Source organism: Quercus lobata, chromosome 11, assembly GCF_001633185.2.
Source record: "Quercus lobata isolate SW786 chromosome 11, ValleyOak3.0 Primary Assembly, whole genome shotgun sequence".
Lineage (NCBI taxonomy): Eukaryota > Viridiplantae > Streptophyta > Magnoliopsida > Fagales > Fagaceae > Quercus > Quercus lobata.
In genome coordinates, this window is record NC_044914.1 from 13,569,202 (window position 1) to 13,636,927 (window position 67,726).

General features: G+C 35.0%; 6 protein-coding genes and 1 long non-coding RNA gene across 13 annotated transcripts; 4 read left to right on the top strand and 3 right to left on the bottom strand.

Moving 5' to 3' along the window:
* Positions 1-9,817: 9,817 nt before the first annotated feature.
* LOC115967758 (protein FAR-RED IMPAIRED RESPONSE 1-like) lies at positions 9,818-17,074 on the top strand. Of its 5 annotated transcripts, none has more exons than XM_031086891.1 (10): positions 9,827-9,945; positions 12,404-12,509; positions 12,809-15,133; positions 15,216-15,272; positions 15,411-15,479; positions 15,600-15,668; positions 16,277-16,345; positions 16,485-16,553; positions 16,633-16,742; positions 16,826-17,074. In XM_031086891.1, exons 3-9 carry the CDS (start codon positions 12,863-12,865, stop codon positions 16,708-16,710), a joined length of 2,682 nt encoding a protein of 893 aa, XP_030942751.1. In that variant the 5' UTR covers positions 9,827-9,945; positions 12,404-12,509; positions 12,809-12,862; the 3' UTR covers positions 16,711-16,742; positions 16,826-17,074. The 5 variants fall into 5 exon arrangements, with proteins under 5 accessions (XP_030942750.1, XP_030942751.1, XP_030942753.1 ...); XM_031086893.1 differs by lacking the exon at positions 9,827-9,945 and having other exon boundaries at positions 9,992-12,509; positions 12,809-13,799; positions 13,947-15,133; XM_031086890.1 differs by lacking the exon at positions 12,404-12,509 and having other exon boundaries at positions 9,818-9,945.
* Positions 17,075-20,984: 3,910 nt separating this feature from the next.
* LOC115968373 lies at positions 20,985-21,720 on the bottom strand. The gene is made up of 2 exons (XR_004086738.1): positions 21,501-21,720; positions 20,985-21,409 (listed from the first exon to the last, which is right to left on the bottom strand). It is a non-coding gene; the product is annotated as an uncharacterized LOC115968373 (long non-coding RNA).
* Positions 21,721-22,792: 1,072 nt separating this feature from the next.
* On the bottom strand, positions 22,793-29,631 carry LOC115968371 (serine/threonine-protein phosphatase 7 long form homolog). 3 transcript variants are annotated; one of them, XR_004086737.1, is made up of 12 exons: positions 29,388-29,631; positions 27,147-27,247; positions 26,152-26,915; positions 25,963-26,050; positions 25,353-25,748; positions 25,053-25,260; positions 24,767-24,964; positions 24,252-24,372; positions 23,974-24,127; positions 23,820-23,882; positions 23,639-23,717; positions 22,793-22,889 (listed from the first exon to the last, which is right to left on the bottom strand). XR_004086737.1 is itself a non-coding variant. In XM_031087757.1 (7 exons), the coding sequence occupies exons 2-7, from the start codon at positions 27,243-27,245 to the stop codon at positions 24,915-24,917; spliced, it is 1,605 nt and encodes a 534-aa protein (XP_030943617.1). In that variant the 5' UTR covers positions 27,246-27,247; positions 29,388-29,631; the 3' UTR covers positions 24,557-24,914. The 3 variants fall into 3 exon arrangements, 1 of the variants encoding a protein (XP_030943617.1); XR_004086736.1 differs by having other exon boundaries at positions 24,252-24,375; XM_031087757.1 differs by lacking the exons at positions 22,793-22,889; positions 23,639-23,717; positions 23,820-23,882; positions 23,974-24,127; positions 24,252-24,372 and having other exon boundaries at positions 24,557-24,964.
* LOC115968372 (heterogeneous nuclear ribonucleoprotein Q-like) lies at positions 27,555-28,947 on the top strand. The gene is made up of 2 exons (XM_031087758.1): positions 27,555-28,400; positions 28,492-28,947. Exons 1-2 carry the CDS (start codon positions 28,301-28,303, stop codon positions 28,677-28,679), a joined length of 288 nt encoding a protein of 95 aa, XP_030943618.1. The 5' UTR covers positions 27,555-28,300; the 3' UTR covers positions 28,680-28,947.
* Positions 29,632-38,964: 9,333 nt separating the features above from the next.
* On the bottom strand, positions 38,965-40,445 carry LOC115966418 (plectin-like). Its single transcript, XM_031085655.1, has 2 exons — positions 39,981-40,445; positions 38,965-39,825 (listed from the first exon to the last, which is right to left on the bottom strand). Exons 1-2 carry the CDS (start codon positions 40,443-40,445, stop codon positions 38,965-38,967), a joined length of 1,326 nt encoding a protein of 441 aa, XP_030941515.1.
* Positions 40,446-49,520: 9,075 nt separating this feature from the next.
* LOC115968591 (DEAD-box ATP-dependent RNA helicase 35) lies at positions 49,521-53,501 on the top strand. The gene is made up of 3 exons (XM_031088016.1): positions 49,521-49,674; positions 50,888-51,797; positions 52,413-53,501. Exons 2-3 carry the CDS (start codon positions 50,899-50,901, stop codon positions 53,275-53,277), a joined length of 1,764 nt encoding a protein of 587 aa, XP_030943876.1. The 5' UTR covers positions 49,521-49,674; positions 50,888-50,898; the 3' UTR covers positions 53,278-53,501.
* A 4,084-nt stretch (positions 53,502-57,585) lies between these two features.
* LOC115968576 (bifunctional purine biosynthesis protein PurH) lies at positions 57,586-65,708 on the top strand. The gene is made up of 12 exons (XM_031087999.1): positions 57,586-57,756; positions 57,895-58,033; positions 59,067-59,142; positions 59,560-59,656; positions 60,334-60,436; positions 60,597-60,730; positions 61,710-61,911; positions 63,023-63,177; positions 63,859-64,068; positions 64,473-64,820; positions 64,906-65,032; positions 65,240-65,708. The coding sequence occupies exons 1-12, from the start codon at positions 57,646-57,648 to the stop codon at positions 65,389-65,391; spliced, it is 1,854 nt and encodes a 617-aa protein (XP_030943859.1). The 5' UTR covers positions 57,586-57,645; the 3' UTR covers positions 65,392-65,708.
* Positions 65,709-67,726: the final 2,018 nt, after the last annotated feature.

The window sequence follows — 67,726 nt, forward strand, 5'->3', positions numbered from 1 at the left end:
GCTCCCGTGTTCCATTTGTTTTCCCTTGGGTGACCCGGGCCTATTCACTTTCCTTGTGCTTCCTCGGCCATTTTCTTAACTTTGCATTCTCATGGGCTTTTACTGAGTTCTTCGAGCTTCCTCGGCCCAATTACATTATCCCTCATCTTTGGAGTTCATGGGCTTGCAATCAACCCCTTACTTTCTTTGCTTTTATTACTTTGGGTCTACTGTGGTCCATTTTCACTTTTCCACATCATATACTACCCATAGTTTGCTTTTTCTCTCTTTCCGGACTCCTTTAAGCCCATTTACCCCCTCAAGGCCCATTTGTTTATCTCATGGGCCTGTGATCCATTATTCCTGCCGCTTGAACTTAATGGGTTTTCTGTCCATTTGCCAACTCTTTTTTGTCCGTATTGCTGAGCTTTTCCTTTCCACTTTGGCTTCCAAAATGGCCATCAACAATTATTAGAATTTTACTAACGTATACCTTTAGGATATATATTAATAAATTATATATGCAAAAGCAATTAACTTTTTTTTATTTATAGTTTTTTCAATTTTTTCAATTTTTAATAAAAATTTTTTTTTAAAATAAATTATCAATATGACATACATTAATTAAACCCTTATATTAAGCGGGATCATTTTCCAACTTGATTTTTTTTTACCATAATTGTGAATTATGAGACGGAATTGCACTGACATTCCATTGTAAAAGCAAGGCCATGATTGTCAATGTCTAGCCATAATAAAGGAATAAGATGAAATTGACTGCAATGGTATCCCACATCCCAGTACTCTCTGTATCTATTACGGTCAGGGTACAAGGAAATAAATTTCAAGTAATTATGTGGATTTAGTACATGGGTCCCACTCCGACATATCAAGGTCGTTATCCTTTAAAATCTTCTCTGTGGCCAAAATATATACACTTTGTTTGCCAATTTTCATGATAAATTTTGGAAAATTAAATTCAACTCTTTTAAAAAAAAAAATCATCTCATATTAAAAAATATAGATAGAGAATATATTTTATTTAATGGTATTTTTGGAATTTGCATTATTAATAATTTTTTAATATTTTAATAATGTATTAACAAACTCTTCCCTCATTTTATTATCAATAGATTAAATATATGATTCAAAAAAAAAAAGATTAAAGATATTATTTTACGAGGATATTTGCTTCTCTGTCCTTTTTTTTTTTTTTTCTAAAAAATTAATTCCAACGAAGGTAAACTAATTGTTCTCTTTAATTTCATCAGTATTTTCTCTTCCCCCACTTTATCATTTATTCTTCTTTTCTGCTAAACTTATTTTTGACGTCAACATGATGTAAGTTCCCTTATGAATGAATGAATCACAACTTTTTCCATTAAGCAAAGAATTGTCTTTAGATTACATAGCATAATTACCTAATAGTCAATTAACATTTATTTTTTAAATTTAAGAAATAGTTAATTAAACTTTTTACCAAAGAAATTTATAAATTTTATGCCTGACTTAGATAATCTCAACCATTCACTATTGAGTATTGATCAATAGTTTGAATCAGTCAAACTGAAACCACTTGCAACTTGCAAGTGAAGAATATATATATATGGTTAATTACAACAATCCAAAAATTGAAGAATCTCAACACTTAAAAAGGTGAAACACTTTATAAGCTTTATGCCTTTACCTTATCAATCGTTGATATTTATAATTCAAAGCCTAGAGGACTTAGTGAAATCCTTATGAAGTAATTGAAAGAAAATTTAACTTCATTCACCGTAATCCATATCTAATAGATTTTTTTAATTAAAAAAAAAAAAAAGGTTAGTAATAGCTATCACCTTACTATGAATCATTTATTTTATTTATTTTTTACGAATGATGGTATCTAAACCTCTTCGAATATCTAACTATTTTTTTTGAGTATATGAATAATGTATTAGGTGTATTATAAACTATTATAAACTAATTTGGGACTAATTTATAATATATATCATACAATCCAAATTAGTATCAAAATTATTATTAATGGGAAACTAATCATCCCAAACTATTTAAATAATTTGCAGTGTAAGGTGGACTAAATAGTTACAACTAATTAATATTTAGAACAATAATAAAAACACCACATTTCACAATTTGCGAAGATCACAGATTGTGTTTAGTACAATATCATTTTTACTGGAATTACTACAAACATCACTTTTATTATACACTAATAACAACCTACACTCAAAATGGTGTAAATTTTTTTTTTTTTTTTTGGATTTATTGATGGTGAATCTGAATTAGGGTATTCACACCTTTTTGAGTCACGAGGATCCATGCACAAATTCCTTTTTGTAGTTGGTGAGGATCCATGTATCTGTTTTCTTTTCTTTCATTTTTTGTTCTTCTGTTCTTGTTTAATATAGCTAGAGAGAATCCATGAAACTAGAATTCAAACTTTGTGCTTTTGTAGTGTTCGAAGAAGATAGTAAAAATACTTACCAGAGACAATATATAGATAGTGTGGAATAGGTCAATGAGTGAGGGAGATATACATCAAACTTGCAAGGAGGGTCTAGTCACTACTGAAGGGGCATCACGTGGTGGCCAGAACTAGGTCATATATAAGAAAAACAGAGAAAGAGAAAGAGAGCAGTGAGGGAGATAAAACCACATGGTTGAAGCTAGCCAAGGCTAGGCAGTGATCTCTGATCTGTGTCAGCGACTCAAAATGTATAAAACTATAAAAGACATTCACTTGTGGACATGAAATCTTTTCTCTCTTCTTTTTCCCTTTTTTTTTTTTTTTTGACTGAAAAGTTAGAATCTTCATTTTTCAAAATGTACTACTACTACTATTACTTTAGGGCTTTTACCTATTTGTATATTTTTGTGTAATACTCAGCTCTCTCAGAACTTAACCCTGACATGTCATTATAAGAGTTGTGATCAAACATCAAATCCAGTGTCCTGATGAAAAATCTACATTGGAGCCTTATAAAGTTCAAGTTCTTCTTTTTCTTTTTTTCTTTTTTTTTCTTTTTTTAAGTTGTTTGTCAGATTGATTAATTTAATTATATGTGTTTTTCGATTAATGGTTTTGACAGTTTAGATTAGGTTAACCCGCTGACAGTCAAGATATATAAATTTCTTACTGGAAAATATAACGCATCAATATAAAAATTAGCAATTGGATGCTGTTTTTTTGCTATATTTTATGCATGGATTGCCCCTTGTCACACATTTTTTAAAATATGTTTTGAAACTCATTAACGTTTCTAATTACAATTAAAATATGGAGTATTTTAAATTAGTTAATATTTACCATTGACGGTGTATATAGGAATCTGTTTTCTTTTATCATACCAATGAAACATTTCATTTTATAGTAAGATAAAGGTTGCTGTTTTAATCAATTTCTGTTCCTGTATATGTGTAAGAGATATAGATATGGAGTACGGAAAAAAATACTATGTGTTGGTTAGCATTTGAAGTAACTTGCAAACATATTTGAAGCTTTTAGAATCCCAGCAGCTATAGCTATTCACAGTAAAGGAAAAAAAAAAAAAAACTAACATCTTTGGTTTTTTCTTTTATAATTTTTTTTTAAAGTTGGGGGATTTAAATGATATACATTTCTGTTAAAAGCACCAAAATATGACATTTGACCTATATGTCAATAACAATTAACATCCTTGTTAGTACTTAGTAGTAGTACAAATAATTTTGGCTCAACTCACTCGTTCAAAACAAAAGGAAAAGGAAAACCATGTTGACACACACCATGAGGCATTATAGTTGTTCCATACTTCTACTTAAATGCTTTGAACACATTTATAAAAAATACTAAAAAGGGAAGATAAATTGACATTTGGGGTTGTTAACTAGGGAAGGAAAAAAAAAAAAAAAAAAAACGGGGGACAAAAATGCTTTGAAGAACAGTCTTGCATATGGTACAACAGTTCTCTTTTAACATACACATTTTCCTAGAAGGTATGATTGTCGTTGTTGCATCATGCATGATCTTGAAAAGAGATAGGTGAGAATTTGCTTGTTTTCTTGTATGACGGATTTTTGTACTACTTTAACTGGTCAAAATGATAGTCAAGGACAATAACATTTAAAAGTTAATTTAAAAAAATTGCCTTGACTAACTGCTTTATATATTCTTTTAATTCTAGCTACCTTATTCCAATTTGGGTTTCGAGAAAAATATTTGTTTACTTCTAAACTTTCTCTCTCTCTCTCTAACATGTGCATAGAAGTAATAGAACGTGCTCTTTCCTAGCATGTAAAAGAAATGAAAATGGTGTTATATTCCATATGGTCTACATGGTTTCAAGGCTGTGGGCTAGAATTAATATATAGTAGTTTCAAGGAGAAAGAGAATTCACCATTGTTTTCTATGGAGTCCACATTCCAAGCCAACCGACCACTATAGGGGAGAGTAATAGGGCATAGGACTAATAGACCTACAGTAGGATATATCATATATATAGGTGCTGTCTCGTCTCTCAAAGAAATTACACCATAAACTTAGGGGTTACTATAATAAATCATGTAATAAATACCATATTCTAAACTATGGACTAACCGTTATATATATTCCTTTTTAATATTGACTCCTGGGTTTTTTTTTTTATTTCTTTATCTTGTTGAATGAGAAATTGTGGAAAATGTTAGACTCTGCCTCTCTGTCTATATTGTCATTGTATATCCATTTTAAATATAATAATATTTCAGTTTCAACAAGAAAAAATTAAATAACAAAGAATACCCATAAAACCAAAAGCGTGGAACGCTGGAATTGTAAGTTTGCATGAGTATCAACCACTAAAACATTGTGCTATATATGTTCATTGATTTATTAGCATTGCACCACGTTAGTGATAAATTATTGGTTGTTCTACAAGTGTAAGCTGCTTGAAAATAATAAATTTAATTATTTAATCATTATTGTAATAACAAGACATTAGAGAATTTTGTATCAAAAGTATTTGCTGTTCTAAGAAGTGCGTATGAAGAAGAGGCAAACACACTGTCTAAAAAATTTTTAACCTTGAACTTAGTATCTTCTTCAAATCTTGCCTTGAAGTTTGTATGAGCAAAATACCCTTAAGCATAAGTCCAATTTTTGCACTATGATCACTCCACAAGCCCTATACAAATGAAAGCCACAAAATTGCGCATAATAGATCATAAAGTTTAAAATCTAAAATACAATCAAATTTGTTATGAAATCAGCTAAAGTTTGACTCCAACCATTAATAGGAAGATGGTATTTATCATTGTTATGTGAAATGTACATGATTAACTTAATCCAACTAAGTTATGTATGTACCGCACATAACGAGACACATGTCATCTTCCTATTAATGATAGGAGTTCAAGGTTTCAAACATGTTTGAAGCCAAAATTTTTCTAAATAGGTAACTTTAAGAAAATATCTACAAGCTCTACGTGTTAACATGCAACTGCAACCAAAACCATTTGATTACTTTTTCATGGTGTTACTTGCAAAATTCGGCTTAAATAATTATCTTTTTATGGTTATGTTGTTGAAAAATAATGTTGTTTTTCATTATTCATTTTACATAATCAAAGCGAAACCAATTTTCATGCATGAGATGAGAAGGGAATATTAATTGAGTTCACAATTTTCATTTCGGATATGTGATTCAGGTATGATTACATTTTATGCAATTGCATGTGAAGGGAGCCAATAATTTGTTTTATTTTTAGTATTTTTATTTAGATCATTTTTTTTTTTTTTGGTTTATGTTATTTAAAACCTAAATAATTAATTGTAATAGGTCAACATTTTGACTGCGAAGTCATGTGCCACTGTCAACATATTCTCCAAACCTAAAGATTTATGGACATGCTAAGTGGGGACATGTAGGTAGGAACCTAGGAATTTTATAATGAGAGAGAGAGAGAGAGAGAGAGAGATTTCTAAGCATGTGAAAGTATATCCTATCATTCATAGGACAAGGCCATATGCTTCAATGGTATAACACTATAAACAATATAAATTTTTTATAGTTAAGAATAAATAATGGATTAATTACTTTATAGAAACCAACAAAATTGCCTCTTTCTTGCCATTAAATTAGCAATCAGTTTTGAAACCTTGTAAACAATTCAATAATTTTTAGTTCTTTAATCTTTCTATTAACATGCCAATGGTCTTAATAATCTATGAGACATTGCTGAATCAGAATTTGAATGAAATGCTTCCTAGTGAATATAGATAAGAATTTGAATGAAATGCTTCCTAATGAATATAGATACCAAATTACCTACCAACATAAGTCCAAGATCATGCATATTTTTTTAATGGTTTTGCTCATTGTTGCTTAGTTTAAACTTTTGCATCTCTCAAGCAAAAAAAAAAAAAAACATTAGCATCTAAATTAAACTCCTCTCAAGTATCTACTTTGTAGAGCCATTTTTTTTTTTTTTTTAATTATTATTGTTTGTTGTGCTTGTCTTGTGAATGAGTAAGACATCTGAGATTATTACTCTATGACAGTGAATTAATGAAATAACTTGGATTCAATTCACTTTGAAGCAAAAGCCAAAGGGGAGAGAGAGGTATTGGGTACATGAATCACTTCCTTGTTTTACAAAACAGAGATCAAAAATCTCCAGCAAGAAAGATTTATTAATCATAAGCGCATGCAATTTATATTATTATCAAAAGAATCGTGTTGCATGGTCATCAAACACGATGAATAAATTCTCAAAGTCATGCCAAATCATTACTATTTTTCGTTCCTTATCTTGTCCTTCCAATACTGTGTTCCACATTCATGCATGCATCTTAACCAAAAATCATTCATCTAGTTTCATACTCCTAATATATATTATAATATATAGTAATGGACAAATGAGTAGTTGGGCTTTGTTCTCTTCTATTTTCAATAAATTTAGGTAATTAAAAAAAGAAAGAAAGAAAAAAAAAATAAATAAATAAAAATAAAAATAAAAATAAAAGAAGAAGAAGAAGAAGAAGAAGAAGATGTTAGCTAGTTTGGTAGCCAGTGCGTTTGGCAAGTCCAAAAATGAGTTTTTTGAACTTATTTTAATTGTCCTAAAAATAAAATAAAATACCTCTTTTTTTTTTGACATTATTTTCTACAAATAAACAATCATTAAAATTTTGGGGTATGTCATGAGTTTTGTAGCTTCCTTTACTAGAAGAATCAGAATCTAAACTGCCCTTATTAAAAAAAAATCATAAAAAGTTCATATGGGCCAGCAAATGATGAGGTTAGGCCAAGAGGCCATATTCAAGGTCAGGCCTCCATTGTATATGCCAACAAACTCTTTGAGCCTAAGCCCAACTTTTTTGTCAAGCTCCATTCTTGCCCTCTTATATTGGTTGTGGTTGTGAAATCAGGGATAGGCCCAACTGTCCAAGCCTTCCTTCAAAATTACAACTTTTAACTATTTGTTCTTTGATTGCTTTAACACCTCAACACCTCATTTTAATCCTTAATCGTGTTCAGGGCGTGAGTTATGGTCTATAGAGAGAAAAGAAATAGAGAGCAAGAATTCTGGGCTAGCCACTCTCTTTAAATTGTGTAATTTGGAAACCATAGAAGTAGAGGAACATAGTTGGTTTTGGGACATACTGGTGATAAACTCCAAATAGTATATGGGTTCATTGATAAACTAGTAAATGAATTAAACACTTGGATTAACATCAGACAGAGAGCTGCATTAAACAAAACAAATATCATGATTTGTAGCCCTCCAATCTATGGTGGATTGAAGTAAGAGGAGTAGCATATATTTCTAATGGTAGCCTTGCAAGGGGTGTAGCCTACTGATGTTGGAAACACCATACTTATATTTGATGCTTATGAAGTGTGAAAATTTTGAAGAAAATTGTGTTAGTTGCACAAGAGGTAAACACAACAAATAATAAAACAACTATGCTTCTATTGTTAGTTTGTTACTTGGAAATTTCACTTGAATATAGTTCTTCAGATGAATTATACACTTGGGAATATAAAAAGGAGAGTTACAAGTGAGTAGATTTGAGGGGAAGAGAATTGTTACTGATAATAATGGGAGGGTATAAAAGTCAAGCGGTTGATTTCCTAGCACCATTCCTTGCTCATAATTACTGTAGTGTCTATGATTGTGTCTAGCACACCTCCATACACAAAGGTTAATCATTAATGAACGGCATTTTCAGAACTTTTTTATCTATTACTGAACTCTTTAGTTCAAGTGGGACCACCTCACGTACTGTGGTACATTGTAATAATTTTTTTTTGAGAATAAGGTACATTGTAATAATGATTATATAGGAATAATAATAAATATTACAATAATTTTATAAGAAATATGGGATAATTATTACTATTCGTTTATTTGGTGACAACACATTAAAACAATTTCCAAAATTTGTTTTTAAAATTAAATTTAGTAAAATATTTTTATTTATAAAATTAAAGTTACACTTTTGTGGACTTAACCATTCGCACTAAAATCTTAATTTAATTGTTTTTTTTTCTTCAAATTATAACATGTGGAGATGATAATAAAGTTGGACAAGAAAGGAAATACAATTTTTTTTTCTTAATAGTGTAGTATCACTATAAAATTTTATGTTATTTTTATATAGTGACATTAATTTGGTGGAAAATAATAAGATCCTTCTCTTATACAAGATTTTTGAGGGGGATGATAGATTTGAAGGAGGAATTCTATGTAGGATGACAAAGGATAGAAAAATTGTTATTTTGAGAACATCAAACTATTGTTATAAAAATTATTATTATTATTAATCATTTTTACTAAAACTTAAATTTATTTATTTTTAATACCTTCTCTTAATAATGTAATATGGTTACAAAGTTTTATGTTATTCTTATAAGGTGACCATTAATTTAATGAAAATTAATCGGTTCCTTTTCTTGTAAAATTAGATCTCAATTGAAATTCAATTTAGAATCAAACTTGATTTTCTCTCAATTTTGGCTTTATATATATACAAATATATATATTTGTGTGTGAGAGATTTCTTTCTTTTTTTAGAAGAAAATCAATGCATAATATTAAGAGAGTCTATTCAAATTAGCCTAAATTACAGGTAAAAGGTATAATAGAATATCTTTCATTCAGACGGACATGGAAGAAGAAGGTATTGCTCTTCTACTAAGTGAGTGAGCAACTCTATTACATTGCGGATGAACATATAAAACATTAAGTAAGATTTTAAACATATTACCTATGATAAGCTTTCATGAAATTAACAAATAGTCAAAAGCTTCTATCATACAATATTTATAGGTTATGGATGAATAATTTTACACTTTTAATAGTTGCATTTTTTTTTTTAATAGTTGCCTAATTTAGAGCATCTCCAATAGCATCAACAAACACAAAATACTCTTTATTTTGGAGAGTATAACCACAAAATGTTGCTCTAATGGCCTCTTTATACATGAAATTTTTTTTGGCTCATGAACAGTAGCTCATCAAGTCTGATGAGCTACTATTCATTCTTCAAATCCTTTTTTACTATTATAATAATTAGGTATTGAATAAAAAAATGTTGAAAGTATTTAGTTGTTAAAAAAAAAGAATAAATAATAAATAAAGAAATAATATTTAAATGAGATAAAGAATGAGATAGAGAGTCTGTTGAAAAGTGTATTTAAAAAAGTGGATAAATAAAATTAAAAGTCACTGTTTATTTTTCAAACAGTACAAAAATTTAATGATTCTGAATATGCCCTAGGATGCCACAGTACCTTTTTTTTTTTTTTTTTTTTCCTTCTTTGAAAAAATCCATTTTTTATTTAGGTAATTAGTGGTGGGGTGGGCATGTAAGCGCGAGTACATGTATGGTTTCTGAATCCCTAAGCTTTGAAATGGAGAAACCAAAAAACTTGCTTACTCGCCCTCTCCGCTCACTTCTACGATCTGATGCTCCTCTTTAATCCTCCTCTTCTTACTGTAAATTCTCTCACTCCCTCTCTCGATTTGTCTCATTTTTTAGTCCCAATTATTACACCCATTAATTAAAAAAAAAAATTTATTTTTTTCTTATACTCTCTCTGTGTGTTATCACTTATTTGCACTGTTCTCAACTGTTTGCTTGTTTAATTTTCTAAAAAAAAAAAAAAAACTAATTCTGGGTTTTTCTGGGTTCATTTTAATTTCTTGTAAATTTTATTTTTGCATGTAGTTTTTAGAATTTTGTTCAAATTAATGTTCAGTAGTTGTGGTATCAGGGTCTGCAAATTGATCCCATGTGGGATTTTGAATGAAAGTTTACATTTTTGAGTGTTATATGTCTTTGAGAGGTGGAAATTTTGCATTTTTCTTATCTGGGTATCCTTTATTCTCTGCTAATTTTTCAAATTCTCATCTTTTTAGTGTAGTCACATGTTGCCTTGAGTAGAATTGTGTTTGAAAGTTTTCATTTTTTAAGTTATTGTTGTATTGTACCTGGTTTACTTGTCTGCATTCTTGGTTGGTTTTTAATTTCTTCAAATTAAATTTGTTTATAATTGGAGTTTTTGTTCACATTAATGCTCAGTAGTCATATGTGGGATTTTGAATGAAATTTCACATTTTTTGAGTGTTATATGCGTCTGAGAGGTGGGAATTTTGCATTTTCCTTATCTGTGTATCCTTTTTTCTCTTCCAATTTTTCAAATTCTCATCTTGTTATTGCAATCACATGATGCTTTGTCTAGAATTTTGATTGAAAGTTTCCATTTTTTGGTTCTGGTTGTATTTTATCTGGTTTAGTTGTTGTGTCACCTTTTCAATGCATACTTTTAGTTCTTCCTTTTGAACTTTTTGTGTTTGGAACTTAAATTTATTACAATACTTCCAAAATACATCATACAACTTGTTGGGCAGTCATGTCCATCATTTCCATACTTAGAATAGTTAATTGTCCTGCTTCATATTGTTCTTCAATCTCTTTCATGAAGTCTTTAACCGTAGAACATTCCGGGATCGAATCCCTAATGATCTTGGTTATATGAGATTTAATGAACATCAAACTTTAACAATTAGATCAATCACATCGTTCATTTTCAGTTTTCTCATTTGATGCACTTGATTCCGTGAGGTTGGGTGGTTCATCTCCACCACATAATCAAGTGCACCAAAGGAGAAAATTGAATATGAATGATGGGCAATTTAATTGCTTAAGTTTGATTTTCATTAAATTTCATATAAACAAGAGCATTAGGGGTTCGATCCCGAAATGTTCTAAGGTTAAGGATTTCATGAAAACCATTGAAGAACAATTTGTAAGATCCAATAAGGCTTTGACAAGCATACTAATGAAGAGGTTTTCTAGCAAGACATTTGAGTATTCTAAGAGTGTGCATGAACACATTATGGAAATGAGGGACATGGCTGCCCAACTTAAGTCCCTAGAAGTTGACATTTCTTCAAGCCAAACCCCCCAAGACTCCACCAATAAGCTACCTGCCAAAAGGTATCTTTGAAATGTACGTTATCTTCCATGTAACATGAACACTTCAACATCTGAAGTTCTTGTGTCAGGCATTACATCATGTGGGACATGGTAATGCATCTAACCTGCTTGCTTGGTCATTACCATACATATGTTCTAAGGAATGAATTCTTGATTCCAGTCTAAGACCTCTTGTATACTTTCTATAAGTACTCTTTTGCTGCAATGAATCTGAAGTTCTGAACATGGGTCCAAGCATTCATTTTGCATGCAGGTTATGTTAGGTTTAAGCATTGCCCTAGATTGTAGAAGAAACGACAAACCCTTCTAATTCTTTTTTTCCTGGATAAATGATGGAATGCTTAATAAATTTGGATCCTGCTCCTGGGTATGAACATAAAGGGTGAATGCCTCTGGATACTCGGAAATTGGTTTTGGCTGGTGGGGTTAGGTTAGTTGCCTGTAGATTTTACTAGCTAGAGCGAGTCCAAAGGACTCTTCTTTAAAAAGGTTCCTTACTTTATTAAAAAAAAAATTGCTTGGATTTGTGCTTTGAAGTTGCCGGACTTTTGCAATTCATGAGGTTATAAAATGAAACCATGCTAATGAGAAGAGACAGCCTTTTAAGGAAAAATGATTGGAATTTATGTTGTTGTGGTTACCAAAAAAAGTTACTTGTTTTATGTAGCTGTTCAAATTATATGAATGATGTAGTTTTCCCTTTGGATGAGCGCTATTGGGGTATTTTCCTCTTTTTTTTAGGTCTTAGCATTTTTCTTACTTCTTTGTTTCTTCACTGCATATTCTTTGTATACATTACTAATCATGTAATAGATCAGTATGGCTGTGCCTTTTCCAATTTTTGAACAAAATCATCTTATTACTATTGAAAAATGTTTTCTTTTTGGTATACTCTTGCGTGTAATAAGTATCTTTTCATTTCACGTAAATTGAAATTTGCGGGTATATTTTTAGTGTGGGAACTTGGCTTACTGTGGTTGCATTGATGCACATTCGGATCATGATTGTTATGCTATATATGATGAAAGTTGATACACAGAAGTTCAAGGACTTTGATCAGGTTAACGCATTCAGTGCTCTCTCTTTCTCTGCATAACTAGCACTAATTTGATATCTGGCTGGCATTTTTATATATTTCTTAAAGTGATTCTGGATAATCGATTTTCAATATTCATTCATACTGCTAAAAACTTCGTATTTCTATCAATAGAAATTTCTACTTTATCTAAGATTTATCATATATGGTTATGTTTGATTAATATGCGAATTATATTCAATGACATTCTGGAGTTTTTAGATGGCTTTGGACAATTCTTTAATATGCTTCTAACAGGTGCACATTTTCTTCTCACTTCTTAGGTACATATCTCAATAGTTTGATTTCCAAAAGAAAATAGAAGTAAAATTTTCTCCATGGGGATAGATCTTGAGCAGCCTTCAGGAGAATGCCATAAGGAAGACAGTAGGTCAAGTGTGAATGTTCATATGGTGCATGGTGGTGATGAAGTGCATGATAGAGACAGATTGATCATAAAATCTCCTAATGTAGCTGATAAGGAAAATACAGGACCAAATGTAAATAGTAGAATATCAGATAGTAGAAACAAGTGGAATGCTGGAGAGGATATTAACTTAAATTCTTTCAAAAGTTTAGAGCCTCATGATGGAATGGAATTTGAATCAAAGGAGGAAGCCTTTTCATTCTATAGAGAATATGCGAAGTCTGTGGGATTTGCTGTTGTAATAAAGGCCAGCCGTCGTTCCAGAATATCCGGAAAATTTATTGATGCGAAATTTGCATGTACTAGATATGGAAGCAAGCGGGAACGTAAAGCAGATGAAGCTATGGAACCTGATTCAAATATAGAAAGCACAATGAACATTCCTGTAAAGAGGAGACGAGGTAGGATTAATCTATCATGGTCAAAAACAGATTGCAAGGCCTGCATGCATGTTAAAACTAGGCAAGATGGTTTATGGATTATCTCTAGTTTCATAAAGGAGCATAATCATGAAATTTTTCCAGATCAAGCCTATTACTTTCGGGGTCATCGGAATTTAGATCTAGGTAGTAGTAATGTTGATGCCTTGCATGCTATTCGGGCAAGAACAAAAAAGATGTTTGCTACAATGTCTAGACAATCTGGTGGCTATAAGAAAGTTGACAAGCAGAAAGGTGGAATCGCAAATCAATTAGATAGTGGAAAGCATCTGGCTTTAGAAGAAGGAGATGCTCAAGTTATGCTTGACCATTTCATGTATATGCAAGATGAGAATCCTAATTTCTTTTATGCGATAGATCTAAATGAAGAGCAGTGGCTGAGAAACGTTTTCTGGGTCGATGCAAAAGGTAGGCTTGATTATGGAAGTTTTGGCGATGTAATTTTTTTTGACACCACACATATCAAGAATGAATATAAATTGCCGTTTGCTCCCTTTATTGGTGTGAACCATCATTTTCATTTCCTTTTGCTTGGATGTGCATTGTTGTCTGAAGAGACTAAACCAACATATGTTTGGTTGATGCGGGCTTGGCTCAGAGCAATGGGTGGACATGCTCCAAGAGTGATACTTACTGACCAAGACGAAGCCTTGAAAGAAGCTATCGCAGAGGTATTTCCCAATTCTCGTCATTGTTTTTGTTTGTGGCATATACTGAGCAAAATTCCTGAGAAGCTCAGTTATGTAATAAGGCAACATGAAAACTTTATGGCAAAATTTAACAAATGCATTTTTAAGTCTTGGACAAATGAACAGTTTGAAAGGAGATGGTGGAAAATGGTTGATAGATTCAATTTAAGAAATGACTTATGGTTCCAATCTTTGTATGAAGAACGTGAACAATGGGCACCTACATATATGAAAGATGTTTTTTTGGCAGGGATGTCTACAATCCAACGATTGGAAGGAATGAACTGTTTGTTTGACAAATACATGCAAAGGAAAACTACATTGAAGGAGTTCTTAGAACACTATAAAGTGATTCTAAGAGAGAAGTGTGAAGAGGAAGCAAAAGCAGATTTTGAAACTTGGCATAAACAACCAGGATTGAAATCTCCATCACCTTTTGGGAAACAGTTGGCTACTCTATACACACACGCAATATTTAAGAAATTTCAAAATGAAGTTTTGGGAGTGGTTGCTTGTCATCCAAGGAAAGAAAGTGAAGATGGAGCAACCATAACTTTTAGGGTTCAAGATTTTGAAGAGAATCAAGATTTCATTGTGGTATGGAATGAAACAACATCAGATATAGCTTGTTTGTGTCGTTTATTTGAATTCAATGGTTTCCTTTGTAGGCATGTGATGATTGTTCTTCAAATGTCTGGTGTACATAGCATTCCGTCTCAGTATATATTGAAACGTTGGACAAAGGATGCAAAGAGTAGACAAACAACAAGAGAAGGTTCAGTTGTTGAGTCTAGGGTTCAACGCTACAATGATCTATGTCGACGGGCCTTTAAGTTGGGTGATGAAGGGTCTTTATCTCAAGAGACTTACAATATTGCATTGAATGCACTGGAAGAAGCTTTGAGAAAGTGCGAGAGTGTAAACAACTCAATTCAGAGTTTAATAGAACCAAGCTCACCTTCAACTCATGGTCCTCAAGGCCTTGAAGAAGTAAACCAGGGTAACAGCACTAGCAATGCAAACAGAAAAAATAGTGCATCCAAAAAAAGACAGGTTAGTTGAGCTCTTGGTGATAATCATTGCAACTTTATTATGAACTATGTTTATTTAAGTAGGCCTTTTTATGTAAATTTAGGTACATCCAGAGCCAGAGGTCATATCAATTGGGACCCATGACAGCTGGCCACAAATGGTTAGTAATGTTGTGTCTCTCTTTAGTTATACTCATTTTTTTTTTTGATAAGTAGTTATACTCATTTAATCTCATAAGTAATGCAGGTTATGATGTTGTAATTTTAATAACATTTTGGTGTGGATTCCATACTTGTAGGGACATGCAAATTTACGAGCACCAGCCCTTGATTGTTCTTATGAATCACAAGAGAGAATGCAAGGGATGGTATGTTTTGGTTTAATAGCTACCTTAATGCATGGAATAGGAAAAGATTGTTTTTTTAACTTGACTTTTGAATATGACTGTTACTGAGAGTTTAGAGTTTTGTCTTTTTATTTATTGTAGGAACAACTGCACTCAAGAGCTGCAGCTCTTGATGGCTATTTTAGCACACAACAACTTGTTCAGGGAATGGTGAGATTTCTTCTTCTTCTATTAATTAATTTATTTGTCTTATTATAATGGTAAAAATATCTTATCAAAAAAAAAAAAAGGGTAAAATTATGGAGTGTACTCAAGGAACAATAGATAAGTATTACCAGCAATATAACCTATATACTTATCAAAACCCTGTTTTACCTATCTTTCCATATGGACAATTAAACTCAATAGTTCTAAGCCATGTTGACTATTTGTGATCCGCTGCATTACAGAATCAGCACTCTCTTTCTCCCCAAAGTAAGTTCCTTGGTTGTTGGTTCTATTAGGCACAATTATTAATAAAACTTAGAAAGTCTAACAAACTTCCTAAAATGCCATCAGAACTTAGAAGTTGGCACGATTCTTAGTGAGAATCCTATTATGTTATTAAAAAAGGCTGAGGATAGTTTAGAAAATTGTCAAGTATGTGTTTTTAATTTTGGAAACTGTATATTTATTTTGGGACGTCCCAAAAAGAAAAACGAGAGATTTAAATTAGGACAGAGGGAGTAATATGCAAGGGTTGGTATCTAGTTAACGTATTTGTTGAATATTGTTTTAAATGCAATATCTAAATTGGGCTCTTTTTGTTTTTGTTGTAGGGACAATTGAACTCTATAGCTCCTATCCACGATGTCCATTACTTAGCTCAACAAAGGTTGCATGGGATGGTATGGCATTCTACTATGTTTTGCTTAGAGTTGAGTTCAGTATAGGGGTTTGTTCTTTCAAGTGAGGTTTTTTTAATTTTTTAATATTTATACAATGAAGTTAAATAATGATATACTCCTATCTTTTGTGTGCTTGTAGGGGCAGCTACATTTCAGACCACAAACTATTCCTAGTTGTTTTGATATTCAGGATAGTTTGCAAGATATGGTAATTAACATTGTAACTCCGGATTTTCTTTTCTTTCTTCAATGGGCTCCTTACATTGGTGATTTTACTCTTGTTCCAGGACCAGTCTAACATGGGACCTTCACAACTGCATGGCATGGCATCGAAGCATATTCATCAGAAACACCTCTCTCGTTAGTTGCTAGATTAGTAGCTGTGATCTACTGGCCGGTGGGTTATATATTAATTACTATTCTAATTTCTTTGAATCTTAATTTGTCAAAAATTTAAAGATTACTATCTGTATTTCACAGGTGGAGATGAATTATCTCTTGGAAGAGTACCAGTCAAATTGATGTAACAACCATTTTTTTTTCCTTTTTGCATTTTCAGTGCACTGATGCATGTTATAATACTAGATGAAGTTTTCTTGTAGTTGTTGTTGTTTGTAATTAGAGATGGACTTATTTATCTGGTTAAATATATGGGGAAACATCATATAATCCAAGACACATTGATATCTTGTATATTAGCCCATCCTAACTAATTTGTTGAGGATTCCATTCCAAAGCACCTATTCCTTGTCTAATCCCCCTTGAAAGAGTGATGGTAGGTATCAAATTTCCATTCCACACAATATTGTAATGGGAGGATTTAATCATTTTCATAATGAGGGTTACAAGCTCTTTTCCGAAAGTTGGAAAAAAAAAATCAAAATATACCGAGTGAAATCCCATTCAAACCTACCATAAACTTTTTATAAATCCAACTTTATTGCTAGTAAATCGAATAAGCAAAAATATTGTTATTCACAATGGTAGAAAAGGGTGTGGCTCCAAACACAGTGACCTTGACTTGATTGACATTTATTGCAAACAGAGCCAAAGCGTTAAGATTCCCAAGAAATTCAAAGATTGTCGTGTCCAGAGCACATTTTTGCAAAATATATAGAGATATATCACTCTTTTAGAAATAAACAGAAAGCTATCACTATTTAGGAATTCAAGTTTCAAGAACTTGAGTTCCATTAAAATTTGCCACCATAGCCATGGGTGAGCTAGATTTTTTTAATTATAAAATGTCACCTTGAAATTGAGGTTTGGAAGCTCAAGTAATTTGATTAGTAAACTACACAGTACTTGAGTTTCCTAAACTCGAGTATTGTGTGGTTATATACCAACATTCTGTTGGATCACATCTCCCTTTCACCCACACTTCCTAGCAGATGCAGCCCAGTCTATGAGCGATTCTACAACTCAGTCTCCTCCGCCAATCTCACCTGCAATAATTTTCTCACATCTGTAACTTAGTTTGTCTCTTGTTAACAAATTTGATCCGTTGGATTTAACACCAAAAGGTACGATTCTTAAGTAGCCATTTAGGTTATTTTAAATTTTGTTGAGAACCTTGATGCAAATATGTAGTTGATGCTAATAACTGCTAAAATGGTCAAATACCACTTTTTTGCAAAATATGTGGGGATCTACCAAACGATCCAACAGAAAAGGGTACAATTCTAAAATGGCCATTGGGTTTAATTTATTTTTTGTTGTTAATGTTGATGCAAATATGTATTTGAAAACTTAATTATATTCTTAAGTTGCAAATGATTTTTATTAGTATTGTTGAAAAACAAATTTTCAGTTTATTTGGAGGATGTATTCAGTTCAAGTTTGGATGTTTATAATTGAGAACTAATCTTTCATTTTACTGAATAAACATCATTTGTCATTTAAATAAATTGAACTTTAATTTGGACATATATAACTCAATGTTATGCTGGAAACTTTGACTACTATTTTAATTAGTGGATAACATTAAAATGCAACCCAACAAGATAGAAATAATAAAAGATAAGTTCCCATAAATTCTTTGTGCAAAATGCAAATGAAAATGGATAGAACATTGTAGATGGTATTGTTGTAGTTAGCACAACGGTTGACTTTTACAAAATTTCAGCATGCATGATCACATTTTTGTTACACATTAACAACGTCTTATGTTGATAGGTATAAATTTTTGAAAATCATTGTTGCTTGAATCTGAGAAGTCTGAATATCTTTGTTATCATCTAAGTTTGTAATTTCGTTAGTGGACTTGATGGCTTACTCTTGTGTTTTTCCCTTAAGATGTTTTCTAGCCTTTTGGATTGCATGGAAACGATCTAGCCTCCGCTGCATTTAATTGTTCTCCCTTTCAAGGCGTGCAAGTGCATTTATTAATTCCTCTCTAGGTAACTCCACTGAACGTGCTTTTGGAACTCTTAACCCATGCCACCTACAATACACCTCCAACTCACACCGTTTCTCGTACAACTTTGACCACAGCTGTTGTCTAAGTTCATTGACCATGATGTGTTCAATGCTACCAAGTCTGTCATGCATGTATATTGGCATTAACAAAATCTCTCTTCCTTCGAACCCATGTTAGCCCATAGTGGTTGGTGTATGTCTGTAGTAGTGGCTCTGATGACGTTTCTGATGATGCACATGTGGAAGTAGATCCAAATTTTTTCTCACTACACAATGTGATTTTGAAGCGTTGGAACTCATTTCCAATTCAACCTTCATTGCTGGTGAGTTTGAAACAAACCATTTACGTATTCGGCGAATTTATGAGTACATCTTATAGTCATCAGCACCAAAGTGTTTATGTTTTCATGTCAATTGAGGGTGGTAATGACATGTTATAGGGATGTCATGTCTATCAATAACGACATATTTTATTAAAGTCTGAACTTTGTCATGTAATGCCACGTGAACCTTTACTTCATTTCACATGTCACGCATTGCCTTGTACTTTAACAGAGATGTCATGTCTATTATTGGAGTACGGAGTTTGTCATGTAATGCCACGTGAACCTTTACGTAATTTCTCATCACACTAGGCATTGTGTACTTTATTGAAGATGTCATGTCTATCAATAACAACGGTTTTTATTGAATTCCGAACTTTGTCATGTAATGCCATGTGAACCTTTACTTCATTTCACATGTCACACATTACCTTGTACTTTAATAGAGATGTCATGTCTATTATTGGAGTATGGAGCTTGTCATGTGATGCCACGTGAACCTTTACGTAATTTCTCATCACACTGGGCATTGTGTACTTTACCGAAGATGTCATGTCTATCAATAACAACAGTTTTTATTGGATTGCAGACTTTGTCATGTAATGTCACGTGAACTTTTAATTCATTTGTCATCTCGCACTATGCATCGTACTTTAACAAAGCTCAAAATACACTATGGTATTTTGTCTTGGAATGTGTTGATGTGAGTATATAATGGCAGGAATGTACTACTACTACAACTATTTAAATTTGTGAAGCTTTTAATAGTGAATTGTTTCAATGGTTTAATTCAGTGACTTTTCAATGTACTACTATTTATGCATGTTTGTATTAATAACAAGGTTATGCAGCGTTGTACAAATAGATAGTATTTAGTGTAACAGTACATTATGAACACTGTAGTATTATCGTATTAACAATTTATGCAAAGTTACATTATTTAGTAATTGTTGCAGTTGACATACCGTTGCAAGGAAATGGAAGGAGATAACTCAATTTATAGACCCAGTGATGTATTCAGAACAATGGGTCGTCAATGGGTACTTGAAGACTAGTTTAGCTACTTCATTGATCCCAATTTGCAAAATAGTAAACAAGCTCACAACACAATGAGGCAGGAATGGACTTGGTTTGTTAAACAACAAGCAATGTTTTACGAAGAGTTAGTTGGTTATTAGTTGCTAGTGCCTCGCCAATGTGCAACTCATATGCCATTAGATACTATAGATGGACTTTGTAAGGCATTGAATCGCATCAGAAAGGAAAACAATCGAATAAAGATACGTCTAAATTGATATTGGACCCAAGTCGAGATTTGTGAATTAGTCGAGCTACAGTTATACGACCAAGCATGCTATATGCAATCATTTCTTGCAGATGACATTTATAAGTCGGACGTGAATATGTCAGATGAAAAGTAATTATGGGATTAAGTGTGACCGCAATTGCTACGTTGTAGTTTAATATGTATGACGAACTATTGCTGTATTAGACCTTTGAAATGTTAGTGTTTTTATTTATTTATTTTTTCCTGTATAAACTTAGGTTGTGTTTGTTTGATAGAAAGTGACTTCCAAATAGAAAAGGAATTCAATGAAAGACTTCTTTTGGCTTATTTTTTGAAAATTACTTGTTTTTATTGATGGCATGGTAGCATTACTAGCATATAAGCAAAAAATTTCCACTTTCTGATTTTAAACATTAATTGACTATGCTAGTCAATATTGAAGAGGTGATCAGTGAAGGAAACTTAATGTAGCCATCAACTAGCTCAAAGTCCAAGAGAAATTAAAGCTGAGAGAAGCTGAAAGCTAATAGGAGTGACTTACGATTAAACTAAGGTCGGTGGCGGAAGGCTTGAACTACCCCAAGAAGATGAAGGGTTAGAGAGCAAAAAGTTCGAGGAAAAAAAGAAACAGAAATAGTAAGTAGGAAAAGTAGTTCATGAGTGTCATTTGATCATTACCTAATCAAATATAAAGTTGAAACGAATTTTCTACGTGGAAACCTTACCAGACTCTTGGACAGGTAATGGTTGGCATATTTCCTTCCTGTACATTGTTCTTAATGTCTGTTAGATTAAAATAAGTACTCATAATACATTAAGAACAGAGCATCAGGGATATCCTTAGGCAGGCCGTTTATATGAAGATAGAACCGCAACATATCCTCCTTCAACATAGTTTGAGTGCCAACCACATTGCTACTGCATGTCAGAACCCACAAGTCCCCTGATTTCACCCTCTTCAAAGTTCCCCGGCAAAATGGGCAAGATTCTGACCTTGTGCTCCCATAACAGATAGAAAAGAAAGGGAACTTGTAACTGTTAAAAATTAAGGCTTCTCTCCGTTATCACAAATCAACAGTGGGCTAAATTGGAAATGGAAGGATGAAATTGATAAGGTTATAAATACCAGTCATGGTAGCAATTGATGCACATGGAGCGTGCAGCAATTAGGAAAAACCATTTTAGTGCAGGACTCCAAGCAGATCCCACACTCATCTTCTCTCTCCAAGTCCCCTTCTGCAGTCTTTCCTCTTATCGTCCAATTTCTTCCTGACAATCATCTCCATGCTGCCACCTTCCTCTTGACTAATATCAAACTCTGACGAGTTACAATTGAGATGCTGAAGAGATGGCAATATAATAGCTGCAGTCACAAGTTAAAGGACACATGGTTGACATAAGATGACACAAGATAAAGTGAAGCACAAGACCATCAAGCCATTTCTTTTGCTTTTGTTTTTCTTAGGGATAGTTAGAAGATTATAGATATGAATATGACATTATTCTAATCTAATTTCCAAAACATATAAATTCTAACAACCACATAGGTGTCCTTAAAACGATTTGATTAAAAACCATTGGAATTATATCATATTATTATACTAATAAAAGGATAAGTGCTACATCCTTGATAAACTTCTTGAACCAAACACAACTGTTTTCTTCTATGTATGATGCCCAATAGGCCACTTATCTTACATATGGTAAATACAGAATTGAAGATAATTTACATACCGTAGAAGTCTTTAATAGTAGCTCTCCTTCCAGATGAAGACATTCTCAGCTTCCCATTAGAGTGCACCTAAAGAAATAAGAGATTAACATACATATCAAATTTCAAGTGCTTAGATTTTACAAGTATATACAAATATGGATATAAGAGATATGGTAATACAAATTATATACCATCTAATTGGCTGTAGTAATGCATAAGCAAGGAAGTGGGAATTAATAAGGTTATAACAAAGTTAGGCGTGTTTTAACAAAATTAGAGTAACCAATTAACAAGGGGTTTTAATGAGTAATGACTTGTTTGGTCTTATTTCCATTGGTTTATCTGACTTAAAAAATATGTTAAGCAAAAGTATACCTAGAAAGAACAAAGTCTTGAAAAGTTGTATATAACCCAAATAAGCTGAAGCTAGACCAAACAGGCTTCTAGGAGACATAAAACTGACCAATAAGATTATCTTGAATCAATAACCCACAGGGTAGGATCAAAGAGTGACACATGACCTTCCAAGTATCAAAAAGCCCTAATCATGGTATGATGATTATGAATGCAACAATGTTCCTATACATATATCTATCATCAAAGGTTATCACCACATCAAGGACAAGATTATCAGGCATTTTTTGCTAAGCAAAAATAATAGGAAAATTATGACTCACGTTAAATAGTTTGATAGAGTTTTGCTGCATCCTGTCGTAATCTTCAAAGCTTCAAGTGCACATGCAGCTGACACAATTGCATTAGTGGAATCAATAGCTGGAATAATGTTTTCTTCACAACCCCCTGTAAACAGTAAGGTGAATCCACTTAAATAACAATTTAGATATCTGAAACTTTGACTCTGACTTTATTTTTACAGAGAATTCTTTAAAATATATGGAAAAAATATTAATCAAAAGCTAAGGTTGTGTTTGGTAACAGTTTTTATTTTTTATTTTCAAAAACTTGTTTTTGGGAATATAAAGAAAAAAAAATTCTTGTATTTTTGAAATAAAAAACATGTTTGGTTAGATGAAATTAAAAAAAAAAAAGTTTTTTTAAGGAAAAAATAGAAAATACTAAAATATGTTGTTACTAGAATTTGAACTTTAATGCTAACTCATTAAATGAGACAGATTCATTAAATTAAATGCGTACTTTCATTGACTTTTGAAAATTTGAAACTGAAAATAGTCTTTTGCATGTTTTTAGTTTCCTTCATAAATTGAGTTTTGAGAACAGATTTTGTTTTCTGTCCATTTTGAGTTACCAAACAAGTTTTTTAGTTTCAAAAATACAACATTGTTTTTGGAAATAGAAAATAAGGGAAAAAAAAAAAACCGTTACCAAACATACCCTAAATACTATTTTCACAAGCATTATCACAATAATAAAGAGATGAAAGCCAAAAAAAATAAAAAATTAAATGATTTTTTTAAAATATATGATAATCAAAGAACATCTCATACAAACCACACAGTACTTGGGCATAAAATAGAATGAAAGTTAAGCTTTTGGGGAATTGACATCCCGGGCTATACAATTACAAATACCTGGGTAAGAGAATATGTGACTCCTAGAAGGCCAAAAACCTCAGCTCTCTTGACAGCATACAGGATATGGGTAACATAACTACATAAGTGAGATGGCCAACAACAGAAATCAATATAAAGAAAAAAGTTGGTAAATAACTTTTTTTTTTAAAATGTCGGCAAATAAATGCATTCTATTAACCTCATTATAGATCCACTTCATGTGCTCTGGGTCGTCTAGATCAAAAGTCTTTCCACTATGAACCTACAAATATGATGCATGTTTAGATAACAAAGAGTTAGTATAAAATACACACTTTGGAAAAGGGAGAGCAAAATGGTGAGTAATTTATTACCTCATCCCACTTGATTAAGTGGGCATATTCAATACAATGAGCAGCAGTTCTAGGAGTTTCAGCAAGGGTGCATTAGGGGAACTTTACTTGAGGGGGGAAAAGCCAGATGGTGCACTCAAAGGGGTATGGCCTTCGAAATTTGAAGGGGTGTGGACTAACACAAAAATTACAGGTTTTCAGCAGACCCCACCTTTTCTTGTATAAACCAAACAATTATGATCATAAAAAATAAAAATAAATAAAAAAAGCCCGAAGAGAGAGAGAGAGAGAGAGCTTACAGCATATTGGCGTACTGAATATCAGTCTCAAGAACTTTAATGGAATCATGGTAAGAGGGCTTAGCAGCAAGCTGCTGATAGTAATCCAACATTTCTCTTCACTCTATTTTCTTTTCTCTTTCTACTATGATAGTTCTTGTTAGAATTATGGAATATAAGAACCAACAGTGAGAGATGATCAGAGACAAAGGAACCCAGAAAGTGGTGGGGGGTCCTATGTATAATCAGTGTACACAAATGAAAAATAAACATAGACTGCTTTTGCACTGCATTAATCTATTCATAAACAGAGAAACAAATATGTGTAGAAAGAAATGACAAGTGCATTGATTTGGTGGAAGTTGAAGGCATTTTGATGTAGTAGAAATCCAAAACAGAGGGATACTAACAAAAACCCCTGCACAGGCCACTAGGGGGTATTTACAAGACTTCACTTTAATAGTAGATAAGATAGCAAAACACCAGATGGAGTACTGTTGTAATCGCTAAAACTAATTGGCAGAATTAACACTCACGTTAGCAGTTGTTATAACAATACTTTTGTTGCTGAATAACTGAACCTCACTGCAGTGTTGATCTCTTGAAGATGCAGGAAAGGAAAGATAAGCCCAGAATAATACAAAAATCTGAGCTACCTATTGACAAACATGCAATGAACCTAAATCATTCCCGTTTTCTTCTCCTTACTGGTTCCTTGTCTGGTCTCACCTTGCCTGAAAACAATACAAGCAAATAATAATATGCAATTCGTTTAACTATAAAAAGATCTATAGCTAATTAGTATGTAACGAGGTATAGTACCATCACCAGATTGACGCCCTCCATGGCCTCGACGTCCACCAACTAGCTGGCCACGCCCTGCAGCCGGTTCACTCGTGTTGCTTGCAACACGTGCATTATCCAAGTTCAACCGACTAAGCTCTTCAACAGCTTCCAAGGCAGACATACACTCGGTGTGGATCGCGGAACCTGGTTCGCACATTGCCAGTATCCTCAAATGTGATTCAACCTTTCACAAGTATTCAAGAATAGTGTTAGTAGGTTGAACTAAAATATGCTAACCAGAGGACATTTGTAGTAGAAGAGACATTGTAAACTTACCAAAGTGTCCCAGTATGAGGTTTCTTTTGTAATAAAGCGTCGAGTGATGCGACGAAACCACTTCATATACTCGTCATCGAACCCCATCTCCCCCTCAAAGATCGGTGCATTGACAACTTCGGCATGCGCAGCCCATTTAGCAATATGAGAGGCATGTTCCACAGCCCAATCTTTGTCATGCTTCCCTTGGAGTGTTATATTGTGCAAATCAGTAGAAGTATTGACATCGACCGGTACGCCCTGCTTCATCCCAAACTGTCGGAGGACACGTTCGGGGTGATGGCCCTCAACCACCCAAAAATGTAGAAGCGGTACGGTAGACCTCCATATGTGTTGGCCTGCAGTACAATATGAGGGCAGGGAACCTATCACTGACTTATACGGCTCCCACACAATCTACAATGATCCAACAGAGACAAACAGCCATATTAACAATATAGTTAGAAAAAAAGTGTAAAGAATGGGAATGATATATAATACAAATACGTATCTCTACTCTAAAAAGTATAACTCCAAAAAAAGAAAAAAAAACTTTATTGATGGTTGGGTTGCAAGCGAATCGTAAGTAGAACAATACATGCCAATGCGGTTTCCAACAAAGGTACAATACCTGATTTGGCCGTAGCGAAGCAAGTGACATACGATAGGCGCTTAAGACGTGCGTTGCATGTTCTGTGGTGCACGTAGCCACTTTCCATCTAGCAAACAACACATACACAACCTTCATATTAGTTACTTACATAATCCCGTGCAAAAAAGTAGTGCGTATGTAAACAATAAGTATACAAAAGCTACATACCTAACAGCAAGTGGACCCGGGGGCAGTGCCTGATGTGGATGCCTCATCATCGGACATATGTGTGGGAACCTGGCATACGCCCATATTTGCACCAATAGCAGTGCACCACCAATCTGCTTCGCGGTAGTCTCTGACGCCTTACACAGGTGTCTATATAGCCAACTTAGTGCTGCACTACCCCAGCTATACTTCTTGCCATTGCTGATTGGATTCAAGAATTGCAGATACATGACCGAGATCCGTTCGCCAGACTTGTCCATAAACAACATACCACCCAACATCTCCAGTATGTAATACCGAGCGTACTGCTGCACTTGTAAGTCAGTGGCATCAGCTGGTAGAGGGTCATGAAACATTGTCTTGAGCCAAGACAATTTTAACCTCGCCCCACACAACATAGCCGTGTTTTCATTAGCATGGGGTTCTTTGTCCGGAGGCTTATGGCCTAGCAATTCGTGGCATAAGTTGCCCCATTCCATATTGGTTTTCCCCACCACTGGCAAGCCTTCTACAGGTACCCCCATAATAACCTCCATGTCTTGTAACGTGATTGTCATCTCACCGTGGGGCAAGTGGAATGAGTGCGTCTCCGGCCGCCATCTCTCCACCAATGCGGTGATCAATGCATGATCGATCTCTATATTTGGGACGTGTAATAGCCCACCTAACCCCGCATCCGTGATATATGCAGCAGCCCGTGGATCTAACCCAACTTCGGGCATACAACTGAATCGATGGCGACAAGTGAGCACACCTGGCCATGCCTACAAATGGAGCAACATTATATTAATATAGAATTCAATAACAACGTAATAATTACACATCAAACTTAAACTGACAACATCAATGTATTTTAAGAAAATATTTGTCACCAATAACTTGAGTATGATTTATATGAGAATAATAACGTGTTTGTTCTTCAAATTCACATACACACTCATCAAGTTGACAATGAGTACAATCTTTTCCTGTAAAATTTTTGGACAAGTGCATACCTGGCCTGTCGGAGGACCATCCCAAAGCCAACTCGAACGATGCTCTGCTTGCCTCGTCAAGACAGTACAATCACGGGGTCCTGCTGGATGCTTGTCCATATCTAGCATACATTAAATGTGATTAATGGCCCATTAAGTGACTACTAGCCAAGTACAAACAGTAGTTATGCCAAAATAATATCATAATACAACTATTGCAGAAATGGCTTTAATTGGTGACATGAATGGAACAATTAATTTGAAGCACTAAAGTCAATCCCACTAAGGTATAAAAGTAGCAACATGAACCTACTGACAAAGGAAATACTGGCATAGAGGTTATCATCTCAACTTGCTGATATTTCATGGTATTTAAATATCAGAACTGGTTGCAATTCTGTACTTATCACCACAATTCATAGAAAGCTGAAAATTAGACTAACAAATATAATTTAAACTAAAAATAAAATACCTTTAGAACTGGTTACACTTCCTTTTACTATTGTTTCAAAAATTTTTTTTCACAGTACTAAAAAGATTCTCAATGAATTTTCAAGAATGGCGTACAACATGCAAAACACATATATTAAAATCATATATTACAAAGAGCGGCAATAAAGCAGAGGATTTTATTTTGCTAGTGGTGCTTTGAATCTATACTTCACAACTTCTCTTACTTCTTGGCTTCTATATGTCTTCACAAGCTCACGATTTTATTTCTTGCTTGTGATCACATATTACAACAATTGCAAAAAAAAAAAACTCTTAATCTTATATAATTAGTGGGTGCAGACAGAGTGACATAGTGAGAAGGGTTGGTACTTGGTACCCTTTGGCCTTGTGTATGAACTGAAGCCTATATGAAAGGCAATTGGATCATTGTTCTCTTGTGGTGCATGTAAAGCATGTGTACCACTCAGTGTTTAATAAGTGACACAAAAGTAATATGAGGAGTAAATAGCATTTCGTTGAAAGGCATGCAAAATGTTACTTGAAAAGGGTGCTTTGATACCATCGAAAACTTAGTCTACCAACTATCATCAATTTAATATATGAGGTTCCATGTCATTGTTAGACTTCTTGCTCATAAATGCCAAGACCGTGAAAGCTTACTCAAATGTTCACATTTTATCCTTGTATGAACTTTCAATTCAAGATAGGAATAAAGATTAGATATGCATCTACATAAATTGCAGGCAGCTGTGAATGAACATCCCAATATGAAATGTCAAGGCATGAAGGCACTGAAGAATACAGAAAAATATGAACTTGATGGTGATCATTCATTTGTTTCTTAATGCGTTTTACTTTTTTCGAAAAAAATTAAATTAGTCATTCACATTGCTTGGTTTGTTCTGATTTTCAGGCCAAGTTTTGGAGTGTTCTCTTGCAAAACCACAGTCAGATCAAAAGTCTGGAGGATCAAATTCACAGAAGGTAGGACTGCTTCCAAGTTATCCACCTCGTGTTGGTTATGGTTTGGTTGGTGGTCTCTATGGTGCTCTTGGTGCAGGATATGGTGCCACAGGCTTTGCACAGGTGAGTACTGTTTAAATGTGTCACTCTACTCATTTGTGTATGTTCTTTCTTATAAAGGGAATATTTATGTACATAATATCAGTTCTGAGACTTGTTCAGTAACTGTCATGATTTAGGTGTTTTACATGAATATTAATTGTTGCTTTTGTACATTACTTTTAGATCATAGCCTGATAAAAGATGTTGGTAGTTCTGATTCAAAAGTTGCAGTCTGTTTTATTGATTTTATTTAAATTTGCATCTCTTTGTGTTTGTGAGGTGGGTGGAAACTCTTAGGGTGAACATGCTACAAAACCAAATGCTTTCATACAATCCTAATGTGCTCAGTTGTGATAAATATAAATATAAATATAAATAAAAAAAGCCTGAACTTTCCATTTTTTTGATAGGTAATAAAACTTTTATTGAAAAAATGAACATGGTGTTCATGATGATGAACACTTTGGACATGAAGAAAATAGAAAAAGCTCAAGAGCTAAAGCTAAAAGCTAACAGATTGTAAACATTTGTGCAAGTTCACAATCTAGACTCACTCAAGCATTTAATCAAACACCTTGTGAGCAACACTTTGAAACTTTAAAATTGAAGTAAAACGAGCCCTCACCTCCGAAACCCACTCACAAATTACATGTTATTACCCCCATAAAATCACAATTATAACAACATAGTTATTACAACCACCTCAAAAGAAACCCATGAAGCAGAAAGAAAAACAGAGTTTACCTCTGAGAGAGAAAGCTAGGTGTCAGAGAGAAGAGTGTTAGACAGGGATCCGGTTAGATAATCTCTGGTTCGTTAATGACAGGGAGAAGGAGAGGCAGAGCTCCGGTGAGAGGGAGAGGGAGGGTGACAGTGAGAAGTTGAAGTGAGAGGAGATTACATATTTACATGTAAATACATATAGTACTCGAGCTTTTAGAGCTCGAGTTATATCAACAAAGACTTCATAGTTCCTACCTGTCGTTTCTTTCGCAGACACTTTTTAAGGATTTAACGTGAATCGTGTATCATATACCATTAAATTAACCCAATATAGAAGGTTGCCATTTTCATTGACTTAGAAGATTGACTCTTTTTTTTTTTTTTTAATTATAATTATAATTTTATATATATATATATATATTTATTTATATATATATATGGATTGGGTTCAAGTGTAACTCTAAAATAGAGTTACACAACCCAATAACTTATTATTAAATTTATTTTTTGAAAATCTAAACGTGGAATTACGTGTTCTATATGTTCTTAACATACATGCCAGTCGAACGTCATTTACCATTCGATCCACAAACTCATCTTTTATGCATTATTTAAACTACAAAAACTTAAATTTAAATAATTTTATTGATGACATGGTTATTGATTTTTAATCATCTTTAAATTTTGTAAGCATGGAGAATATACGAAGATAATGTAATCCAGTGATGGATTTATCAAAATTTACATCTAATTAAAAAATATTGGTTGGTATTACATTACTTAAAGTTATACCAAGTGATGTGGGCTCTAATTAGCTCAACTAGTAAAGTCTCTGATGGTTGAATAAAAATTCTGAGGGTCATTTCTCGCCTACACCAAAAACCGATCGGTGTCTTAGTCTGATGATAAAGAGCTGTTATCAGGAGCGGACGTTATAGGTTGAAACTCTCTCTAAAAAAAAAAAAAATTATACCAAGTGTAGCTTGAATCCAACATATATATATATATATATATATATACACACATCTCTTTGAACTGGACTTTTATGTAGTTCATAAATACCAAATTTGAGGATAATCCGGTAAAAATATATTTCCAACTCCACTTAAAATGCCTACAAAAATGACACTCTCCTACTAATTTATGTCTTCAAAACAAACTTAAAAAATAAAAAATAAAATAAAAGGTAAATTATGACACTAGACCAAAAAAAAAACTCAATATATTTTCAACTCCACTTAAAATGCCTACAAAATATGACACTCTCCTACTAATCCATGTCTTCAAAACAAACTTAAACAAAAAAAAAATAAAAAAAAATAAAAGGTAAATTATGACACTAGACCAAAAAAAAAAAAAAAAAAAGCTTTATCGCACTCGCAAAGCGCGTGTGATGAAGCTAGTGTGTGTGTATATATATATTAAGATTGATTGATTGAAGGGCTCTTTCATATTTGCATGTCAAATCTCTTTTAAACGTGTTATTTATAGTTGAATACTTGAATTACCAACCAATTTGATATATTTTTAAAATTATTGATAATGTACAAATTTAATCTACTCATTTCAAAAATAGCATTACTATGTTTAAAATTAAAATGTGCCCAAAGCTATTTTCTAAACAATACAAAAACAAAAAATAAAAAATAACTTGAATGTCAAACATGAAGTACAGAAACCATAGTTCATAATTTAGTCAAAGAAATGACTTGAATGTAAAACATGAAGTAGCCAACATGAAAGCATAAAGACATGTCGGCCTTAGAAAATTCACATTAGGTTAGCTAAAATTTTAGACAAATTAAACCCAAAAAATCAGTTGAAAAACAAAAAACAAAAAAAAAAAAAAAAAAAAAAAAAAAAAAAAAATATCCTATTTTTCACTTCCACTTGTCTTAACTCTTTTTTTTTTTTAATTTACTGTGAGGGCCAATTAATCAATAACTATTAAAACCGTGTTAACTGGGCCTGTGGCCCATCCGATGACATTAAACCATCCGAGGAGGCTCATATAAGATTATAAGGGGAACCAAATGAAAAGAGGAGTAGATATCACATGAGATGGGTCCAGTATGTATCCGAGGACAAAATCCTTCTCGGCAATATGTGTCCGAGGACGATCTGCATGCCGCATTATCACAAACACACTTCGAAGTTGTATTACCACAAAAGGTGGGACATGGGACCAAGGGTAAGAAAGAAAATATAAACAAATATCTTTAACAACAGCTGCCTCCGCATTAATTGCCTCTCAACTAACTCTCTGGCCGCGTTAATGTGGAGGTGATGCCTGAACAGTGATGAAGCAGCCTTACAACTGCTGGTTGGAGGTTTCAGAAGGTGTTGGATGGGACAGGAAGAGATCCCCCGAACCCAACCTACACGTGTGTGGTGAAGATGACATCAAGAGGGTAGTATATAACATGGAAGAATGCATTAAGAAAAAGGGATCGGAACTTCTAAACAAGTAGTGCCTAGAAGAAAACCTTATGAAATAAAGAACTTAGCTTGTTTCAAGGAGAAATTGATCGTAATATTTGTGTTAATCCATCTAGAAACGTTTGGTTTAATCGTTTTTCTTATGAATTTAATCTAGTTCTTTTATATCCACGCTCTACAAATTTATTGTTTGGGCCTTTAGTGATCGAACCCAATACGAGGTTGGGATCGTTATAAATTGAGTCCTTACAATTGGCGCCATCTGTGGGGAGAGCTTGATTTAGATTAAAAGAAATTCGGTTCAACGTTCATGATGGAGGAAGTAGGTCCACATCACTACGCTGCAGGACCACATCAGGTAGATGCCAACCCACACCAAGCAGAGTCAAGAGGTTCCCAGCATGGTAATCCGCACCGGAGTCCCGAACGAAGAGAGGGCCGTGAGGGGAGTGTGCGCACAACTCATACCACCAAAAGTCGCTCTCGTGGGAAGAGTCATGTTTCCCATGCAAAGAATGACAGGGACCTGCAATGTAAAATTGACGGGTTGAAAAGAGAGTTGCGCCACACCAGGCGAGGACATTCCCAGCCTAGCTCAGAACCATCATCCGAGGAGACGGATGGAGCTAGTTATAGGCAGAGATCCAGAACTCCGCCTAGTGAGACTTTTTCCTATGAAGAGAAACACAGCCGTTGACATAAGCGCAAAAGCCCGCCTAGCAGGGGCTTGGGGAACAACGTCATGAACAAAGCGTTAAGCCAAGTCTCCAAATCACCCTTCACAAGGAATATAGAAGATGCGATTCTTCCTTAGCGATTCCACCAGCCTACATTCACCCTATATGATGGCCGGTCAGACCCAGTAGAACACGTTAGCCATTTTAGCCAAAAGATGACTATCTACTTCTGGGATGAGGCCTTGATGTGCAAGGTCTTTCCATCCAGTTTGGATCCGGTGGTGATGAGATGGTTTAACGATTTAAGGGCCAACTCTATTGAGTCCTTCAAAAAGCTTACCCGGGTTTTTGGCGCTCGCTTTATCACTTGCAGTAGGGTTCCTCGGCCTTTGGGATCCTTGCTGTCTATGTCCATGCGAGAGGGCGAGACTCTCAAAACTTATTCAGATAAATACTGGGAAGTGTTTAATGAAATAGAGGGAGAGCATGATGATGTGGTCATAAGTACTTTCAAGGCTGGTCTTCCAGCCGAGCATGATTTAAGGAAATCTCTAACTGGTAAACCTATTACCAGTGTATACCAATTAATAGATAGGATTGACAAGTACAGAAGAGTAGAAGAAGACCAACTTCAGGGAAAAGGAAAGGCTAAGGTAATCCCTCAGGAGATGAAGGATTTCAAGTCAGACCGTTACAATAGTAACCGACCTCGGAAAGACTTCGCTGGGCAATTAGGTTCTGCTGACACCCAGGTGATTAATGCAGTGTTTCGGGAGCCAGTGCAGCAGGTATTGGAGAAGATAAAGAATGAGCCCTTTTTTAAATGGCCAAACAAGATGGCAGGAGAGCCTAAGAGACGCAATTCGAACATTTATTGCCACTATCGTCAGGATCATGGGCACACGATGGAAGATTGCAAGAATTTATGGGACCATTTGGAGTAGCTGGTCCGAGAAGGGAAATTGAAGCAACTCTTGCATCATTCCAGTGGTAGGGGAGGCCAGGCAGGTTCAGACATGCGTGAGGACGCTTCTTCAAGACTCCCCCTTGGCACAATAAACGTTATCTTTGCCGCCCCAGGAAGGACTGGATCTTGTCCTTCCAGGGTACTGTCGGTGTTCCGACCTCCGGCTGAGGATCATTGCCAAGCGTCAAAAAGAGCCAAAGTGGACGTTCCCCTGATTTTGGGCTTTTCGGATGAGGACAAGGTTGAAACCATACAGCCCCATGATGATGCCCTGGTGGTCACACTAAGAATTGGTGGGTATGATGTAAAAAGGGTGATGATTGATTAAGGTAGTGTTATTGATATAATGTACCCGATTTGTATAAGGGGCTAGGTTTGAAGCTTGAGGACTTAGCAGCCTACAGTTCTCCTCTGGTGAGTTTTGAGGGAAGGATGGTCGTTCCAAAAGGACAGATCAGACTACCTGTGCAAACCGGTATAATTGTGGTGGAGGTGGACTTCATTGTTATAGATGTTTTCTCTCCATACACGGCTATTATGGGCAGATCTTGGCTTCATACCCTAGGAGCAGTCTCATCTACTCTACTTCAAAAAGTGAAGTACTCATCTGGGGGCCAGGTATTGGAGATAATAGGAAGTCAGGTTGCAGCTTGGTAATGCCTGGAAGCGGCTATACAACATCGGCCAGAGGCAGAGACCTTGGCTACCGTCGATAATGGATTATAGCAATTAAAACCCCCAACATTACCCTTAGATGGACCAGCCGACGAGGTAAAGTGTGAAGATTTGGAGAGGGTAATTGTTGCTGATGATCTGGAAAGATTCTTCTAGGTTGGGGCTAAATTGCCTTTGCAAGAAAAGGAGCGATTGCTAGAATTCCTCAGAGCAAATGTAGATGTGTTCACATGGAGCCTATACGAAACCCCAGGTGTAGATCCGAATTTCATTTGTCATCAACTCAAAGTGAATCCTTCCGTTATTCCCAAAAGACAACCACCTTGGTGACCATCAAAAGAGCACGCTGAAGCTATCAGAAGTGAGGTGGCCAAGCTCAAGCAGGCTGGGGCTATCAAAGAAGTTTTTTACCCACAATGGTTAGCCAATATGGTGATGGTAAAGAAGAAGACAGGAAAGTGGCGAGTGTGCGTGGACTTCACGGACCTCAATAAGGCTTGTCCCAAGGATCTTTTCCCCATGCTGAAGATAGACCAGTTGGTGGATGCAACCGTTGGTCATCCTTAGATGAGTTTTTTGGATGCCTTTCAAGGATATCACCAAATACCGTTAGCATTGGACGATCAAGAGAAAACGACTTTTGTCACTCCTATTGGAAACTATCATTATAAAGTGATGCCCTTTGGTTTGAAAAATGCAGGATCTACTTATCAACGGATGATGACTAAAATGTTCGAATCACAACTGGGCAAAAACATTGAAGTCTATATTGATAACATGGTAGTGAAGAGTAAGGTGGTGTCCGAGCATGTGAAAGATCTCACGAATATCTTTGGAATACTGAGAAAGCATAAGCTACTCCTGAATGCTTCAAAGTGTTCCTTTGGTGTAGGCTCCGGGAGGTTCTTGGGATACATGGTGACTCATAGAGGAATTGAAGTGAACCCAGATCAGATTAAGGTCATCAACGATTTACAAGCACCTCGGAATCCGAAAGAGGAGCAGAAACTGACTGGAATGACTGCTGCTTTGAACCGATTTATCTCCAAGTCGGCCGAGAGGTGTCGTCCCTTTTTCCTTCTATTGCATAAGTGGAAAGGATTTGAATGGACCAAGGAGTGTGTTGTGGCATTTCAGCAGTTGAAGGAGTACCTATCCAGGCCGCCTATCATGTCTAGTCTTGAGGTGGATGAGGTCCTGTTTGCTTATCTGACAGTTGCCCCTCATGCAGTTAGTTTTTCCTTAATACGAGAGGACAACGGCGTCCAAAGACCAGTTTATTAAGTAAGTAAGTCCCTTCATGAAGTTGAGGTGAGATACTTATCATTGGAAAAGGCCATCTTGGCGGTGGTCCATGTAACACGCAAACTTGCACATTACTTTCAGGCCCATACTATGGTTGTTTTAACTCAGCTACCTCTCAAGTCTATACTTAGAAGTGCAGATTACACTGGGAGAATTGCTAAGTGGGGCACAATCCTAGGTGCTTTCGACATCAAGTATATGCCTCGCACCTCTGTGAAGGGCCAAGTCCTTACCAATCTGGTAGCTGAGTTCGCCGAGTGTCCAGAAGAAGCTAACATGAAGCAAAGTGACATGGATGAAAAATCAGTTGGTCTGATATCCACGCAAGGTGGTTCCTCCTAGAGAGTATATGTGGACGGAGCAGCAAACCAATGGGGGGCAGGATTGGGGCTAGTTTTGATATCCCCTGAAGAGATCATCATTGAGAAATCCTTGAGGTTGGGATTCTCGGCTACTAACAACGAAACAGAATATGAAACTTTGTTGATGGGAATGAGTATGGTCCAGAAAATGGGGGGAAAGGTAGCCGAATTATTCTCGGATTCAAGATTGGTAGTCGGCCAAGTGAAATGAGAGCTAGAAGCCCAAGATCCAAGAATGCAGGGGTACTTGAGTCAAGTTAGGTGTATGCAAACAAAATTTGAATCTTTCGACTTGTCGCATATCCCTCGAGGTGAAAATACCCATGCCGATTCCCTGGCAACCCTTGCCACCTCTTCAACACAGAGTTTTCCTCGAGTGATAATCGTCGAAGATTTGTATACCCCCACCCCACCAGAAAAGGACGTATGTAAGGTTCATCAAGTCAATCTAGCGCCGAGCTGGATGGATCCCATATTGAAATTCCTCGAAAGTAACATCTTACCCGAAGAGAAAATAGAAGCTGAGAAAATACGGAGGAAAGCTCCTTGATTTTGGTTATCCGAGGACAAAAAGTTATACAAACGGTCCTTTTCTGGGCTGTACCTACTTTGTGTACATCCCGAGATGTCAGAGTCACTTCTAGAGGAGCTACATAAATGCATTTGTGGAAGTCATACAGGGGAAAGGTCCCTATCACACCGGGCCATTACTCAAGGATATTGGTGGTCAAATATGCAGAAGGAAGCGCAGGAGTATGTTAGAAAATGTGACCAATGTCAAAGGTTCGCTCCAAACATCCACCAGCCCGGAGGAATTCTTAACCCTCTGTCCAGTCCTTGGCCTTTTGCTCAATGGGGGCTAGATATTGTCGGCCATTTTCCTAAAGCCTTAGGAAACAAAAAGTATCTGCTGGTCGGCACGAATTATTTCACTAAATGGGTCGAAGCTGAACCTTTGGCTAACATCAGAGACATAGATGTTAAGAGGTTTATCTGGAAGAATATTGTCACGCAATTTGGAACTCCGCGCACTCTTGTCTCGAATAACGGCCTTCAATTTGATAGTAAAGTCTTCAGGCAATATTGTTCAGACTTAGGTATAAAGAATAGATATTCCACTCCGGCCTATTCTCAAGGGAATGGGCAAGCGGAAACTGTTAATAAAGTAATAGTCAATGGACTTAAGAAGAGGTTGGATGATGCAAAAGGAAAATGGGTGGAGGAATTGCCATATGTTCTTTGGACCTATCGAACAACGTCTCGATGATCAACAGAAGAGACTCCTTTTTCCATGACCTATGGAACCGAGGCCGTCATCCCTCTAGAAACTGGATTCCCAATGTTAAGGACTAGTACATTTTCCTCGGACGGTAATGATGGGATGTTAGAAAAAAGTTTAGACTTGATCGAAGAGCGAAGGGAGAATGCAATGGTCCAATTGGCTTACTACCAGCATAAACTCAAGCAAGGCTATGATACTAATGTAAAGTTGAGACCGTTAGCGGTAGGAGATCTGATACTGAGGAAAGTTCTGGGGACCACCAAGAATCCAGCTTGGGGAAAATTGGGGCCTAATTGGGAAGGGCCTTATCGGATTACTTTAGTAGCCGGAATAGGAGCCTATTATCTAGAAGGCCTAGATGAAAAAGCTGTACTCCATCCTTGGAATGTAAATAATCTCAAGAGGTATTATTATTAATAAAAGTAGTCTAGTTTGGGTTTCCTTTAATTTATGCTGATCATGCATCTTGTGTTTCCACACCTAATGATATCTATTGAAGTATTAAATAGAAACTAAGTTATGTCAGGTCCTCGGACCACAAACTTAGTAGAAATTAATGCCCTATGACATCTATTGAAGTATTAAACAGAAATTAAGTTATGTCAGGTCTTCGGACCACAAGCTTAGTGGAAATTAATACCCTATGACATTTATTGAAGTATTAAACAGAAATTAAGTTATGTCAGGTCCTCGGACCACAAGCTTAGTGTAAATTAATACCCTATGACATCTATTGAAGTATTAAACAGAAATTAAGTTATGTCAGGTCCTCGGACCACAAATTTAGTGGAAATTAATACCCTATTGCATCTTGTGAAGTATTAAACAGAAACTAAGTTATGTCAGGTCTTCGGACCACAAGCTTAGTGGAAATTAATACCCTATGATATTTATTGAAGTATTAAACAGAAATTAAGTTATGTCAGGTCCTTGGACCACAAGCTTAGTGTAAATTAATACCCTATGACATCTATTGAAGTATTAAATAGAAACTAACTTATGTCAGGTCCTCGGACCACAAATTTAGTGGAAATTAATACCCTATTGCATCTTGTGAAGTATTAAACAGAAGCTAAGTTATGTCAGGTCCTCGGACCACAAACTTAGTGAAAATTAATACCCTATTGCATCTTGTGAAGTATTAAATAGAAACTAAGTTATGTTAGGTCCTCGGACCACAAGTTTAGTGGAAATTAATGCCCTATGACATCTATTGAAGTATTAAACAGAAACTAAATTATGTCAGGTCCTCGGACCACAAACTTAGTGGAAATTAATACCCTATTGCATCTTGTGAAGTATTAAATAGAAACTAAGTTATGTCAGGTCCTCGGACCACAAGTTTAGTGGAAATTAATACCCTGTGAAATCTATTGGGTCACTAAGTGGGTTCCTTAGAAACTAATACAGCCTCTTGCTGTTAAAATGCTAGGGCCAGTTGGGCTTATGCATTCCAGGATAACAAATTCTCCAATATGGTCCTAAGATCACAGGATGTTTAATTACCTATTGAAGATATAAACCCCACTAAGCCTATGAACATCATCTAATGTACAACTGAAATACTGTAGACCCAACTTTATTTAAATTTTGAACATTCCCTTAAGTTTCAATCGATTAGAAAGAATACATATGTATCCAAAATGTCTCTCTGAGACCTCATAGTATTAATGTTTATCACCCATTTTTAATAGCCAATTGTTAATGTTTATAAGTTATTTTTTCTCTTGCAAACGAAAGATAGTCAAAATGAATCCATTCAAGTTAAGATAACACAGTGAACAAGTACAAAAATAAGATAAAACGGCAACAACAATAAGCAAATAGACATAAATATCCTTACAAAAGTCCTAATCAAATTATAAAATAAGTCCTATTTTTTCAACTTAATTTAGAGCTTGGGAGCTTGGTTGGCTGATTTATCTGCCTCTGAGGTAGTGACTCCTTCTATGTCCTTAGTAGCTCCCCCAGTTGGCATGACTGTGGAAGCCAAATCCTGTTGAAAGCCTTGAGAGGCTACCTCTGCCTCAGAAGCTGCTGCAGTCTTGTCCAAGGAGGCTTCTGGAGGGGTAATAGTCTCTTTAGCTAGTTCTGGTTGACTAGGAGGAGGAAGATTTTGAGGTAAAACCTCCTGATTAGGATTAGTGGTTGAGGGAGTGTCTTCAGCTTGACTGGATGGAGGAGCCGAGGTGCGGATTACTGTAGGGTAGAACACATTCTCTGCCTTCCTTAACTCGGATGAAGCCTCAACCCCAGCTCGGTTAAGGGCTTCATCCCAAGTTTGGGCGCAGTAAATGCGGCACACCATTGGCACCTCTGCCCTTAGTGTCTCCTCCGTCTCAGCCACCCCGATTTCGTAGCCTTTTTGTTCGGCCTCATTCGTTGCCTGTTTGGCCTCGGCCTTTGCCCTCTCAGCTTCCTCCATGGACTTTTCAGCTTGTTCCCTTAACTTTTGGGTTTTCTCCAGGTGCTTTTTAAGAACTGCCACTTGCTCCCGGGCAGCCTTCAATTCCTCATTTGCTTCGCATAAACGCTTTCTCTGGGCCTCAGCTTGCTTTTGGAAGCCTTCCAAGGTCGAGTCAACGCTTTTGCGAGCTTGCTCCTCAGCAGCTAATTTCTTCTTCGTATTCACCAAGTCTTGCTTGGATACTGTCAAAGTTTGTACAGCCGACGCCCGTTTCTTCCTTTCATCGTCTAGCTGATTGTAGCAGTTATTGAGCATCTCATCCAGCTTAAAAGTGTTTTGGATAACCTAAAAGGAAAAAATTAACACTATAGTCAGTAAAAAGTACACATCAGTGAGTAATGATCATAAAAAGAAAAAGAAGAGAGTTAGCACTATAGCATTCCCAAATATCTTTTATTATTGAGGATGAGTTCATTCTTCCTTGCATTTTTTATTTCGGCCATGTCCTTTGGGAGTGACAAAGCCTCCTCTATAGCCAAGGCTATATGACACCCAACACCACCATTGAAGTCCCTAATAGACGCATCATCTCGTAAGGGCTCCCCACCATGCATGGGTGCTGGCAGCCAGGCTTGAGGCTCAGGAGGTTGAATGTCAAACCTTTCCTGGCCTCGCTGAAGAGGATGGCTAGTCTTCTGCTGCTTTGCAGCCCATTGAGCATCTTCTTCGCGGGTCGGACGAGACTTTCCATCATCCACCACGTCTTTCCCTTTCTGCTCCCTGCGCCTTTTCAACTCGGCAGCATCAGCTCTGACTGGTTGGGGAGGTTGATGAGGAGCAAGAGGAGGAGACCTGGTGGTAAGAGAAGGAATCTGAGATTGCGTTGATTTTCCCGACGCATTCTTCGCAGGCTGATTCTCAATCAACTCCATTAGACTTCTTTGGGGCTTCCTTTGTATTCCCATCTCGTCAAGATCTTCCTCGGAGCGTATAGGTTGGCTAGAAATCCCAAAATCGTCTGAGGAGTCTGAGAGTTCTACAACTTCTTCTTCTTCCTTTTCAACTTCTTCTTCTTCTTCTTCTTCTTTCTCTTTCTCTTTTACTTCCTCTTCCCTGAGGGCAGGCTGGGATGAAGAGGCTCCTGTTGAGATAGCGGCAACAAAAAGGGGCTTAGTGCGGGAGGTGTCCTTAGGAAGTGGAACACCTTCTGGAACTATGAACCCCTTGTAGGCAACGCTAATACAGTGAAGCCGAGGATCACGGGCTTTGATCACGCACTTCGGTGCTTGGAAAGCAAACGAGAGGGGGGTGTAGCTGAGGATTAAATGGGTTGCTCGGAGTTGACCGTCGGCTTCGTTCACGTATATCTCGGCTTTCAATACCCTATCCAAACTTGCTTTGTTGACTAAACTAAATTTGGGCTTGGTAAAACGTCTATCTGCAAAATCATTGAATTAAAATGAAGCGTCATCAGAGATAAGAATATTGAGACTCAAAACAAAACAAAAAAAGAGAGGGGAAAACATGTATGTATAAACCGAACGTTATGAATCTACAACTGCATTCCCACCTGGTTCTCCTTCCTCCACGGGGCATGGCAAACCATCATGCCATTCCCCAGAAAAGATAAGAAAAATCCTCCTTTAGGTTCTTGTTTGAAGTGGGAAGGCATTGAATTAGCCTCACCGCGGGATACCTCGACTTGAGATAATATCCCTGCCCCTTCAAATGGTTGAAGTTGTACACCTAATTCACGTCATAATGGGTCAAGTTTAGGCCCATCCTCTCATTCAAGGCTTCTATGCTTCCTAGGACCCTAAACATGTTTGGGGCACACTGAGTTGGGGATAACCTAAAGAATCTAAGGTAGCTCCTTGTAATTTTACCCATGGGGATGGTCATCCCATCTTCTATGAAGGAAATCATAGGAATAACCACTTCCCCTGTTCTTCTAGCGCCGGCCCATTCCTCTTGGGCTGCGTACCTCATACCCACTGTTGAGGGAATCCTATACTTAGCGCGGAAATTTCTTATACCTTCCTCGGACTCAACCAGACATCGAAACTTACCCTCTTTTTCCCCCATTTTCCTAAAAGGTTTAGTAGAGAAATTTACGAGTTTAAGATGAAAGCTGTAAAGTTTTTAAGAAAACTTACAAGTTTGAAAGAGGGTCTTCGGACAAGATTTTAGTATTTGTAGATGCCCAGGAAAACGACGAAAAAGGAGAAAGATAGGTTCAGTGTATGAGCTCTAGAATTGTGTGATTGTTGAAGGTAAGAAAGAGAATTGATTTGAGAATTCCTTTATAGTCGTGCAGAAGTTATGAGCGGGAAAGTTCCCGCTCGCGAAACGAGACAGACCCCCCACCGTTCGATTTACATCTTATCATTGAACGTGGGAGACAGGGGCGTCGCCAAAATTTAATGCTGCCACGCTTGGGATGCTGAAGCGTCAGGAGCATGCCCAAAACATAAAAGGATATGGGCTGGTGACATCAAAATCAATCTTTTCTCCCGAGGAGTCAAAAAGCAAGATTTTGAGGGGCTATTGTGGGGGTCGATTAATCAATAACTATTAAAACCGTGTTAACTGGGCTTGTGGCCCATCTGAGAACGTTAAACCATCCGAGGAGGCCCATATAAGATTATAAGGGGAACCAAATGAAAAGAGGAGTAGATATCACATGAGATGAGTCTAGTATGTGTCCGAGGACAAAATCCTTCTGGGCAATATGTGTCCGAGGACGATCTGAATGCCGCATTGTCACAAACACACTTCGAAGTTGTATTACCACAAAATGTGGGACATGGGACCAAGGGTAAGAAAAAAAAGATAAACAAATATCTTTAACAACAGCTGCCTTCGCATTAATTGCCTCTCATCCAACTCTCTGGCCGCATTAATGTGGAGGTGATGCCTGAACAGTGATGAAGCAGCCTTACAGCTGCTGGTTAGAGGTTCCAAAAGGTGTTGGATGGGACAGGAAGGGATCCCCCAAACCTAACCTACACGTGTGTGGTGAAGATAACACTAAGAAGGCAGTATATAACATGGAAGAATGCGTTAAGAAATAGGGATCAGAACTTCTAAACAAGTAGTGCCTAGAAGAAAACCTTATGAAATAAAGAACTTAGCTTGTTTCAAGAAGAAATTGATCGTAATATTTCTGTTAATCCATCTAGAAACGTTCGGTTTAATCGTTTTTCTTATGAATTTAATCTAGTTCTTTTATATCCACACTCTACAAATTTATTGTTTGGGCCTTTAGCGATTGAACCCAATACGAGGTTGGGATCGTTACAAATTGAGTCCTTACATTTACTATTCTATTTTATTTAACAAACAAATAAACCAAGACCGGTTAGCCTTCCATTGGCAAAATCAACTAACAGGTATTGGTGTAAGAGAGTGTGTGCAATATTGGCTAGTAATTGTATTTTTTTTCCCCTTTTATAATTTAGAGTTCAATTCTAATACTCTTAACACATTCATGAATTCACATTTTTCGAGAGTTTTGTAATTCAACTAGTCTAATGAAAATGTCCACCAAGATTCAAATCCTCACCCCATTATAAATGATAGATTTAAAAAAAAAAAAATAGCATTCACCTTTATCTTTTTAAAATTACCCAAAATTTGAAATTAGAACTCTTTAAAAAAAATTCATATTCTATTATATATAATAAAAATTAGGTCTTAGAGCTATGGTTTCACTAAGTGGATATCCTAATTAATTGCCACATGTACTACGACTTTTACTTTTATTGTAATCCTACAACAAAATAACTTCTTAAAAGAAAAATACTTATCAATAAAAAAAAATACTGGATAAAGGATATAACATAATTATCTATAATACACATGTTAAGATATAATATTTTTTTTTTAATTCTTTATCATTTTTTTTTAATTTTATTATTCTTATCCACTTTTGAAGTTGATATGTTGTGAGAAATGATCCATTCCAATTAACTCCTCCAATTTCCTCTTATTTTTAGTTGGATGTATGACACATGATATTTATTTGATTTTTAAATTTCGCAAGTCTTACATCTAAATAGAAATTGGAGGAAATTAGAAAATTCAATTATAGGAGATCTTATCCCATATGCGATGGGGTGAAAACTACATGGAAGAGTCTAATTGGCGAGACATGGGAAATGGGATAAGAACTACAACACCTAAAGATATAAAGATGAGTTCCCTTGATAAAAGAGATCCATTTGCATACTTTTGCAGATATAATGCAGGCAAGGAAGTCAATATCATAACAATATCGGTCATAAAACTGGTACTGGTTATGATATCCTAGATTTGATTGGATGTTGATTGAGTGTGTGTAGTAGGATGTGAGTCCCACATCAGGCAATATTGGGATGATTTAGACTTTATTAACAATCACAAAGAGTCTCAATTGTGATTAGACTATTCCTTTTGAAGTATATAACACATATGTGACTAGGGAATTTCCTTGGGTTGTTACAAATGATATCAGAGTGGGCCCAATAACCTTGTGTGTAGGCTAAAAAACACTATCCTGCAAAGTGGACCTAACGAGGACATAAACAATTTAAGTGGCTTAGATTGTGATGCCCAAGATTTGAATGGATATGGTGTGTGCTGAGTCCTACATCAAACATATATTGGGTTGATCTAGTCTTTAAGGAGCCTCAATTGTGACTAAATTAGTCATTTTGGAATATAGCGCAAATCTGACTAATGCTTTTCCTTAAGTTGTTATGCATCAATACTCGGTGTGTGCTCAGTCATACATCAAGCATATACTGGGTTGATTTAAGTTTTAAGGAACCTCAATTGTTTCTAGACTAGTCATTTTGGGATATAGTGCAAATGTAACTAGTGTTTTTTCTTAGGTTATTACACACTAGTATTCCTTTAAAATGTACCGAAAAAAATACCTAATTGTATCAGTTTTTTCCCCCCTATGATTTTTAGCTGGTATACACTACTAATAAATAGTTTAAAATAAATTTTTAAGAAATTAAAAACATTATAAACGTGTTATTTAACCTAATACATTGAGTGTTAATGTATTTAAGCTAATATTTGGACTTATAAAATATGTGGATTTTAATTATATATTTATAAAGATAAAAAAAAATACAAATATATACATGTGTAGCGAAAACCCAGAAATGATCACCTATATCAACCATTACTGAAATATTTTGTTTCTCTAACCAAATTGAAATAACCTTTGGTATGAAATTGACTCCTTTGAATGCAAGTCAATTTAACGAGGATCTATGTTTTTTTTTAAAAAAACTTTTATGAATTGGGGATTTGTTGCTTAATTCCAAGGTAAATGGTATCCTGTAATTTGAATTGCATTAATGCTGAGTGTTTGCTCAGTGTTGCTTTTTAGTCTTTTATTTTATTATTAATTTTTTTTAATACAAGATAAAATTTTTACTCTAACCTAATTAAATATATATATATGTGTGTGTGTGTGTGTGTGTATGAATCTTTTTTCTGAATACTTGAACTCTAACCCTTACCCCTCACACTCCAGAAGCACTCATACCTGTGGAGTGACTTTTGCGCCAAGGGTGTGTGGTGGTAGGATACAATTTTATTGAATTTGAGATAAGTGTTATGGCCTGTTTGGAAGTTTAAAAAAGGAGGGGAGTAGAGTAAAGGAAGGGAGAGTAATTCAATTACCTTATTTGAAAGTTTTTTAAGGAAGGAGGGGGAAGGGTTTGGACTAGGGGTGAGCAAATGAATACCAGAGCCGACCCAACCAACCGGCGCTGACGACACCGTCCTGACACCAATGCCGACCAAATGAGCCGAGGACAACGTTCGGAGGGCGAAGCCTGTTCCAACGCCGGTGAGGTGCAGTCACCGGATCAAAGAAGGCGAAACCGATCCACATCGATACCGAACCAATACCAAACCTAGTATTCGTTTCTCCCTACAGTTTGGATACAATGTCGTTCACAGGTTCTGATTTTAATTTTTATTAATGAAACAACGTCGTATGGGTGTTATTAAAAACAAAAAAACAAAAGCAAAAGCAAAACGGTGCGTTTTATGCTAGGTTTTCAGATTCTCAAGGCCATATAAATTCATTCTTTTGTCTTGAATCTCCTGATATCCTTTTACTCTCTCTCTCGTTCTCGCCTCTTAGTCTCGCCTGACGTAGCGACGCTTGCCTGAGCTCTCGCCGTCGCTCACCAATCACGGCAAACCAATGGTAAGCATAAATGATTCTTAATCTCATGTACTTCGTAGTTTTTGGGGATTGTAAAATATAGTACAATGGGTTTTAGGCTTGTAAGAGAAGTGAAGTTTATGATTTTGATTTATTGGTGAGAGCTTGTGTTTGTGTTTGTGTTTGTGTCTGTATTTGTCTTTGTGTTTGCGAGTGATTGAGAGTGTTTTGTATTTGGTGAGGTTCTGAGTGTCGTGTGTACTGTGTATCATAGGAATAAATTAAATGACTTTGTGTTTGTGTTTGACTTTAGTCCCACTTAGGCACTTACTTTAATATCTCTTTGTATTTCTGAGTGTCATATGTATTTGTCTTTGTGTTTGTGAGTAATTTAATATGTCCTTGGATCATTACCATTTGGGTGAACAGATTTTATTTATGTGAATAGATTTGTTGAACAAATTTTTTTATGTGAACAGTGAACAATTTTTTTTGGTTAATGTTTCAAATCAAACCGACCAAACCGATTAGATTGAGCCGATCAAACTGCACTGCCATAGGTCAGAAAACCGACCCTAATTGGTATGCATCGGTTTTAATTATTACAAAACCAATCCCTATCGGTTTGGTAACAAATTTGAAAAAATACCGAGCAAACCGAATTGCGCACACCCCTAGTTTGGACTACCTCTAATCCCTCATTTTTAATTCCCCCAAAGTGAAGAGATTTGGAAGGAGAGTAAAGTAAATAAATTATTAACCAAATGAATTCCCTAATTTACCATTTTTAAATTAACAAAATTACAAATTGATTATATAAATAATCTTTGTTTATTTCCTGTGAATGAAAAAAAAAATTTTGAATCTTACTATTTCACTAACACTGAAGCTAAACAACCCCCTTTCACTGACACTAAATCTGACAGTGCCGCAACAATGCATAGCTGTCAGCCAATCGCATACAGTCTGATGTGCCGGCGGGATATGTGGCGGTCTGCGTGGGCAGCAGTTGCAGGAGATTCACGCACGACGCACCTAAGCCACCCCATCTTCAAAAAGCTCTTGGTCCAAGCCGAAGAGGAGTACGGGTTCAACAACCAAGGCCCGTTGGCAATATCGTGCGACGAGTCGCTATTCAAGGAAGTGCTCCAATTCATTTCGCGATCCGAGTTAGGTAAGAACGGCAATAACCCGATCGTTACTTCATGGGATCGCCGACAAAGGAAAACGCTTTGTTTCTAACTTGGGTGTGACTCAATTCGAGTTAGCTCGCCTCCACGAAAAGAAAAAAGAAGTAGCCAGCTGAGTATAATACTTGCAAAAAAAAAATTGCAACTGACTCAGCTGAGTTAACTAACCCAGTTGGGGATTTTTACTCTTTACTTTTTATTTTTAATTTTTTTTGAGGTAATAAAAATTATTTTATAACAGTTAATGGTAGTTTTATACTTTTATCAGTGGTATTTTTTTTTTAGAATGTTTTATTAGTGGTATTTGATGGAATGAGAATGTTGATTAAATAATTATTTAATCTAATAAATTAATCATAGACCAATGTTGCATGTTCATTTTCAAATAGGGGTAAATTTGTCTATTTAAATCATTTCCCCTCCTTTCCATCCTAATTTTTAAAACATCCAAACAAGAGGACGGGCTACTTACTCCCTTCCCTCTTACTAATTTTAAAAACATTCAAACAAGGTGGAGGATAACTATTCCCCTCTACTCTCCTCCCCATTACTCTCCTCCCTCTCTAAACTACTAACAGGCCATTAATGTTTAGATAGAGCGAGAAATTGGGGGATGTCCTATTATCCTCATTAGTCATTTCATGTGGCTTTCCTTCCTATAAATTTTTTTTGGGAGAAATCCTTCTTATAATTTGTGACAGCATACTATCCTTTTCGTACCTGAACCGTAAAACCAAACTAGTCTAATATTTCTTGACTACTTGAAAGAAGAAGAAGAAGAAAAAAGAAAAGAAAAGAGATTAAAATTTTTAAGACTTATTAATTGATAGGATAGTTTACTCTATGTAAAACTCTATTATTTAAATCATTAAAAAAATTTATAATTCTAATTCAACTAAAATTGTATTACCAATAGTTTAAAATAAAATTTAGGTTAAAGTGTAAATTACACCCTAAAGTTTGGGAATTTTTAGATTTAGACTTTAAAATTTTAGAATTTGAATTTTACCCCTATAATTAATATTCTATTTGCATTAGCAGCCATTCTATCTATATTTTTTGTTTAGTGTCATATAAACTTGTCATTCATGTTTTGTTTGTTTAATAAAATGATGCTACGTTATTTAACTTTTTTTAAAAATAATTAAAATTTATGTTACACTTAATGAAACATATAGACGAAGAGATCATTGATGCAAATGGAATATAACTTCAAATGATAAATTTCAAATTCTAAAATTTTAGAGTATAAAATCTAAAATCCTAAACTCAACTGTATAATTTGCAATATTACCTAAAATTATATATATATATATATATATTTGTTATTTTGATTATATATCATAATTTTGTGTTTAGTAAATCTTACGCACTGTATGCTTGCAGTGTTGCACAAAATGATTCAATATATATGTATACTAGTTGCTAACCCGTGCGATGCACAGGATAGTTAAAAAAAATTTATACACATTCACTTTTATTGGTATAATCATTTGAAAATAATTCTAACTAATACACTTAAAAGGGTTAGTAATTTATAGTACTTACCCCCCACCATTAGTATACAGACACCAAGTGCGGTCGTCGTACCCCTTTGAAAGAACCTTTCCCAATTGGACCCTATCAAAAAAAAAAAATAAATAAATAAAACACCCAATTAACAAAATTGATCCAAAAGGGTCTAAAATGCACACAAAATCAATTCAAAAAACAAAAATATGAGACAAAGTAATTACTTTCTGCTGCCAATGAAATCATCTTTTGTATTGCTTTTCCAAACTGCAGCACTTATCTCTCTAAGACCTTCAATTAACGAAAACACAAACTTCTCTTGGAATACTGGAGTATTATAACCATCTATACACACATACACAAAAAACAAAATCAGCATAACTCACTATAACTCTATAGAAGCCTAAAAAATATAAAGAGAAATTAAAGAGATTGAATTTGATATTTACGTTTGGAGAGAGAGAGTTTGCAGAAACTATGGCTATATATTTCTTAACTTGAGAGAGGGGTAAGGTTGCTAGGATTTTATTTCTTAACTTGAGAGGGGTAAGGTTGCTAGGGTTTTGAGGTGTTATAATGTTTTTATTTTTATTTTTATTTTTTAAATATTATGCTGATATAGAAAATTGTGGTGCCAGCAGAGGTTTCGGTTTTATATATATATATATATATATAGATTACACATCGTCAGACTAAAGTGTTTTTTTCCTTTCACATTAATTACTAAAGATATTTAATTTACTTTAAAGTAAAACTCTACTAAAGTTTCAAGACACTCAACAATTATTAAGAATTTTCTCAAAACAAATTAAGAAGATAATTTCTCAAAAACAAAAGAAGATACTATTAGTAAAATATTTTATTTAACCTTCACATATAATTAATACTTTTTATTTTATTTTTATTGAAACGCGATAGTTTTATTTAACCTTTACACATAATTAATACTTTTTTTAAAAAAAAAATACATAATTAATAATTTAATACTTTTTAGGGTTAAATTGCTAAATATATATTTAAAATTTAAAGTTGCTTAAATTTTACACTCTAAAATTTGGTTTCACAAAAATATACCTCGGTCAGTTTTGGCAGCTGATTAGCTAACAAGTACGCACGTGTTTATTTTGACCATGAAGAAGCACAAACTAAACTCTAAACTCAATCAAAACGACATCGTTTCACATAACAATTCCCAAACTCAGCCACAGCAAACAAACCCAAAACCCAGATTTTTTTTTCCTCTTCTACTCATCGTGAACCCGAAACCCAGCGGCTTATCGTGAACCCATCCGATCCAAGGCGGTGGTGACGCCGACGGTAAGTTCGCTTTTTCTTCTCTTTCGCTTTTTCCTGCTATTACTGGATTTGGGGTGTTTTTCTGTGTGTTAGTTATGGTTGAAAAGAGTTGAACTGTGCAGAATTGAGAATCTGGGGTTTTATATTTTTCATTCAAAACTGCAGTTGGGTTTGTGTTCTTGTTTTTGTCTTTGAAGGGGTTGTTGGTTTTTGTGCGTGTTTAGGCTGATATATGGGTTCGGTGTGAAAAGGGGCACGAAAGGTGTTTGTGAAAAGTTCTCTTAGAATTTCAGGAAATTAACGCTCGTTACAAACAAAGAACATGGTGCAATAAATAGTTCATCAAATTGAATGCTTTGTTGGTAGTTTTTATATTTCTTTTAGAACTGCAGCTGGGTAGTGGGTACTTGTTTTTGTATATTTTCTCTTTGGATCAAATATCAATTGAAGTTAATCATTCATTCATTCAAAGGATTCTTAGTATTGTTTGGTTGCTCGATTAACTTGTTCTTGCATGCATAGGATCCACTAAAGTTCAATTTTTTGGTTGTCCTATTTTGAAATCATTTGATAGACCTAATTTTTCATGCAACACATTTAAAAACACTTTATTATCATATTTCAATATACTAGGTACATATGATTTAAGTTGTATATGTATAGTAAATATATTTAGAATTTTGCGTCTCACTTTACTCAGGCTAGTGCCTTTTGTTGCCTCACGCCTCGGGCAATACAATTCCTTGGCGCCTTAAGGTTGGCTTTCACTTTTGACTACCTTGATTCTAATTAAAATCCGGCCCCTTATTTTAGCCTTTTAGGTTTGGTGTGATTGCCTAGTGTTTTATTATTATATTTCCTGTTCTATCCTGTTTCAGCCCAAAACAACCATCACCTAAAACCCTTAAACATCAATCCTTATTCAAGAACCCTTCAAGAACTCATCAAGAAATCTAGTATAGTGCTGAATTCTTAAAGATCCTGTATAAACTGTGCAAATGTAATTTTTTATTCTAATAAGGGCTTCATGTATAAGGTTGGTTCAGCTCTACTGCCTTTTTTGTATATTTATAATATATAACAAGTTATTAGTAATTTATTCATTTCACTTCACTAGTCATTCAGTCTATAGTTTTACATGCTTAAATAATCGAATATGTAGTCCTTTCTTTTTTCTTTTTTTTGTATCAAAAGAATTGAAAATCTTCTTATTTAAAAATATTTTGCACAACAGGAACTGATAACATGGAAGAAGAAGATGATTATGTTGAATATATTCCCGTGGCAAAGCGTAGGGCCATGGAAGCACAGAAGATTCTTCAGCGCAAAGGGAAGTCTTCTTCCCTTGAAGAAGAGATGGAGAAATCAAAACTTGCTGAGGCCAAACCAAGCCTTCTTGTAAAAGCATCGCAATTGAAGCGAGAGCAACCTGAGATTAGTCCTACTGAGCAGATTGTGCAACAAGAGAAGGAAATGATTGAGCACTTATCAGATCGGAAAACTTTAATGTCTGTTCGTGAATTGGCAAAGGGGATTACTTATACGGAACCTTTGTTGACGGGATGGAAGCCACCTTTGCCCATTAGAAGGATGTCGAAAAATGAATGTGATGCAATTCGGAAGCAGTGGCACATTATAGTTGATGGTCTAGATATACCCCCACCTATTAAGGATTTTAAGAATATGAGGTTTCCAGAACCAATTTTGAAGATGTTAAAGTCCAAGGGTATTGTACGTCCAACTCCCATTCAGGTGCAAGGTCTTCCTGTGATTTTGTCTGGGAGGGATATGATTGGTATTGCATTCACAGGCTCAGGCAAGACATTGGTTTTTGTGCTGCCAATGATTATGGTAGCACTGCAGGAGGAGATTATTATGCCTATTGTTCCAGGAGAGGGGCCATTTGGTTTGATTATATGCCCATCAAGAGAGCTTGCAAGGCAGACTTATGAAGTGGTAGAACAGTTTTTGGCTCCCATGAGAGAGGCTGGTTACCCGGAGCTAAGACCTTTGCTTTGTATAGGTGGAGTCGATATGAGATCTCAGTTAGAGATTGTGAAGAAAGGTGTTCATATTGTTGTTGCCACTCCGGGAAGGTTGAAGGATATGTTGGCAAAGAAAAAAATGAGCCTTGACAATTGCAGGTAAGTACTATCAATTCCATAATTCTTATAGAACAGTCAATTATTAGGCTGTCCTTCAGAACTTGTACTATTATTATATTTATAATTGCTCCCACGTTCACATTGGTAATGGGGCTGTTTGGCCATCAGCATGTAACCTATCTGGCAGCAAAGTAGTACGACAACATTATGTTTCAATTTCCTCCTCTTGAAATACCTTTGTAGAAAGTAATTTTTGGTAGAATTATTTTGAATCCACGTTGATATGCTTCATTTTCTTCTCTTTGGAGGCAAAATTTTCTGTTGCCTGGCTGCTTTCCAGAATCATTCAATCTTTGTTTGGATAAAATTTTTTAAATGTTGATAACTGAGTGAGTCATGTTTCCTAACAAGTGGTTGATAACTGCTGGTATGTACTGTAACATGATTTTGAAGACCAAGTTACTTTTTAGATTATTTTGAATGCAGTTATATATAAATGTCCACCTTCCAATAAGCTCTAGCTAAAATGGTGTCTCAAACCATTGTTTCTAAGTGTGGAGGGTAAAGTTGCAGGTTTAAGCTGCATGTGTGTAACTTTTCTATAATGTTGAGCTTGTTTTTTGAATTATAATATTAATACTACTTTTCCTGCAGGTATCTTACTTTAGATGAGGCAGATAGGTTAGTTGATTTGGGCTTTGAAGATGATATAAGAGAAGTATTTGACCATTTTAAAGCTCAACGACAGACTCTCCTATTTTCTGCCACCATGCCCACCAAGATTCAGAACTTTGCCCGAAGTGCTCTGGTAAAACCTGTTACAGTTAATGTGGGAAGGGCAGGAGCGGCAAATCTTGATGTGATTCAGGAAGTAGAATATGTGAAGCAAGAAGCTAAGATCGTTTACCTCCTTGAATGTCTACAGAAAACCCCACCTCCTGTTTTAATATTCTGTGAAAACAAGGCTGATGTGGATGACATTCATGAATACCTCCTCCTGAAAGGAGTCGAAGCAGTGGCCATTCATGGAGGCAAAGATCAGGAGGAGAGAGAGTATGCTATTTCATCCTTTAAGGCAGGAAAGAAAGATGTCTTGGTTGCAACTGATGTTGCGTCAAAGGGATTGGATTTTCCCGATATTCAACATGTCATCAATTATGACATGCCAGCTGAAATTGAAAACTATGTTCATAGGATTGGACGAACTGGAAGATGTGGCAAGACTGGCATAGCCACAACGTTTATAAACAAGAATCAAAGTGAGACGACACTTCTTGATCTGAAACATCTCTTGCAAGAAGCGAAGCAGAGGATTCCACCAGTGTTGGCTGAGCTAAATGATCCAATGGAAGATGCGGAATTAGTTGCCAATGCAAGTGGGGTTAAGGGCTGTGCATATTGTGGTGGGCTTGGTCACCGTATTAAGGATTGCCCGAAATTGGAACATCAGAAGAGCATGGCTATTTCCAGCTCTAGAAGGGACTACTTTGGGTCTGGTGGTTACAGGGGGGAGATATGATTTTAAATTAACCACTCCTTGTATACTGATGTTTTACTCAATCGTTAGATACTTTGCGATTGTCTCCAGAGATGGTCCTGCTGACTCTTGTTGTTAAGTTGAACATCGTCACTGGAAATGTTCTCATGAACTTTGATGGCGTTGAATCTTTGAGCGTATAATGTTTTGTATGATGACCTGTACTGAAATATATTTCAGGTTAGCAAATTTTGAAAAGTTTGTAACCTATGGTGTACAAACAAGCTTTAAAATATTTAAGGTAACCCCACCTTAGAAAAATCAATAACAAATAAAAATTCACCGATAGGTTAATGCCAAATTAGAAACTTTAAAGTTTTTAAGGTGACTCTACCTTAGTAAAATCATTAAAATTAAAATTTCTTGAACTACAACTTTTTCTACAATTATTCTTTATGTCAAATTGTGACTGGCTGCTGGTTACTTTTACATAGACGCATTATTTTTTTCTACTACTTACAATCCACCACATAAGATAATTGAATTAAAAATTTAGTAAAATTTTGTGTTCGTCAAATCTCTCTCTTCCTCTCAACAAAGAAAAAGTTTTTTTTTTTTAATTAAAAAAAAAATCACTTTATTTTAACACATTGCTAAAAATTTGTCAAGCATAAAACAAGTGATTTTTTAAAGGCTTTCTTTGCGGTTGTTGCGTTTCGGAATGTACTTCTTAAGGTGCAAACTTTTACAAAGTAGACTACATCCTTCCTCCCAAGAGGCAGAATTTTACAAGGAAGTTACAAAAGTATAATGTGCTTGGTTAAGAGAATTTGAAGCTAGTTATCAATCAATAACCAAAAAAGAAAAAAAGAAAAAAAAAAGAGGGAATCATAAAAATGTAGAAAGTACAGAAACCTTGGGCCTATAATTCAGTCAAAGAAACACCTTGAATGTCAAACATGAAGTAACCAATATGAAAACATTAAGGAAGTCGGCCTTAGAAAATTAACATTAGATTAGCTAAAATTATAGTAAAAAATTAAACCCAAAAAGTCACTTGAAAAAACACAAATGTACAAGCCTATTTTTCACTTCCACTTGTCTTAAATTTTTTTTTTTCTTTCGCTATTCTAATTACTTATTCTTGTTGCAGTCATTGTTAAGGCCAAGCCTACTTTCCCTGACCATCCAAGATGCCACCACCGCTCACTGTCAAATTGTTAATATATTGAAAATTTATCCAGTTCTGAGTGATAAACATGGATGGTTCAGTAGGAGCCTTGAGATACACCTTAATCACAAAGGCTAATGGACCCTTGCATGGACTCTCAAATTTTCTGAGTTTAGCCTGGATGTTCCCAGCGAGATCCAAACCTAGCCCTTCTTGTCCATTCACATGCTTCCTTCCATGCCTTAAGAAATGCCTGACATAACATTCAAAATTCAATATAGTAAATACTAAAAAGGTTCATATTAATACCAAATACATACAATTTTGTACCGAGCAATTTGTGAATTACCTATGCCACACACTCAAGTTTGTTGATGCCAAAAACATACAAAAATCAATTACTAAGTTATTTATATTGGATTAATTGATTAGATTTACTATTTTCTAATAGTTTAAGTTTTTAAGACAATTTGTAATTTTACATAGTATCAGAGTAGGAGGTCTTGGATTCAACCCCTTATCTTCATTTTACCTTCCATTAACAAAACTTTCATGTGTTGAACGTCACTTAATAAGGAAATTTTAGATGGCTCACACATAAAGGGAGAGTGTTATATTAAATTCTTTAAGCCTTTTAGGACAATCAATAATTTAACAATTTAAAAAACTTTTTTTTTCATCCCAAATCAGCACGCAGTTAATCTTACAAGTTTCAATTTTACACAATCAAACTTCAAACTGTATTTAATTCTTTAATAAGTTGGTTCTATAAGATTTCAAACATGTGGTTTATCATATCAAACTAACAATAGTTAATTGTCGTCTGATAATATTTGGTAGGTTCTATTGTTTTACACAATCCCTTGAAGAAAACCATAGACTTCTTAAGTTAAGGTTCTGGAAGTTGAACCAAATCATGGATACAAGGAGCTGGATTGTATCCTAAACTCTTTTTGGGTTTGCTGGGCATAAGAAATAGTGACTAAATAGTGACTAAAGCCACGGTTCTTAAGGAAATTTGACTAATACTGTTTTGTGTTTTTCACTTGTTACACCATCTAGAATATTCAAAATCGATTTACTAAAAACACTTGAACTAAGAGTCCCAATACAAACAATGAACAAATCACCGACTTTTTCATATCTTACTAACATAACATTTGAGATTGAGATAGTACTGTACTGAACCCATCATAACACAAAAATACCGACAAAGAGATTAACAAACAAACCCAGCCCATCAAATTACAGGAATGGTGTGAAAGAAAAACAGAAAAAGTCGGAGATAATATATATAGACAAAGATATTAACAAACAAACCCAACCAAAAGTAAGCTTCAAACCATTTCTCTTCGATTTTGATAAGTGAGTTTTGGCCCTTTCTCTTATTTTGTCTTCTCCCTCTCGTTTTTTGTTTGTTTACTCTTATATATGCATGGTTTTAAAAATGGTACGATAAAAAAACTGGAAAAGAAACCGATTCTTGATTTTAATTAATTATTTGCCGATTTGGGGTTTTTTTACTAGATCGAACTAGTGTTCAATTCTCAATTGAACTGACTAATCCAATCCAATTTTTAAAACTATACGCCTGTTTGGTAGAGGAGTTTGAGTAGTGTTGTTTGTAATTTTTTGAAATACATGTAGGTGAAAAAATGTGTGTAAATATATGTAATATTGTTTAAAAACTAAAAATGAGTATTTGAAATACCCTACCAAACAGGCCCAAAGTGTGTGTTTTTAATAAAAAGTGGGTAATTTTATTGATAAATGTCTAAAAAAAACTCCCCTGCAACAACCCCTCTCTCTCTCTCTATTATTTCATAGTAACACACTAACACCCAAAACTCATCTCTCTTAGTCAACTCCATCTCATTTGCTTTCTTGTTTCTTCTTTCCCAACTCTAATCCAACACCAAAACTCACAAAACAACTCTCACTACCGCACCTCTCCTCCTCTTCCTCTACTCTCTTCATTGCCTCCTCCACCCACCACCCATCTCATAGCTCCAAGCTGTTACTCTAGCCGCATCAACTCTCAAGTGGTGAATGTTGCCATCTTCAATTGAAGAACAACAATACACATATACACACATGCTTAGAAATTAGAATAACAAAAGTCACATCATTTAATAAGTTTAGGGGATGTCTAGCATGTCATAGAAGTTGGTCTGTTAAGATAAGAATAATGTAATTGATTTTTTAGATGAATAAACTGATTTTAATTATATTTAGTTCAGTAATTATTATTTTTGGGTATAAAAAACTGGTTTAAAATTGGATAAAATATATTCCCGTAAAAAACTAATTTTGAATTTATTTCTATTAGTTTCAAAAAAAAAAAAAAAAATTTCTATTAGATACATATTCCCTTATTGCTTTTGATTATAAAAAAAAAGCATATTCCCAAAAAATAAATGAATTTTAATTTTTTTTAAATAGAACATACATAAAAAAAAGACTCCAATAAAAAACGGTTGATGTATAAAATAAATAAATAAAAAATACTCAAAACTCTTATTACAAGTTTATTACAAATCTCTCAAAAAAAAAAAAAAAAAAAGCTTATTGCATATCTCCCCCCCCCCCCCTTCTCTCTCTCTCTCTCTCTAATAATAATAATAATAATAATAAAAGGACGAGATCATTTGAAGTAATATTATACTGGCTGCTATGTTTTTTTTTTGGATGTGAATTTTGTTTAAATTAGTTTTTATATATTAGAATTGTGCATAAAAGATATGTTTCTAGATAGAATGCCAAATAGCATATAGTTGACACAAAATTTGAAATATATATTAAAAACATGTAATTTAATATAATAAAAAAAATCTAATACCACAAAATAAAACACACAATTTTTGCTATAATTTTTTTTATGTGACAAACTATGATTAGTAAATAAAAAATAAAAAACTTATGTGAAAGTGACAAAAAAAAACTGTGATAAGTTGAGTTGAGCTGGTGACTTGATTTGGGAATGAGATCTGGTGCAATTGCATATTTAAGCAATTAACCCCCTTCCTCTCGCAACATATTTTTACTATTCTTACTTTTTTTATTTTTTATACTTTCACATTTTTATTTGAATGGATAAGATTTAAAGTTGTAAAAGTTAGTAAAAAGCAAAAACTCATCTTATTTATTAACACCGAAACGCAAGTCTGCAACAACAACAGTACTTTTAAAACAAAAAGAGTACTAAAAAAAAAAAAACACACAAAAGATACTCTCTCGCTATGTTCGGAGTTGGTGCAGCAGCTCCTACCTCCACCGCCGCCCCCACCACCACCGCTCACACTCGCCTCCACAGCATCAACGCTACCTCTTCTTCTAATACTTTTATTTCGGTACTGACTTTCTTTTCAACTTCCCAAAATACCTATCAATTTCCACTCCATATTCTGTACTGTAGTTCATAACTTTTTGGTAATATTCTTAACACTTCAATGCCATTTTTTGTTGTTGTTGTTGTTGTTGTGTTTCAGGCTTTAATTGGGTCCGGTCGGGTTCAGTTTTGTTCCTTGCGCTTGAACTGTGGTGGTCCAATCAAAGCCATGGCTGACACTAACACTAGCACTGATACTATCTCGGTGCCCAACAGTGCTTCTCACCCCTCTGCTTCTGGTTATTCTCTCAATCTTTTCTTCAATTCTGTATATAAAGAAATGTCTTTTTGTTTTGTAAAATTGTGAATTTTAGATATTATTATTATTTTTTGTTTTATTGGTGAAAATGAAATAATGATATTAATAAAAGAGCTTTTATCAACTGGGAAGTCTGAATTTGTGTTCTATTGCTTGAAATGAAAAATGGGTATGTCTTGTTTTTACTATGGAGTTTGTATTTTGGTTGTTTAGTCCCTGATAAATTTAAGTGGTCAATTTTAGTCCCTTTTTTTTAATATATTTAGAAATATCTTAGAATCTTTATTGAATAATCATCACAGACATTACGTCAAGGAGTTACATCAGCTGCTAATGTAGGCCGAAAAGCTGAAGGAAGATACCGACATGGTACCTCAGAAACAAAGCCAACTTATAAGCAATAGAATTAGCAACAGAGCATACATAGGAAAAGAAAAAATTTGGAACTTAAAGTAATCATTTTAAGTCCCTAATGTGTCTAATGAAATAATGGTGTGTTAGTATTTTGTTTATTTATTTATTTTTTTAGTGGTGAAAATGAAATAATGATATTAAAAAAAAAAGGAGTCTTTATCAACTGGGGAGTCTGAATTTGTGTTCTATTCCTTAGGATGAAAAATGGGTGTGTGATGGTTTTAATGAAGTTTGCATTTTAGTGGAATTTCTTTTTGAGTTGTCATTTTGCATATTGTTTAATGAATAATTATGTTTATAACAAAGGACAAGCTATGATTTTGGTATTTGGAATTATGTGTCTGAGTTTAGTTACGTCTTTCAATATTTCGAATGTTTCAATTTAGTTTTGAGGTTTTGTCCTTACTTATACTATAAAAGACTAGAGAATTTGAAGGAGGCATGTTTTGTATGGTTTTGGTGGCATTTTTTTAATCCAAGTGGGGTTAGGGACGAAATGCTAGCTTGGCCAAATAAAAATACTAACAACAATCATAATTTTTTTTTTCCTTTGGATGAGTAAATAGTATCTTTTGTTTATTGTTATTGGATTGTTTCAGGAAACAAACAAGCACTAATATCATTGTCAGACAAGAAAGATCTGGCTTTTCTTGGAAAAGGGCTCCAAGAACTGGGGTAAGGTTTTTGTACTTATACTTTGCTGGTTTGAGCACAAGTGCTTTCTAGTCTATTGTTCCTAGTCGCTAGATATTGATGTTTTAGAAGCTCTTTTTATGATTTGTCTTTGATTTTGGTGATAAATCTGTTGCCTGGAATGTAAGATTTTAAAAAATCAAATACCTATTTCTCTGTTTTGTTCTTTTTTACATCATACACACTTGTTTTAGATTTCTTATTTGGAGTAATTTATCCTCTTTATTAAAGATTTGAGTTCTGGAAGCTCTTGGTGGGATATATGTTGATCATCTTTATATATGTCTGTCAATTTCATGAATCCTTGTTTGAATTAGTGTTCAAAGCCCTATAAAAAGAGGCCAGAAATATTAGTGTTCAAAGTGGTTGATTACTCTTGTGATGTCTTGTGAACTATAGCTACACGATTGTTTCAACTGGAGGAACAGCATCGACTTTGGAAAGTGCTGGGGTATCTGTTACTAAAGTGGAACAGCTTACTAGTTTTCCAGAAATGGTGAGTATCTGTTTTAGCTTGTGTTTCTTTTTAATTGTTTAATTTCCTTTATGTAATGCACTAAGTCATTGTTACTTTGTTCTTAAGAATATGCTTATTTATGGAAGATCTCATTGTCATGGACATGGAATGTATGTGAGGATTCTGATGTGTTTTGTTGTCTGGAGTTGCTATGTGTCATGCAGAATTGGATCATATCTCTGGAATTCAATAGTTATTTTGATATCTTCTAATGTTAGATTTTTTTGTTCTTGAGCAATTATGAATGCCCCTCTGCTTCGACTGTAAGGGGCGTTTCATTTTTAACTATTACTGTGTATATGGTCAGTTCTGCTGGCACATATTATTAAGGCTGTTTCAGGGTGAGATTGAATCAACTTTATTTTACCTTGAAATTGATCTATAATCATGCTTTTATTTCTGATAAACTGGTTCAACTGCAAGTCATCACGGATGGCTGTGATCAATGGGAATTAGTCTCCTGCTGTTGGTTGCTGTCTTGCCATCAGTTCACCATTGACTGTTCAAATTGATTCTTCAGATTTTGTTTATGTTGTCTTGTTTGGATGTTCCCCTTTTGAAAAAAGTATATTTATATATGAATGGTTTGATAGAGGAGGAGAAATTTCATTTTGAAGATTTTTCATAAAATTGATTCTTCAGATTTTCTTTTACAGCTTGATGGCCGTGTAAAAACTCTACACCCTAGCATACATGGGGGTATTCTTGCTAGGAGAGACCAAAAGCATCACATGGATGACCTCAATAAACATGGAATTGGTTAGTTCAGATGGGAAACCCTTTACTATACCTTCACCATTCCAGCTATCTCATTGTCTTCTTTTCTTCTTTTTTTTTTTTTTTTTTTTTTTTTTGGGTCATAATGTTGCTTTGTGTGAATTTGCTATATAGTTGCCTGACTAAGACAGTTCCTTTACAGCTACATTTGATGTTGTTGTGGTGAACTTGTATCCCTTCTATAATAAAGTTACTTCAACTGGAGGAATTGAGTTCGAGGATGGAATTGAGAATATTGATATTGGTGGTCCTGCAATGATCAGGGCTGCTGCAAAGGTTAGTTGTATTTGAATCATTCACTGACATTTTATAGGAAAAATAAATCTGGGGTTCATATATCTATAATTGGTTTCTCTGTGGACTTGGCACATGTACACCATGATTTATGCATAGTTTTTTCCTGGAATTAAATATTTCATCAACTCTTCTTATGTTTTAAAATTGTCCAACTTATCACCATATTATTGCCAAAATCACTAACTAGGTGAAGGTTATTTGCTGAATCTTTAGCCACCAATATTGCTTTTGGCAATGGTCACAAATCAGACAGGGTTTTAATTTTTAAGAAACATGAAGTGTGACCGTACAAACCCTGATGTTTTTAGATGTTTCCTTTGCTTTGCTTGTAAATGCTTAAAAACATTATAATTATGTTCATAAAATAAATTCATTTGAATTGAATAAGCAATATTCAATATTCAATATTGTCATTTGAGATGTAATTTTTTATTTTTTATTTTTGATAAGTAATGGAAAATTTTATTAGAAAGAGAAACAACCCCAGTACACCTGTGGTCTACTAAGGGAGAAGTACAATCAATTCAAAATACACAATGCTCAAACAAATTTAAGAGAAAAAAACAAGGCAAAGAAAGAAAAGTAGCTTTCCAATCCAACAAAGTACAAAGGAAGAAGGCTTTAATTTCAAGGATAGTCTGTTCACATCCCTTGAAACTTCTCAAATTCTGCCATTTGAGTTGTAATTAGGTTATGGAGATGTTGTGGGATGATAATGTCTAATATCAAAAGGAGTTTTCCATACATGTATTTTTTTTCAGCTCCCTGTTGATGCATAAGCCATGGGTTTTTTTGGGTGGTCCCCTTCTGGGCAAAGCCTATATTCTTCTCTTGGAAGCACAATGCAAAATGCAACATAAATATAATAGATAGATTAGTATTCATCATCATTTTGATTAAGGCCAAATATTAATATTCTTGTTAATTGCTCTAATATCAACCGACTATTATTAAACAGAATAACAAGGATGTGTTGGTGGTTGTGGATCCACAAGATTATCCTCTGCTCCTAGAATTTCTTAAAGGAGGCGGGGATGATCAACTCTTCCGTAGAAGGCTTGCTTGGAAGGCATTTCAACATGTTGCTTCTTATGATTCAGCAGTTGCTGAGTGGCTTTGGAAGCAGACTTCAGGAATTTCTACATCTTCTGCCGATGATGGTAAGCAAGTAAATTTTATCCCCACAAGCCCCCCCCCCCCCCCCCCCCCCCCCAAAAAAAAAAAAACACACACACGATAATGTGCACCACCCTACTCCCTAAGGCACACTAAAACATAATACCTCAGAAAATAACACCAATGGAACATTACAAAGCTTAGCCCATAAAGGAATTTCTGTGAAGGTAATCTTCCTAAGAAGCAAACTGAGTTACCATTTCTCAATGACAAACAGCTTCCCACTATATAATTAAGGTCCCTCACTAAGTGTTCTTTCTAGTGGCCATTCATCTCTAGCTTTAACAATATAGAATCCCTTATTAAGCATGATGACATCCACAACATCAGTTTGCCAATGAGCTATAGCTCAAATGACACTTCCTCCATAAAAATGGGATGAAGAGTAAGGGCATGGATTTAAAACCCATGGAGTGCTAACTTATCATTAAAAAGCAAAGACATCCAAACCATCATTTCCCCAAATATTTGTTACCCAGTTCTTAACTAGGAAAAATGATATAGTCAAGGAATTACTCTATGATGGCATTTTCCTAACGCCTGTAAACCTTGGTATGCATTTTCAAGGGCTCATTTAGATCACGTCCTTCATTTCCACATCATCACGTTTTTAAGCGCTTAGCTTCTGCTTGTCTCTGTTGTGGTGACACCACTTATTGAACGCCGCACTGGTTCTTACTATTCTCCAGCATATCAGTCTGTAATGGAGGAAACTCCAAACGGTCATTCAAATTTGAGACAGCAGCTTCTTTCTTGACATTAGGTGGCTGCTTTCTGAAAAGTTATATTCAACACTTCTCGCACTGTGTTATGCACACCATCACTAATTAGGAATGTCAAAAGCATGTGGGAATATATTAATCTCATACAAAGTCATCTGTTATATTGAAATATTCTCCTGAAGCAACAGTTTGATGCTAGAATGATAGAAAAGTATTATTTTGAAAATTATCTTGACTGATTTTAAAAAAGCATCACAAAGTATATATTTTTAAAATATCTAAGAAAGCAGAATGCCGTAAATTTATTATGTTGTTTTTCCAAACTGCCTCCGACTTGGGTATATAGATGACAAGGTTCTTTATTTTTTTCAAGATAAATTCCCTCCCAGCTTAACTGTGCCACTAGAGCGTGTAAGTTCTCTTCGGTATGGTGAAAATCCTCATCAAAAAGCTGCATTTTATGTTGACAAGAGGCTTGCAGAGGTTAATGCTGGTGGTATTGCAACCGCTATTCAACACCATGGGAAGGTGAGAAATACATACTATTGTGTTCATCTATTCACTATTATAAAAAAATTATATGCTATTTAATGTGTAAATTTATTTTGTGTTTGTCTTAATCTCTACCTCTCTAATATGATAATAATAAAATAGATCCTCTACTTTTATAGTGAAGATGTAGATTAAAATTGGGTTTGAATAGGTGACAACAATATTCTCATTTGTCTAGTGTCATTACTGTTATCTTTAGCAATGGCATTAAAGTGTAAGTGGGTTCAGTAGTGATGTAGGCACTTTCAATAAAAGATTCCTGCTGTGAATAGTTTCATACTTACATACCTTTTGTGTACCTGATCTTATTCTCAAGAGTTGAGCATTGTATATTTATCTTCATTATTTTTATGACTTGGATTTTGTTTCCTATTGATGAGATTGGCAGTGATAAAGTAAATGTATATCACAAGAAGACCGTGTATGAATGTCTGTGCTAGTACATGTACAATTATTATAGTAGCACTGTGGTTAGGGTTCTTTTAACATTTCCTTGTAATTGGTATAATTCAGATTTTAATTTCTTTATTATTTTTTTTTCCAAGTTTTTATGTAGAGGATTATCTGAATCCATCAGTCTGCAGAAATCACTTTTTTATGATATACATATCTGTTGAACCAAGCATGTGCTTACAGCCTTTTTCTTTTTTGGTGCAGTCAATGTCTTACAATAACTATTTAGATGCTGATGCAGCTTGGAATTGTGTGTCAGAGTTTAAAAACCCTACCTGTGTAGTTGTAAAGCATACAAATCCCTGTGGGGTAGCTTCACGTGATGATATCCTTGAAGCATACAGGCTTGCTGTAAAAGCAGATCCAGTGAGTGCATTTGGCGGCATTGTAGCCTTCAATGTTGAAATTGATGAGGTAAGTTTGTCATTGTAAGTTTTGGGTCTAGCATGGATTCTTTTCCTTGCATATCTTGTGAGCTTTCCTATTATATGCATTAAAGCATGAGGTGGCATTGATGATATATAACCAAGAAGTAGGGCCAACATTCTATCGCTTTTCTTTCATCTTATATGATATATTATTAGCAAGATTTGAAAATTGAATATTAGTCATATCTGAGGTCCCCAACCCAAGCTTACTGTGCTCCTTTATCATGTGATCTGTGACCCTGGGGCCAAATCATATTCTCTTCTCATAAGATTGAATCACTTCTCCATTCATTAAGATGTAACAATTAGATTGCTAATCCAGCCAATTTTGGAAGCTGGAAATAAAGAGGAGCTAAACCCTCTTTACTTTTTGTTTTTCTGTACTTGTAGGCTCTTGCTAAGGAAATCCGAGAGTTTAGGAGCCCCACAGATGGTGAGACTCGGATGTTTTATGAGATTGTGGTTGCACCCAAGTATACAGAGAAAGGGCTTGAAATTCTACAGAAAAAATCCAAGTCTCTAAGGATCCTCGAAGCACAAAAAAATGAAAAGGGAAAGCTTTCACTCAGACAAGTTGGTGGTGGGTGGTTAGCTCAGGATTCAGATGACTTGACCCCCCAGGATATCCAATTTAACTTGGTCTCTGAGAAGGCTCCACAAGAAAGTGAGCTTCGTGATGCAGAGTTTGCATGGTTATGCGTCAAGCATGTCAAAAGTAACGCCATTGTAATAGCAAAGGTTGGAATTTTTATGCTTTTTCTTAGTTTATGCACCAATGGATCTGGCTGGGACTCGTTTCTTATTCTTCTTGTCATTTGAGCAGAATAACTGTATGTTGGGCATGGGAAGTGGGCAGCCAAACCGTGTAGAGAGTTTGAGAATAGCATTGAAGAAAGCTGGGGATGAGGTCAAAGGGGCAGCTTTGGCTAGTGACGCCTTTTTTCCATTTGGTAATTTCTACCTGATTTACGCTAAATTGCTAGTGTATTCCTGCACCAGTGGATTCTTGTGTGTTTGGATGAATCTCTTTTCAGCTCAGCTTATTCTGATTATTGTGCAAAAGCTCAGTAGTACTTTGAAAAAAGTGATGCTTTAAAAGGTTGTATATATCTTTTATATCTATCTTTTAATGTGGATGCTGCTTGTTTTGTGAACAGCCTGGAAAGACGCAGTGGAAATAGCATGTGAGAATGGAGTTAGCGTTATTGCTGAGCCTGGCGGGAGCATCAGAGATGCAGATGCCATAGACTGCTGTAACAAGTATGGTGTATCGCTCCTCTTCACCAATGTGAGGCACTTCAGGCATTGATGATTGTTAGCATTTCTGTGTCTTTTTCATTTGGTTTCATCCGACCACAGTTTGGAAATTTTGGTAGTCTCTTTCGGTAGGTAGATGTTCCCTTTTGAGTCATAATGTTATGCAATCAAGGGATTTGTAGAACAATTGGTAGTATAAATTGTTTGATAAGGATTCAACAAATTATTTGATATTTGGGGATTTTGATCTATCAAAAATACTTGTGATGTTATGGATTTGAAATAAGCATCAAATCCAAATCCATATCTTAATACAGCCCAAACCCCTTCTCAAATATCATATATTGGAAAAAAAGCCCTCATATTTTATCCAAGCATTTGTACTTCTATCCAAATGAACCATTAGTGTATCTGATCTGCGATCACATTAGTTTTGTGATGGCAAATCCATGTATTCTGAGATTTTATTTTTCTTTCTAAATTCTTGAACTAGGAACAGTTCCAGTTTCTTGAGAGAGGGAGAGAGAAAATGAAAAAAGAAAAGCAAAAAGAGACATTTCAAAGTAAAAAGAAATGAAGAATCAATAACATGAGGATCCTAAAACAAAAGAAGCCTCAATTTTAGGCCAGGAAAAAAAAAAAAAAAAAAGGTCATATTGGCTGGCTCTCACTTCCAAATTTTATAGACTCGGGCCCATAGTAGTGGGGAGGTGATTGTCAGTTATCACTTGGTGACACTGACAATAATACACCCCTAAAGGTTATTGCATTATTTTCGGTTTCTAGAGTGTCATGAGATTTATGACAATAAGTTCAACATTTCTAACCATTATTTTGGCACTGTATTGGATTTCTCTCTATAGGTTTTTTGGAACATGTTAGTGAAGGAAAAAAGAAACCATTAATTTCAAAAATCATAGAGAAACCGACAAAATATCAAGAAAGTTTAATATGTATCTTTTCAAAACGAAGACTAGTGCTAGAAAAGGAGCAATGAGAGTCGCAAACAATATAAAGTGCTCAGCTTGTATTCTCCCCAAAGCAGCCAAGACACCATCTATACGCTTCCTTGAATATATGCTTGACTTTCGTTCAGGAGTCCATCCTCAATAGAAACCTGCAAAAGCATCCAATTCAATAGACATTTGAGGACTCCATAGATGACACTGCCAAGTCCATCACTTAGCATCCGAAGCTCCGCCATCACAGTTGTGATCACGCCAAAAGCTTCAAGATGGTCAGCGAGTTGACTGAATATGGAGAAGTGCTGAAGGCGATGAAGTGAAGTGTTTATGATCATGACAGATTCAAGGCACTTGGGGTTGAGAGCAAGATAAGTACAAGAACTGAGTCCTTGCATGATCAGTGGTGCAACAACTACCTTTATCATGTTTTAGAGGCCAAATACCAATGTGGCTGCAATCCCTTATCATATCCACGATCCTTTTGAGAAGTGTCTAAACGTGGACTTCCCCGAAGTGTTTGATGCGGATGTGGCTAACAAGATCTTGACCAAGGCCATGACTGCTCAAAGCAAGAAATCGAAGGATGAAGATCTATATGGACAATAGTTATGTTGCTGCCGGTGAAAGCATTTTATTGTACACACATGTTGAGGAAATTAATATTGATGTTAAAATTAATGTAATGTATGTTGAAACCTTAAACTCCTTTTAGGATGATAATTGCTCCCACTCAAAAAATGTCGAGGAAATTGATAATCATTAAATTAATGCGACTCTGAGGCAAGTTTTTTTTTTTTTTTTAAGAAGAACTCTGAAGCATGTTGAAAACATTTTCTTTAGGGTGATAATTGTCTCCACTAGAAAGAAAAGGAAAATTAATAATGACTATAAAATTAATGTGACTTTGAAGTATGTTGAAAACACTTTCTTTACGATGATAATTATCCCCACTCAAAAGAGTTTGTTGATAAATAAAGTAATTCTCTCAAGAAGTTATTTCAATGGTTGGCACACACCACAAAGATGTGCCTATATTCCTCTTTAACTTGTTATCAAGTTTTTCTCAAAAAAAAAACCTTGTTATCAAGCTTAAATTTTTCCATTTTCTTTTCTTTTAAAAATTTTCTCTTTTTTACGAGTGAGTATAGCTTCTCTCACTAAGCAAGAAATGGATATCTTAGAAAACCATTATTAATGTTGAAATGAAGCTTTACTTCCTGAAACCATGTCAAGAGTTAATTGTTCGATTTTGAACTTTAGTGGAAACATTGCAATTGAACCCAAACTTAATGAGAAAGTGCAATTTGCATAATTTCAAAATAAATAAGACTTTTAACTTCAACTGAAAATCATGTTGTATAACTTCAATAGCTCAATCCGATTGAACACTTTCAAAGTCTCTTGATATTATGAGAAATCATT

Coding starts and splice junctions, on each gene's coding strand:
- LOC115968372 (XM_031087758.1), top strand. CDS start 28,301: ATGCATCTACATAAATTGCAGGCAGCTGTGAATGAACATCCCAATATG. Junction 28,401..28,491: donor AGAAAAATATGAACTTGATG/GTGATCATTCAT, acceptor TCTGATTTTCAG/GCCAAGTTTTGGAGTGTTCT.
- LOC115968371 (XM_031087757.1), bottom strand. CDS start 27,245: ATGGACAAGCATCCAGCAGGACCCCGTGATTGTACTGTCTTGACGAGG. Junction 25,261..25,352: donor CCTCATACTGGGACACTTTG/GTAAGTTTACAA, acceptor TACTTGTGAAAG/GTTGAATCACATTTGAGGAT. Junction 24,965..25,052: donor AGGGCGTCAATCTGGTGATG/GTACTATACCTC, acceptor TATTGTTTTCAG/GCAAGGTGAGACCAGACAAG.
- LOC115968576 (XM_031087999.1), top strand. CDS start 57,646: ATGTTCGGAGTTGGTGCAGCAGCTCCTACCTCCACCGCCGCCCCCACC. Junction 58,034..59,066: donor TTCTCACCCCTCTGCTTCTG/GTTATTCTCTCA, acceptor GGATTGTTTCAG/GAAACAAACAAGCACTAATA. Junction 60,437..60,596: donor CCTCAATAAACATGGAATTG/GTTAGTTCAGAT, acceptor GTTCCTTTACAG/CTACATTTGATGTTGTTGTG.
- LOC115968591 (XM_031088016.1), top strand. CDS start 50,899: ATGGAAGAAGAAGATGATTATGTTGAATATATTCCCGTGGCAAAGCGT. Junction 51,798..52,412: donor ATGAGCCTTGACAATTGCAG/GTAAGTACTATC, acceptor CTTTTCCTGCAG/GTATCTTACTTTAGATGAGG.
- LOC115967758 (XM_031086890.1), top strand. CDS start 12,863: ATGGGGATAGATCTTGAGCAGCCTTCAGGAGAATGCCATAAGGAAGAC. Junction 15,273..15,410: donor ATGACAGCTGGCCACAAATG/GTTAGTAATGTT, acceptor CCATACTTGTAG/GGACATGCAAATTTACGAGC. Junction 15,480..15,599: donor AAGAGAGAATGCAAGGGATG/GTATGTTTTGGT, acceptor TATTTATTGTAG/GAACAACTGCACTCAAGAGC.
- LOC115966418 (XM_031085655.1), bottom strand. CDS start 40,445: ATGGGAATACAAAGGAAGCCCCAAAGAAGTCTAATGGAGTTGATTGAG. Junction 39,826..39,980: donor TGTCACTCCCAAAGGACATG/GCCGAAATAAAA, acceptor TTTTCCTTTTAG/GTTATCCAAAACACTTTTAA.